We start from the raw sequence: 72,089 nt of genomic DNA, 5'->3' as shown, positions 1-72,089 counted from the left end.
CTTTTTCTCCAATGCCAAAATTTCTACTTGAAAGGTTGTCAGAATTCCTTCATGCTGTTCATCAGAGGACAAAACAAAAACAAAAATCAGCTTAATGTTTATTTTCTGTTTTTGTGAGAAAGATACATTAAATATCAGTATTCTTCAGCAAAGATCTGTAGGAACTAGAACCTAAAAATGGACACAAACACACATACACATACCTCAAACAGGAGGAAGAAGGCAGTCGACCTTCTTGGAGAATATATGATGAGTTCTGTAAGTCCATTCCACAGAAAAAGGCAATTGCCTATATACAAACTTTGAAATATAGAATTTACTGAGTCTCCTTAGCTCATCTGTTGAATGCACTGGACCTTTTTAGATGCTACCAACATCTAAATCTATGCTACCAATACATCAGTTAGGCATTTCCTGGTTTTTCTCTTACTAGGCTCCTCAAAAGACACTGATTGCCATTCCTTCATTTTTTAATCATTTTTCTTCTTTGGGTTCTGTGATATAATAAAAGGTTTTCCTCCTACTTCTTTGACTGTTCCTTCTCAGTCTTTCTAGCTCATTCCTTTCTACCTGATGTAAAAATGCTTTAAGTTTTTCAGCACTTAATATGTTTCAATTTTATTAATATTTTGAAAGAACTAACTTCACCTTTGTTGATTTTCTCAGTCTTTCATCTGATTTCTGTTTCAGTGATCTTGACTTATCAGTATTTTCCTTGTACTTAATTTGAGTTTCATTTTTTTCTTCTTTTTCTACCTTCTGGCTCAGCAGGGAATCTCCTTCTCCCTTTCCCTCTGCCTCTCCTCCCCACTTGTGCTCTCTCTCTCAAATAAATAAATAAAATCTTTTAAGAATAAATAAATAATAAAACCATCCTTTTTTATATAATAAACATTTTTAGATTATTTTTCTCCTGGGGATCCCTGGATGGCTCAGCGGTTTAGTGCCTGCCTTTGGCCCAGGGCACGATCCTGGAGTCCCAGGATCAAGTCCCACATCAGGCTCCCGGCATGGAGCCTGCTTCTCCCTCTGCCTGTGTCTCTGCCTCTCTCTCTATGTCTATGATGAATAAATAAAATCTTAAAAAAAAAAAAGATTATTTTTTTCCTCTAAATAAAATTTTAGCTGCCTCCCCAAATCCTGTTATGCTATTTTCATTTTACTTCAGTTTGAAATATCTTCAAGTTTTCTTTGTAACTTCCTCTTTGACATTTAAGTTATTTAGGAGAATATTTTGGTTTCCAAATGTTTTGTATTTTCTGAAAAATTTGTTCTTATTAATTTTTAATTTAATTCCATTGTGATCAGAGAATATATTCTGTATGATTTAATTTTTTTTAAATTTATTGAAACATCTTTTAATCCCAGAATATGATCCCATATGCATGTGAAAGAATGTGCATTCTGCTATTGTTGGATGGAGCGGTCTATAGATATTCATTAGGTTACATTGGTTGATAGTGTTGGTCATGTCTTCTGTGTCCTTATGGATTTTTTAGGTCTATTTGATGCATCAATGTTTCTGAAAAATACTTGCCTACTTTTCCATCAAGTTCTTTCAAATATTGCTTCACATATTTTGAAACTCTGTTATTTTATATATGTAGGATGTTTATTTCTTCTTAATAAATTGAACTTTTATTATAAAATGCCCTTATTTATCTCAGTTAATGCTCCTTTTCTAAGTTAAATGATGTCAATGCAGCTATCATATAATTAATATACGCATGGCCCATTTTTTTCCCATCTTGTCACTTTTAATTTACCTGTGTCTTTATATTTATATGGAATATCTTATAAACAGCATATATTTGGATCTAACTCTCTCATTCAGGCTAATGATCCCTGCCTTTTAATTCGCTCTTCTCTAAAGCAGAATGAAATGGAACAATATTATTTTAGGCTTCACACATAACATGTAAATGTTATTAATTAATTCAAATTAATGGTAAAATGTTTAGAATCCATGTTTTAATACCTAGAGAAGACACAGAAAATAATACATAGAAGTAGAGCTAGAAAAGATAAAATTGAATATTAAAAATATATCACCTAAGTCTAAAGAAGAAAAGAAAGGAGTAATAAAGCAATAGAAAACAAATAGTAAGACTTAACCACATCAAAAAAATTATATTGAATTTAAAGACTTTTTATTTCCACATATATTAAAAACCCTACAATACATTTTTATTATTTTTGCATTTAGATAGTCAATTATCATTTTAAAGAATTTTAAAATAAGAAATAAAAGAGGCATGTTTAATATTTAATGTGCTACTTCAGTGTTTTCTGGCTTGCCTTATTTTTGAGGAAAAGTGACCCATTAACTTTATGGTAGCTATCCTCTATAAAATATCTTTTTACTCTCACTGCTTTAAGAGTTTTTCTTTATTTTTGGTTTTCAATAATACGGTAATGATGTGCTCAATATGGTTTTCTTGATATTTATCCTGCCTGAGATTTGTTGAGTTATTTAATCTATGTATTATTACTTTTCACCATATTTGAAGAATTTTCAGCTGTTACTTCTTCAAGTAATTTTTTGTTCCATTTTCTCTTTCCTCTCTTTCCAGTATTCCATAGATTGCTTATATTAATCTTGAAGATTTGTTTGCCTATGTTTGCTTTCAAATTTTTTTATTTCAGTTAGATATTTTTATTGATATATATCCTAAAGCTTGGTGATTCTTTCTTCTCCTGTCCAATTCAATGTAAATTCCATCCAATAAAAATGTTGATTTCAGATATGCATTTGCATTTATTTCTTTATGGGAATGTCCATTTCTCTCCTGAATTATCTCATATTTTGACCATTACCCCCCCTTTTTTGCTGTAAATGCTTTAATATTATAATGGTTTTAAGGTCTTTTCTGTCAACTCAGATAACTGGGTCATCTATCGGTAGTCTTCAGTTAAACATGATTGCTTTTGATGATGGGTTACATTTTCTTACTTTTTTCATATATCGTGTAATTTTAAAAACCTAAAACAGTAGAGAATGAAGTATATTTTTTTTCTTTCATTTTGCTTATTTTATTATAGAGATTGTCTTTTTCTGTGTAGCTAGAATCAAGCTTATTTAGAACTGGACTTCAACTCTCAGATTGAGTTCATCTATGATTAACCCAACTTCTAATCTTCTGAAGCAAAATTAACTTTTTAATCTTGTCAATATTTTAGCTGGAATGAAGTTGGGCTTTAGTTTCATATACTTTCAGTTTTTTCTTTGATTCAACTTAAGCAGTGCTCTTGAATTCAAGCCCTAAAAATGTATGGACATCTACATTTTCTCTGTTTTCCATGTCTTCACACTACCAGTTTTTTGGCAAAATTTATAATGCAAAAAAAATTTTCAGACTAAGTAACTTTGTTGTTGTTGTATCTGTGACTCAGCTTCCAGTGTGTTTCCCTGGCCTACTTTTTTGTTTAAGTAGCAGCTAATTTCTCTTCATCTCTGCAAAAATTTTTATCTGTGTCAGGCGGTTCTTCTGTTCACCACACCCAGACCAGAAACCTGCCTCCCTGGTCTTCAGAAGCTAGACCAAAGTGTTCTGCTCACTTGTGAAAATCTCATTTCCTTCTGGAATTCAGTTTATCAGGGCTTTCCATCACTACTGCTCTTTTCTAGCTCATAGAAAAAATATTTTTTATCTCTTTGAGATTCTTGTTACCATGAGGGTAAAAGTCTTTTACATCTTTCTACATTCTAACTGGTAGAAGAACACCAAGGCCATGTATTTTTTCTCTAATTTTTTTCTCTAACCATTAAAGCTTTAATGCCTAATACAGTGATAAAACACATAAAGCTCTCTAAAATTTCTGTAGCACATAAATAAAAATGGAATTAAGGTTACTGAGATATGTGGAGTAAATAAAATATGATATTCACTCTTTATGGGTTAAAATAATACGTGGTAGTCCAGAACTGAAATATTTTTAATGATATTTTAAACAAGAGTGTCTTGTCTTGGGGCAGCGGGGGGGGGGGGGGGGGGGCGGTGCGCTCAGCAGTTTAGCGCCAACTTTGGCCCAGGGCGTGACCCTGGAGTCCCAGGATCGAGATGCGTGTCAGGCTCCCTGCATGGAGCCTGCTTCTCCCTCTGTCTGTGTATCTGCCTCTCTCTCTATCTCGATCTCTCTCTCTCTATCTTTCTATCTATTATCTATCTATCTATCTATAATGAATAAATAAATTAAATCTTAAAAAAAATAGAGTGCCTTGTCTTTGAAAAGTCAGTTAATGCTTAGTGATAACATACATGACCTGATACTATTCCTAGATCAGAATAAGTAGATAGTTGGGGGAATTCTCTCAAGCAACAACCTTGGATACAGATATAAAACTCTAGGTCTTGGGGAAAATGGCAAATGCTTTTGAAATTCAGTAGATTAAGGAGTGAAAATCATCATTAAGAATATATTCCTAATGGAATATTTATCTCCCCAAAGGCTCAAAGCTCTCATTAGTATAATTTTTGCCAACAGAACAAGGCTATAATATCTACAGCTAGACGGGATTCTTTGTTTCTTGTCTTGCTTGAGTCCCAGCTTCTCTATGTTTATCCAATTCTCTTGGAAAACTGAAAAGTTTTAGGATTTGACCTAGAGCTTGAGAAGAGGTCTAGCTTGCAAGTGAAGATCAATTGTCCTCATGATTTGTGGCGAGAAGGTCAGTAAAGTCTGGGAATCAGGCCAAGGCTGGCATCTCACTAGGCACATGGAAAAGGCGTTAACCTACTGGTAGCAATGCTTAGAATTATATTCCTTATTCCAAGACTTCTCAGGTCTCCAAATCTAGAAAGTGCATGTGGATTAAAGTAACAAAGGAAATTCAGTCTTTCCATCACACATTTTGCCATATTATTTTATTAAATTGAAAATAAGTACATTTTTAAATACCTGCTAGCAAGAAAAGGTATAGAACATGGATGCCATCAAACAGTGTTGAAGTGCCCATTTATCTCCCACTTATGAATTGTGCCACATGTTCTGACCCCCAGAAAGCATGCGATGAGTGACTCTGAGCCAGCAAGGCTCTAATAGCCTATATTAGGTCCATTCTCCACTAGTGCCAACGATATTACTCAAATACTAAAATGCTGATATCAATAGCGTTGTGTTGGAGTTGATGTTGTTATGCTGACATTGGCATCATTTTGTTGGCATTAAGCCTGTTGGCCTAGTTCCTCCATACACAGTCATTATAGCATCAAAGAATTTATTCAATGCCTGCTTCATTGTATTTCTCTATCAAATCTGCCCTTCAAGATATGACAATATGTGATAAAAAATAGTGGCAGCCAAAGACCCAAGTAGTGAAATACCCTTTCAATAAATATGTATGTATGTGGAGATAGAAATAGAAATTTATTGCAAAGGGGGTGATTGAACATAAAATTATGAAAGGAATGGGATCAAAGAAAATTTTCTACTTTCCAAAGGACCCAGAAAGTTTTCTCTAAAGTAGGAAGATATCAAAACTCTTAAGCAGGAAAGGACAGTGTTAAATGATGATTCCTAAGAAGCTCAGAAGTTTGACATTTAAAATGTTATATTTGACAAAATGTGTTCAAATAGTACAAAAGGGAGGCTATATGATTTATAGAGAATGGGGAACATTTACTCCATCTGTAAATGATAACCCCAACTGATGAATAGATCCTAAGTATATTTCAGACACATGAGTCCTTACTATTTTATCATGACCTTGTATGATATGATGCTAGTTGACTGATGAGGCTAAATGTAACTTTGGACATAAATGTCGCAATTAGATTGACTTCCATAAAGCAACCTTTGCCCCCCAACTCTTCAACCCTTGATCCACATCATGCCCTCAGCTTTAGGCATGGAGGATAGTCCCCTATAATTCTTAGGTCAACTCTCCCTGACACAAGCCTTGCTCCCCTTGTTTCTTTGACACAAATGCAATTTTCAGTCAAATGCTTTCTCCAAGGCTGTGGTTTAATTTAAAGTACATATAGATCTAACAAAATATGAAGTACTTAGGGATAATTCTTTTAGAATGTGTAAAGGATCTATATGTGGAAAATTCTAATGAGAGAAATCAAAGAAGCTTTTAAAAAATGGAGCTATGTTCCATGTTCATGGATTGGAACACTCAGTATTGTCAAGATGTCATTAATTCCCCTACTGATCTATAGAGTCACTGAAATCTCAATCAAAATTCTGGTAAGTTATTTTGTAGATACTGACAAACTGATTCTAAATTGTATATTTGGAAAGCCAAAAGACCCAGAATAGTCACTATAGTACTAAAGGGGAAGACAAAGTTGTAGGACTAACATTATCCAACTTCCAGATCTACTACAAAGCTACAGTGATTAGGACAGCATGGTGTTGGGAGGGTAGGAGACATAGATCAACAAAAAAGAATAAAAATCCCAGAAACACACCCACACAAATAGAGTCAACCGATTTTTAACAAAGGAGAAAAATCAATTCAATGAAAAAGAATGTATTTTTCAACAAATGACTGAACAATTGAATGTATGAAAAAGAATGAATCTAGACACAGACTTTGCTCTTTTCACAAAAAATTAACTCAAAATGGATCAGAGACCTAAAAGCAAAACACGAAACTACAAAACTTCTAAAAGATACCATAGGACAAAATTTAGGTGATCTCAGGTTTGGTGAAGAACTTTTAAGATACAATATCAGAAGAGCAAACCATGAAAGAAAAAGTTGGACATTATTAGAATTGAAAATTTCTGAATTAAAATTTTCTGTTCAGAAAAAAACACTGTTAAGAGAACCAAAAAACTAACAACAGACTGGGAGAAAATATTAACAAAACACATAGTCAATAGAATACTTGTTTCCAAAATATATAAACAATTCTTAAAACTAAACAATAAGAAAACAACCCAATTTAAAAATGAGTAAAAGATCTGAATTACACAGCTCCAAAGAAGATACATGAATGAAAAATAGGCATATAAAAATGCTCAATATCATATATCATGAGGGAATTTCAAATTGAAACAATGATATACCATTACATATTCATTAAAATGGCCAAAATTAAAAAAACTGACAATACCAAATGTTGACAGGCTGTGGAGTGACAGGAATTTTCATTCATTGTTGATGGAAACAAAAAATACCACAGCCACTTCAGAAGACATTTTGACATTTTCTTAGAAAGCTGAATACAGTCTTACCATACAATTCAGCAATCATGTTCCTAAGTATTTACCCAAATGAATTGAAAATATATGTCTACAGAAAAACCTGCATATGAATGTTTGTAGCAGCTGTATTCATGATTGCCACCAAAATGCCATTCAATAATAAATGGATAAACGAACTGTGGCACATTCATACAATGGAATATTATTCAGTAATAAGAAGAAATGAACCACCAAGCCACAAAAAAAATTATAGAAGAGACTTAAATGCATATTGCTAATTGAAAGAAAAAGCTACATACTGTATGATTCCCATTATATGGCCTTCTGGAAAAGCCAAAACTATAGAGACAGTAACAGTATCAGTATCAGTGTCAGATCAGTATCAAAAGGAGGGAAAATAGGGGAGGAATGAATATGTGGAGTACAGAGGATTTTTAGAGTATGAAACTATTCTGTATGGCACTGTAATGGTAATACATGACACTATGCATTTGTCAAGACCTACAGTATGCTACAGCACAAAAAGTGAACTTTATATAAATTTTTAAAAATCATTTAAGAGGTCAGAGGATCCTAAGAAAGAATAAAGATTGTGACAAGAGAATCTAACTGTATGAAACAAGTTGGAGGACAAAGTGCTGGCTTAACTAACTTTGGAAATGAATGCAATCTGTAAGACTCAAGACAAATGAAACTACACATAAATGTAAACTACTTGATAAAATTGTTTCCCACAGAGGTATGGATTAACAATTCTGACACTGCTACACATAAACACTGGAATTGAACAAATGGATAAAACATGGTGTACTCCAGGTTTTTCACTGTTGGCATGAGAATTTACAGATAAGCAAGGGAGGAGGCTAGAATGATTGGTGTGCTGATGGATTAGAGTTGGAGACACAAAAAAGACTCTTGTTTAACTTAATATTGAGATTGCTGCATATAGAAATATATATATATATATATATATATATATATATATATATATATATATAAAAGCACCCACATATACAAGTTAATATATGCACATGTATTTTTTGCTGTATTTGTTGAGATGACTAAAAAGAAAAACACCCCAGTAGCAATAAGCACACTTGGTCCAGATTTTGATTCCTAATATTATTATTAAAAAAAAAGAATCTGTGCTCCTTGGTCCAATAGCTAATTCTAAGACTGGGACAACACATATACAAGATGAGTCTTGAGTGTCTTGTAGGGCCAGAAAGTAATAATGTGCTAAAAACAAACAAACAAAATTTGATGAGTGTATGTCAAAGAGCCACACATTGGAAGAGCTCCCAATGGCCAATGCTGGAACAATTTAAGCAACAAAATGAATAAAATAGTGTTGTATATAAGATAACTGGGTGACAGGCATTAAGGAGGGCACATGATGAGATGAACACTGTGTGTACTATATGTTGGCAAATTGATTTTAAATAAAATTATAAAAAGTAGTGTTGGATTATAACTCAAAGCATAAAATAAATACCCATGAGTCTACAGCAACATAAATGATTGAATAAATTAGTAAGCGGGGAAGAAGAGACAAATCTTCCCTACAAAAGCATTCCAAATAAATTTATGCAGAGACTATACCCTAAATAGGGGGACCATATTTCCCCACCACTTAAGTATGTGCTGTGCATAATGACTTTCTTCCAAAGAGTAAATTATGGAAAAGGGTGTTTTTAAAAAATAGTAATTTTACAGTGGAAAATAACTGACAAACGCTATTTCAGCCAGATGATCAAAGTCAACATCAATAGTCGTAAAACAATTCACAATAAGTACCCTTAATATTGTCAAAAGTTCAGAAATATCCAAAGTAAAACCAATGAAGTACCAAATTAGTAATTAGTAAAAGTTTATTGTGCACACACCAAAAGAAAGTTTACAAACTGGGAGCACTCAAACCAAAACATGGAATGAGGGTCACCATTATACTGCGATAAAGCACCTTTATATAGTGGGAAGACAGTGACTATTTATTTTTTCACAAGGATTGGTTAATATTCGAGTTTTCTTAAATGATAAGGAATTGGTCAGTAGTTACCTGATATCAACATTGGGAACAATTCAAGTTTTGCTTAGGATTTTCAGAAACATAAGCAAGAAATGACCCAGGTCAAGTTTGTCTTACAAAATAAGATAAATTAAGTTTGACTAAACTAGTTTTGCCTGCTCAGGGAATTCTCAAGGCTGATATCCATTTGTTTCTGATTTTAACAATATGATATGATGAAAATGGCACCCTACCATTGTGGTCTTCCTCTCTAAAACCCATAACTCCAGTCTAATCATAATAGAAGCTATCAGACAAATTCTGATACAGAGGCATCCTACAATATATTCAACCAGTACTCCTCAAAAGTGTCAAGGTTATCAAAAATGAGGACAGTCCAGGAAACTGGACTTCTTAGTCACAGCTAAGAAGAGCCTGAGACGTGATAAGTAAATGAAATGCAATGTGGTATACTGGATAGATCCTGGAACATAAGGGAACATTATGTAAAAAGTAGGGAAATCTGAATAAACTAGTGATATCAATGAATAATAATGTATCAATATTGGTTCATTAGCTATAATAAATGTACCATATGAATATAAGATGCTAATAATAGGAAACTGTTGGGGGACAGGAAGTGTTATAGAACCTCTCTGTTCAATTTTTCTGTAAGTCTAAAAACTATTCTAACGAATAGTGAGGGGAGAGAAGCAGAGGGTGAGGAAGAGGGAGGAGGATAGAATCTCGAGCAGGACTGCACTGAGCATGAAGCCAGGCATGAAGTTCATCTCACGACCCTGAGATCATGACCTGAGCTGAAACCAAGAGTCAAACACTAAACTGACTTAGTCATCCAAGTTCCCCATAAAAAAAAAACAAAAACAAAAACAAAAAAACTTTTAAGACAGTTAAAACAACTAGCAATTAAACTAAAGTATCACCTAAATAGCATCAAAAATATGAAATATGTAGAGATAGTTACAGAAATACTGAAAACTACAAAACATTACTGAGAAAAATTTAAAAAGTCCTAGGGAAATGGAGATATAATCTGTTAATGGATAGAAGTCCAAATATTGTTATCATGTTAATTCTCCTCATATTTATCTAGAGATTCAATAGAATACAAATCAAAATCTCATTTTTTTTAATCTTTTTGTTAGAACTTGACAAGTTAACTCTACTAAATATATGGGAATGCAAAATACTTACAAAAGTTAAAACAATTTTGAGAAAAGAAGAATAGAGAAGAAAAGAAAGAAGAATAAAGTTGGAAGACTGATTTTAAGATACTCTAAAACAACAGCATTGGGATAAGAATAGATTTTTTAAATTAATGAAATGAAATAGGGTGTCCAGAATTGAACCCACACAGGTATATGTTTAGTGGATTTTTTTTTAAATTTTTGTTTATTTATTCATGATAGACAGAGAGAGAGAGGCAGACACACAGGCAGAGGGAGAAGCAGGCTCCATGCACCGGGAGCCCGACGTGGGACTCGATCCCGGGTCTCCAGGACCGCGCCCTGGGCCAAAGGCAGGCGCCAAACCGCTGCGCCACCCAGGGATCCCCTGTTTAGTGGATTTTTAATAAAAATGTCAATGTAGTTAGATCTTTAAAAAAACAAAAACAAACAAAAACCAAAGACACTCCTTTCAATAAATGGTGCTAGGACAACTGGAGAGTCACAAACAAAAAATTATGATCTTTGACTCCCATCTCACACCATACACAAAAGTTGATTCAAAATGAATCATAAACCTAAATTTTAGGTATGAAAATATAAAATTTCTAGAAATTATATTTATGATCTAGGGTTAGATAAAGATTTCTTAAGATATGAAGACTCTATAAGAAAACTTAAATTGGATTTCATCAAAAACAAAGTAATAATAAATAATAATCTATTAAGTGTCTTTCTTTCTAAAAGACACTTAATAGATTGGAGAGCAAGCCATAGACCAGGAAACAATATTAGCAAAGCATGTATTTGATAAAGGATATCTTCTTATTTTCAGAATATGCAATGAACTGTTTAAAAAAAAAAGAACAATATGAACAGCAAGACAAGCAACCTGACTTTTTAAAATAGGAAAATATTTTAATAGACATTCCACCAAGATGACATATAAATTGCAAATAAGTGCCTAAAATATGTTTGACATCATTAGTTATTTGGGAATTTCAGATGCAATGACATCCCATTACACAGCTTCAAGAATGGCTAATATCAAACAGATTGGAAATTCCAAGTGTTGGTGGGGGTGTGGAGAAATGAATTCTTATACACTGCTGATAAGAATATAAAATTGTATGGCCACTTTTAAAACAATTGGGCAATTTTTTATAAAGTTAGACATACACTTACTATATGACCCGGCAATTCTACTCTTTGGCGTTTACACTTTCAAGTGAAATGAAAACATATGCCCACACAAAGACTTGCATATAAATGTCCATAGGAGCTATATTCACAATAGCTTCAAACTGGAAACAGCCTAAATATCCACAGACAGATGAATGAACAAATTATTGTACATATAAAAAATGAATACTAATCAGCAATTATAAAAAATGGACTTATACAATATCTCAAAATCATTGTGCTGAACAAAAAGAATATCAGATGTAAGTATACATAATATAAGGTTCAATCTAATGAGATGCTAGAAAATATAAATCTAATCTGCACTGGCAGCATATGAGTGGGTGCCTGGGGCTAGGTTTGGGGCTAAAAATTGCATGGGATGGGGCACAAGGGAACTTTTCCAGTGATGGAAATATTCTATATAATGCTTGCGAGGGTGGTTATATGGATGAATCATTTGTAAAAACTCATCAAATGTACATTTAAAATGAGTGCATTTTATTGTACATAAACTATACTTTAAAGTTAGTTTTAAAAAAAATATAGAAAGTCCTTTCTATGTGTTCCCTTTGCATTTAAAGTAAAATTGGAGGGATGAAAAAAATAAAGAAAGTCTGAGAGATGTACCGATACTCCCCACCCAACACGCCTCCACAACGAAGCAGGACATTTTTTAAGAATCAGAGAAACTGTGTTTAATTGGTTACATTTGTCCCATATGGCTCACAGGAAAAATTTTCAATTAAAGTGAGAGATTTTGTAAACGTAACTAGGCCCAGGAAAGAGACAAATTCTTATTTAGTAAAATAAGGCCAAGGTTTTTATTTTGGAAGAAATAGCATGTAAACTTCAGTATTCTTGAGACTAAATGATCTTGAGAAGAAAATCAGTTTTTTCTTCAGTAGCAAAAATATGTTTGTTCTTAGACTATTAAACAGCAAAATGAGTGCCAGCCATTGCTAATGGAGAATTGGAACCAGACTTGAGGTATTTAAATCCCTCTGCATCCTCCATTACTGCCAGCTCAGAGCACATGCCTCTTTCCTCCAAAGCCCACTTTGGAGCTTGGGCAGCTGACCACATTTTGATATCCAAATTGAGTCTGGGTGGGCAAAAGGAAGGAGGTGATTGGAGTTGAAATTTTATTTTAGAATGACCCAGATGACATGTCACTAAATCATGTGACCGTACCCAGTAGGAAGGGAGGGAGGGAGGACACTGCAAAATTTTATGGTGAGCAGGGTGTGGATCCAGGGAGGGGTGAAGAGTTGGGGGTGCTAATGAAATAAATTCATTGTAATTAGCTCTCATGGGTGTAGTTATTCATGTCTCTCCCATGTGCAAAATCTGAACAGACCCATTCTAGGACATACAAGGTTTCTTTTCAGGTGTGGCTTTGGGCTCAAACTCCTGACACAAATCATGTCAGGTCCCTGAGCAGAAACTTCTAGTCATTGCCCAATGCATTTAGAATTGTAGACAACACCCTTCACAATCTGGCTGCAACCTCCTTTCCAACATCAATCCGTACATATATTCAGCCTCCTTGCCAGACAGTCAATATCTAGCCTTCCCTTATTACTTACCATCACCTAACTAACACATCATGCTTTTTGTGCAGTCATGCCTCACACTGGCTTGTCCTGCTTCTTTTACTCCCTTAGGCAAACAGCAGTTCATTTCTACTACTATACCGTGAGCTCCATAGGGAGAAAGAATAAAACCGGTTCATATTTGTATCCTTAGTGCCTGAAACTGGGTAAGTACTCAGCAGATGTCTGTTGAATGAACTAAAGGGTTCATTCATATATTTAAAAAAAAAATGGAGGCCTTTGTTTGTAGAAAATTTAACTGAGTCACTTTTCATAGCTTTCCCTCCTTTGATCATCTGGAAGTCTCAAACTGGACATGGAACTCTAACTCTAGATGTTGCTTAGTAAGTGACCAAATTCAATTTATAATTTATGCACCTAGATATAGTCCTTGCTTTTGCTGGAATATCATATCTATACACATGTTGTTTCTGCTAATTGCCTGTTTATCCAAGAGGACTAAGAATCAATTTATTAGAAGCCCCAATCTTTTTGGTTTGTGCTTCAGTGTACAAGTTTGGGAAAAGAAATAGGGGAGGCTTAAAACACAGTTATAACATGACAGAGGAAGAAAGGGAACAAAAGAATGTGTAGGGGATGATTAAGTGCTTCTGAATTTACACAGTGAAATATGGACAGTTTAAATGTCTTTGCTATTTGCTTCTTTTCACACTGTGAGCAGTTTCAAACACCCCATGCTGCTCCAAGATTAATTGAGTTCTGCATGCTTTTGGCTTGCTCCGGGTACCAAGGAGAAAGGATTTCCACAGAACCTCGATTTGCCAAAGCTAAGAGATTATCTCATTAATGTATGATTAATAGCCATTTGTGAAGTGATTAATTAGTCATTTTGACAATAAACAGAGCCCATGTACATGGCTTTGGCCAACTCCAAGTTTCACATGTAGAAGAGAAAGAGAGAATGCCTTGCTTCTCCTTGTTTCCCTCGGCCACCAAGACTGGAAAAATCCAAAGGCCTTTGCATATTCTGGTCTTGTCTAATTTCATCTGGTTTGTCTTTAAGAACAACAGCCCTGAAATGGAAGCTCTCCAGCATGATTGATGGCTTCTCTTTCTATCTGCAAGTTGGAAATACAGAAAAGGACCGTTCCCCCCGCCCCCAACTCCGTAGATCTTACCGCTTATTGGTACAAGAGTTATTTCCACTTTGCAGCAGAATTGATTTGCAACATTGGTGTATGAGTTTGTATATTTTTCTCACTGGCCCGTCACAAAGCATAAGTCAGCAAGTCTTCTGCAGTATGATGGATGATGTAGCCAGGAGCCTCCTAGTAATGTTTCCATTAAAAGGATGAGCATATTGTCTTTAACTTTTTGGGACTGAAATAATCCAAATTCTGTATCTTGACATTTCACAAACTCTCTCACTTAGTTGTGCTCATTTTCCTCACATCCAGTACTACCCATTGGACCTTGGGTAGACTCCTGCATCTCTGATTGCACACTGTATAAAATAATGACATCAGGAAAATGCTAAAGAATCAATAGCAATAGGTCTAAGTTTGCATCCTGCTTCCTTCCAAAGAAAACCACTTAGTTAATTCAAAAGAGGAAAAGAACAAAGAGAGTGCAGAACACCTGTTTACCTAAACTGTTACAAAGAATTGTTCATTTCATGATATACTGAAGCATGTTAAGAACTTAATTAACGAAAACAAAACAGGAACAGAAAAATCAAACCTAAAAATCTTGATTTCCAGGATATTGTTAAAACCACTTGGTAGCATAAAGATGCTCATCTCCTTCTCTCTTTCCTTTCCTCCATATAATTTGGTGTAGGATGTATGCATGTGTGTAGGAGTGGAGATGCACTACCAGAAGGCTTTTTTGGAACAATTTTGAGTAAAACTCAATAAACAAAAAAATGTAAAAGAATAAATAGAAAAAGAAAAAATGTGCCCTCCCAGGAGAGGCATCCCAGTGGTCAAAAAGAAAAACTATTTTTGTATTAGGACAAAATTGGGTCAGAATATTGGTTTCACCAGTTTCTAATTGTACAGCATGAACAGGTAACGATTTCTTAATCCTCAGTTATATTTGTAGACACACTACTAATATCTACCTCACAGGTTGTTATGAATATTATGAGGTTAAGATCAAATGTCTATAAAATGTATAAACAATGCCTGGCACATAACTAATGCTCCCCAAGTAGACATTAGATATAGGGCTCCATGCGTATGTGTGTGGGTGTGTATACACTTTTAGTACCAGTATTTTGCATCATTTAGAGATGCAACATGCCTACATAGCTTCTTGTAAATCATGTGAGTATAGTTTAATGCAAGGGCCCAAGAGCTCTGGGGCATATCAAAGCTCCTGAAAAAAGATCTACAGCCTCTGAACAGCCAAGGTCTAAGCCAACGACAGATGGAGAAAAGTTCTACTGTTCAAAACATCCTATTACATAAATCTAGCTTTAGTTAACACCTTTCTGGAAAATATTTCAGACTGAAAAAGCTATCTTTAAATAACTGACAGATTATTTTTTCCATGTTAACAGTTAACACACGGAACAGCACAGTTTGCATCACCAGTTATTCTAAACAGACATGGCTTTCTTACCATTTCCCAAAACTGTATGACTCAGGTGGGTAAGTGAGCGGCCCTGGCAGTAGAGAGCTCAAAGATTATTGTGAATACCTTCCTTCATCATTCCAAGACATTATTTTCTTTTCACATTTTAACATCTCTGATTGAAATCAGAAATGTCTAATAAGCAATGGTGGGTCTTAGTTTAATTGGCAGCATTTTTTCTAATGGAACATAAAATATTAGTGTGACTTAGAATTGATAGATTCTTAGATTTGATGAAATATATTAAGTGGCTTGTATGAACAAGATCTGATACTACTACACAATTCTCAGGTGTTCCATTAGGTGGCCTGTGGAAGGCAATACCTGAGGGTACCACCACAGGACAACAGAGCTCATATCTGGCCACTGCAAACCACTTGCCATTTTTTAGGCAATATTTTAAAGTGAAAGAGTTGTTAGCAGTTTTGGTGATAGAATATGCTTCAATTTAATAACAATTTCATTGGGAAGGGTGTTAGAGTAGCAACCTTTTCCAACATCTAATACTAATTTCTAAATAAACCCTCAAGGAATATGTATTATAAAGCATATACTATCACGCCATCTTCTGAGATAAGTATGTAAACTTAATAAGAATTAATAGACTAATTGTCATTTGACAACTTCTGTTACCAAATTCACCATAAAACTAGATTATATCTCTCCAAAAAAACTCAATCAATATCATATCCAAGTCATGCTGTTATTTTATGTAACTCCAAGCTGGCAATAAATATCTTTTGGTATTTCTATTTGCCCTAAGTGTTTGAAATTAGGTGAAATATTGCCGGTAAAGCAACTAGTTGACATCTTCCATTTTATACTCAAGATTTCTTAAGCTTTTAATTTGGTCTCCCAGGAATTTTTCTCTAATTTAGAAAATTTCTAGCTTTATTTTTACTTTTTTTTTTTCAAATAATACAAGTGACATAATGACAGGATCACATACCTTATTTACAAATGGATAAGAAAATGTGATTTATCTTTGGCATGAATGTTTCCTGCCTTGTTATAAGGAAAAATTTTATAACAGTAAAGATTTTCTAATAATGAGCCAAGTTACTGAAGGATGTGTTCAATTATCCTTTCTTTCAAACAGAATTTACTTTTTATATCTATTACTTAGGATTTGTCTACCTACAGGTAGAGAGTAAAGCCAAGTTTTAAATCTCTAGCTAAATCATTACTATGTTTTAATTCAATGATAAACATTTACTTACCAAACTTTTTAGTAAGTAGAACTCTCAGAAAATAAAGAATAAAATATGTCTTCCCTGAATATTTGATTTATGCAACATAAATCAAAACTGGTCATATCAAGATTCCAAATTAACAATGTATTTTACTCCTTAAAAATGTTTAGAGATAAGAAATAAAGAGGGATTCTCCTGTTGAGCAAAAAGCAACAATAATACACAATAAGCCAATTCCAGTCTCACATTTAAAAGACTGTCCTTAATAATAATAAAACTGACAGAATGAGTGGAATTAAATTATATTCAATTAATAGCAAGAGATTGCCATTCTGAAACCAAGATCAAATTCAGGAAAATGGGAATTCCAGATTCCTGTGCTATCTGGATAATTATCCACAATAGACTTGAGTTACGTAATTATTCTATGGATCATCCTAATCTTAGTCATCTTCACTTATTCAGGTATTCACTGAGAATATTTAAAATCACTGGAGTGGCATTTCCAATTTTTACTATGCTTTTTCTCATTAGCAGGTGTATTTGTAGGGTGTGGGATGTGTATGTTCAGTTTCATTAGCCATGTGACAATAACCAAACTATCCACCACTCAAAACCCACTGGATTTCCCACCCGTTCAGTCACTGACAAATGATGAATCTAGCTCATTTATGATTTTTTGATATCTGTTTTATCTTAGTACCCTTCTCTTGACTCAATAGCATTCTCTTTTTTTTATTTTGTTTATTTATTCATAATAGACATAGAGAGTGAAAGACAGGCAGAGGGAGAAGCAGGCTCCATGCCGGGAGCCCGAAACGGGACTCACCCCAGGATTCCAGGATCACGCCCCGGTCCAAAGGCAGGCGCCAAACCACCGAGCCACCCAGGGATCCCCTCAATAGCATTCTCGTATGTGCAGTTTTATCCAAATAAGTTTACTCAGTTTAGCGTGCTTAGGTTCATACCCCTCCGTGGAATTACAATGAAATCTAAGGACACTACCCTTTCAGATATGCTTTTAAATTCACACTGACTAAATATCCACACAGTCTCTATGGCTATGTGGCATTTAACATAATGAAATAGGCAGGTGAAATGAGAGGGGTAGGTCTGTGGCACCTGGACAGTGTATGTCCATCTGATTTTTGCCATGTGAGAAAGGTGGCACCACTATAGTCCTTTTGCTTTCAGAGAAGATTAGAATTCAGATCTTTATGTGAAATCTCCAGATTTTCTAATGTTGATAACTAAGTAATTTTTTTAAACATAGGATAGGCTAAATAAACACATTTTAGAACTCAGTGTGACTAGTGAGCCTTTAGGTATGCAATGCCTGAGCAGGGACTCCAGCTTAAAACACCTTATCTCAGCAGCAGGATTGCCACAATCAATCCTAGAAGAGCCATTCTCACCTGCCTTGAGGAAAGAGAGGAACTGACCGTGACTGATTTCAATTCAGTAACTTCCAGGTGATATTGAGGGATTACTCTATTCAGATGGAATCTCTCATTATCTCAAATACACAATCCAATATTTCTGATGTGTTCTGTTCCCACAGCAAGGGTACACATACAATATACATTTATTTAGAACCTATCTTTTCTAGGCTTTGTGCTAGAGCATTGGAAATACAAGGACAATAAACAGCCTTTCCTTCACAGGCAAGCACAGTCTAGTAAAACCAGAGACATATAAAGAATTTATCGTATGATATAAGTGATTTTAAAAGGGGTTTGCTCTTATTTATTATCAGAAAAGTAGATTAATAAGTAATAGGCATGGAGAAGCTACAAAGGTTTAAGAAGTCACAGAGCTTCTCAAGGTCAAAATTCCTGGTGTATTTTTTATCTGTTTTTCAACTAAGTGATGTTTTTATAGATATTATATCAAGGTCCAACAGAAACGTGAAAAAGATTGAGGAAAACTCCATATGGGTATTCATGATAGATTTCACAGAACAAATCCCTGGAAAGATGGACAGCCTGGGTGGCTCAGTGGTTTAAGCGCCTGCCTTCTGCCCAGGGTATGATCCTGGAGTCCCAGGATTGAGTCCTACATCAGGCTCCCTGCATGGAGCCTGTTCCTCCCTCTGCCTGTGTCTCTGCCTCTGTGTGTGTGTGTGTGTCTATCATGAATAAATAAATAAAATCTTTTAAAAAAATCCCTGGAAAGATTTTTTGTAATTCAACACCCCAAAATAAAGAATAATCCAATTTAAAAATGGGCAGAAGTCATGAATAAACGTTTTTCCAAAGACATAGATGGCTACATGAAAAATGCTCAACATCACTTATTATCAGGGAAATACAAATCAAAACTAAAATGAGATATCACCTCACACTTGTTAGAATGGCTAAAATCAACAACACAAGAAACAACAGGTGTTAGCAAGGATGTGGAGAAGGGGGAACCCTCTTACACTGCTGGTGGGAATGCAAATCCGTGCGGTCATTGTGGAAAACAGAACAGAGTTTCCTCAAAAGTTAAAAATAGAACTACCCTACAATCCAGCAATTGCACTATTAGATATTTACAAAGAACACAAAAATACTAATTCAAAGGGATATATGAACCCTGATGAATCATAGTGGCATTGTCTACAACAAATTATGGAAACAGCCCAAATATCTATCGACTGATGAGTGGATAAAGAAAATGTGGAGATTAGATAGATAGATAGATAGATTTCACAGAATATAACTGAGTCATAAAAAATAATGAAATCTTGCCATTTGCAATGATATGGATGGAATCACCAAGCAGAGGAGAGGAAATATGTTACAAACTGCAGAAGGAAAATGTTTAATGGCAAAGAGAAACAGCATAGAGCAAGATAGTGCTTTGGAGAGCAGCAAGGAGTTCTTTATGTGTCTGGAGTGGAGGTGCAGGATTGAAGCTACAGAGATGAGCAGAAAACCTTGAATATTTTCCATGCTGCCCTAAGAAGTTGAGTTTTTCCTCTTCGAAATGGTTAGGAGTAGGATACTGAAATGATGACTTCACGATAAAATAAATATGACTCCATATGTCTCATTTCTTACCAGCAGTTGGCCATTGAGTCTCATCATAGGCTATCCCCCCTTAGGGTGCCCCGTCACTATACATAGCAGTATGTACAAGCAGTTTGGCCCTATATCCTATGAGGTTTCATTTTCGCGAGCCTGCTTTAAAGTTGGTGGAACCCAAATAGTGGCAAATAGTCGCATTTTCAGATTAAACAGAATTAAGGGGAGAAAAAAAAGACAAGTAAAAACAGGTGTATTTGCTGTCAGTAAGAGAAGAAAGGAATAAATTAAGCTAGTCCACATGGAAAGACATTTCAAATGAAACTCAAGAACTGGCCTCATATAGAGACACAAGAAACTGAATTCCTTCACTCTGATTACTTCTGCAATAACTTGCTAGTTTTATTTAGGAATCTCTCTAGCTGGAAATGGAGTCTCTTATATCCGTCAAGTGCTGGCACTATATAAATGAAATAGCATTATAAAACAACAGACAAATATCTGCACCTATGCATATTAATGACGTGCTAACATCTTGCTGCGGTTCAGAATTCATAACAAGCCTTTTCTCTGCCAAGTGCACCGTGGCACAGGATAGGTAACGTTTGTGCGATCACACCTTTAAAACAAATGCAGTCCATTAATCACATATGACCCAGGGTAGCAGGGAAGAGAAATTTTGAAAACATGATTTTTATTTTATTGCTTGCCCCTCCTTGCAAGATTTGGCTCCCTGCCGGCCACTGATGGGGAGCTATTCCATCTGACAAGGGGCCAGAAGCTGATTGTAGGAGGACCTGTGGTGTTTACTCAGTTCCTTTATAAAAAAAAAAAAAAAAAAAAGGGAACACAGTATTATGAAAGTCAACTGAATTCAGACTTTCTTCCAAGCACTTAGCTGCATAGTAATAGAGCCCAAACCCAGACAGTAAGAGGCTGTGTTATAGAGTAAAGGGTAAGTGAGATCATCCTAAGAGCCAAAACCATTCCTGGAGTTCCATTCATACCTGAAAACCTAAGGATTACCCCCTCTCCAGCAGGTCACCTTTTCTGTTGCCTTTCTAAAAGCCTGGGCCTTCATGATTTTTTTTTTTTTTTAACCTCTACACCTAGGAAGTGGTCACTTCAGAAACTCCAAAGCTTTCTGACTCTTGTCTGCAAAACTATACCTGGTTGGTCTAGGCGAGAGTTCACAATAAACCTTATTCTATTAGAGATGGTAACTATAGCCTCAGCAAAAATTTGCTTAAAATTTGTGTTCTAAGGAAGACTTCACAGGTCTAAAAGGAAAAATGCATGATAACTTAAACTTAGTCTTTCTACTGCTTGCTTTAATTTCCATTTTAAGAAATGTAAGTATAGCCTGAAATGTCGTAGCTAACCATTAGCTATATAATATATAATCATATAATGTATATTATACATGATTACGTGATATATTTACATGTAATTATATACTACATAACTCTGTTGGGATACTAGAGTACACGTCTCAGGCACTTATAGCATAAACAGACAAAAAATGGTAAGGATATAAAGATTGGGCAAGATTAACCAACATGAACTAACTGGCATAAGAGTAATACATCCAACAAATAACAATTTACACATCCTTTTCCAAACTTACATAGAATATGGACATGGAGTTCAACCATATGGTTCATCATAAAGCAGATTTCAATACATTTCAAAGATTTTTAAATATTCAAAATATACTCTTAACACAACAAAACCGAGGCAGAAATCATTAACAAAAGAGTAATGTAAGAACCCAAATGTTTGGGAATCAAACATGTACTTATATGTATAAGTAACAGATGGGTCAAATAAGAAATTACAATAGAAATTAGAAAATATTTTTAACTGATAAAAAATATATTAAAACTTGTGGGTATAGCTACAATAGCATATAGAGGACATCTTATACTATAGCCTTATGTATACGTACTAGAGAAGGTGAAACTTAATGATCTAAATATGAGTCTCAAAAAATTAAATGCAGCAAATTACGCATGAAAGAAATGGAAGGAAATAATAAAGATAATAGCAGAAGTTAACTAAAAATGTATTTGCAAATGAGAAAATCAAACAAGCCAAAAATACATAAAAATGTATTTGCAAATGAGAAAATCAACAAGCCAAAAATTAGCCTTTTGAAAAATAAATGTATGAAAGATATATAAAAATTGGTAAACCTTAGGAAGACTGATCAAGAAAAAAGAAGGTAAAAATTATCCATATGATATATGAAGCAAGAGGTATCATTATATACCCCACAGAAAGCAAAGATATTTAAAAGGATATTAAAAATATATGTAGGCCAACATTTAATAATTTCAAAGAAATTGATAAAATCTAGAAAAACACACTTACCAGAGCTGACACAAAAAGAAATACACAATCTAAATACACACACACATACAAACACACAGATGTATATAATTTTAAGCCTTCTTATAAAGAAATCTTCAAGCTAGCAGAGAAGTCATCTTACCATTTAGAAAAGAAATAGCACCAATCTTAACAAACTCTTCCAAAGAATAAAAAAAGAGGAACTACTTTGTAATTCATCTTATGAAGCCATCATCAATCTAATATTAAAAGATATTAAGGATATTTTTAAAATTTTAATTCAAATTCCCGGTAGTTAACATACACTGTAATATTAGTTTTAGGTGTACAGTTTAGTAATTCAGTACTTCCATTCAACACCCAGCACTCATCACAAGTGCATTCCTTAATCCCCATCACCTATTTCATCCATCCTCCCACCCACCTCCCCTCTGATGACCAACTATTCTCTATAGTTAAGAGTCTGTTTTTTGGTTTACTTCTCTCTTCTTTTTCCCTTTGTTCATTTGTTTTGTTTCTTATATTCCACATATGAGTGAAATCATATGGTATTTGTCTTTCTCTGACTTATTTTGCTTAGCAAAATATCCTCTAGTTCCATTCACATAATTGCAGATGGCAAGATTTCATTCATTTTTATGGTTCAGTAATATCCCATTATATATATAATATAATATATAATATAATATATATTATATATAATATGTATAATATTCCATTATATATAATTCCATTATATATTATATATTTATATATTATATAACTCACATCTTCCTTATCCATTCATCAGTCGTTGGACATTTGGGCTGTTTCCATAATTTCACTGTTGTAGTAGATAATGCTGCTATGAACAGCGGGGTACATATACCCCTTTGAATTAGTATTTTTGTATTCTTTGGGCAAATACCTAATATTGCAATTGCTGGATTGTAGGGTAGTTCTATTTTTAACTTTTTGAGGAAACTCCATACTGTTTTCCACAGGGACCGCAGGAATTTGCATTCCCACCAATAGCGTAAGAGGGTTCCCCCTTCTCCACATCCTTGCCAATACCTGTTGTTTCTTGTGTTGTTCATTTTAGTCATTCTGACAAGTGTGAGGTGATATCTCATTTTAGTTTTGATTTGTATTTCCCTGATGATCAGTGATGTTGAGTATCTTTTCATCTGTGTCTTCATGTAGCTATATATATGTCGTTGGAAAAATGTTTATTCATGCCTTCCGCCCATTTTTTAATTGGATTATTTATTTTTGGGGTGTTGAGTTCTATAAGGGTATTATAAGTAAAGTACAAGACAAATCTTTCTCATAATCATAGATCCTGGGCAGCCCGGGTGGCTCAGCGGTTTGAGCGATGCCTTCAGCCCAGGGCCTGATCCTGGAGACCCAGGATCGAGTCCCACATGGGGCTCCCTGCATGGAGCCTGCTTCTCCCTCTGCCTGTGTTTCTGCCTCTCTCTCTCTCTGTGTGTGTCTCATAAGTAAGTAAGTAAATAAATAAATAAATAAATATCTTTAAAAAAACAAAAAAAAAGGGAAAAAATCATAGATCCTAAACAAATATTAATTAGTAATTGATCCAAGTGATTTTGGTGGATATGTTGAGTTTTTTCTAGAAACAAAAAGTTGATTTGTGAAAACCCATCAACATAACTCACCATATGTACAAAATAAAGGAGGAAACTCCTATGATCGTCAATGTTTTTTAAATGTGATGTCATACTTATTTATACTATCATAAGTAATGCCTAGCATCTAGTAAGTACTTGAAATTATTTAGTTTCTTTTCCTGTCTACATGATTGTCTTCCGATGTTACTCACACATCATTAATAGATTAAACTCTACAGGATATCAGCTATCATCATTTCCATTTGTGCCTCGAACTACACATTTTCCCATTGACTGTGAAGTGAATTCTAGAGCTGTTACCCTGTCATCCAAATTGCTTCAAGATATAACTCAACTTCACTTTTCTGCCTCTGTTCTCAAGACTCACCAAATACTTTTCATACTTTGACTTGTGGTTTGTTGAAAAGATCATCAGAACCAATGATGAATTCCCTCTAGAGAATTTGATGGGAACATAATATTTTACATCTTCCATTGTTCCACACATAAATATTCACAAATAAGTTCTCTTGAGGAACTGACTTGTTTTCTCCAAATATGAAATGAGATTTATGTAATTAACAAATTTTCCTTTTCATTTTGGTCACCAGAAATTTGGCAGTCATATTCAAATCTAGTGATTGTAGGCTTTTATGACTTTCCCATCTGCGTCCATTAGGATTTTATGACCTTCCCAATCTGTGTCCATTTCTCTTCTCCTCAATCTCCTTGTGTAGGTACTGAACTCCTATTATAATTTGTATATTTTTATCTCCCATGCATCTGATTATGTTTCCTTTTACAATTATTCTTAACAATATCTCTTCTGTAAATGGTCTATATCCCTAGAATGAAGTGAAGCATGCACAAAAAGACCAACTTCCAGTATGGATAAACATACTTTAAACCTTCAAATCTCTATGCCTTTCTTTTGATTTTTTTTCTTAACCTAAATTATTCCCACCTCACTACCACCACCCCATCACCTAAAATATTTTTCTCTCTGTACTCCAGTGATCAAAATTATGTCTGTCCTTCAGTGATCATCTTGAATGTTGGTTTCCTCATAAAATATTTTCTCACCCCCACTGAGTGAATGCAACTTATATAAAGGTCACCTTCAAGTAAAGAAAACCTGACTCAAGCTGTTGAAGTTCTTACTGTGTGTTCCTCCACGCGTTAGCCTTTTCCCCAGGCTAATGTTAAGATGACTACAGCAGTACCCAGGCATCACACAAGGTCATGGCAACGTGCAAAGAGAAAAGAGGGATCCATTCTCCCTCTTGCTAGAGGGTAAGGAAACGTTTCCCAGAAACCCCCATCCCCCACAGTCATTATTGGCCAGAATAGCTGCATAACCATTCCTGAGCAATGCACAGGAGAGAATAAGCTTCCCATGGTTGGCTTAGACTAGTTTAAATCCTCTGAAGCTAGGCAAGAAGAAAGTTTCCTTGGAGCCCACAGTTGTGTGTAGAACCACGGATACTAAACAAAAAGTCAGAGATCTGTTAGGAAAATAGAGGGGAATGAATACCAGGGAAACCACTGGTAGATTCTATAATTGTGATCTCTCCCTCCCAGAATTCCTGGGGCATTTTGTTTGAACTTTTCAAAACTCACCTTATGTTTTGTATGTTATAGTTATCTGTGTACCTATTTCATTTCTATTTTCTACTAGCATTAAGTTTTTTTAAGGACAGAGACACATCTGAGTGCCCTGCTCAGCAACCTGAAGAGAATTGTCCATATTACGTACTCATTAAGTATATATTCATTTAAATTCTTCAATTTCCTTCTAGACAGCAGGAGCATAAAAACTATGCCTCCGTTGTGTCCATAACAGGTACTTTTGCCGTAGCTTTATGTTTTGATTCAAAGTGCCTGCCTCCTATTAATTATTGTCCATTGGCCAACACTTATAAAGATGTTGCCATAACCTTGGGTGGTATAAATCCTTTGCTTTGATTTTTCAGAGTGAAATGAATCTCTCATTCATCAGCATATCCTCACTCACTGCTTCCTTTTCTGACCCATTTGTAGAATGGCTGGTAGGGGTTGGGTGCAAACTGGGGCTAAAAGACAAAGCTTTTCTCTGTATAAAGATGACTGGCTCACACCTGGAGCAAGCTTGTGGCTCAGGCCTCATTAGCACCATATTCTAATCTTGCAGGGGGCTCCCAATCAGACCTCTAAGAGTAGCAAGAACAGCAGACACTGGTCCAGCAAGGAGGAGCCAGGGAACATCTGGTAGACCATAGGGTGGTTGCAAAATATTCAGTGTTTGAAGAAAGGAATCCCCCCAGCCTTGGCAGGCCCCAGAGATATAGCATTTGAAGAAAGATGTCTCCTTACTCAAAATAGCTCTCTTTCCCCCCCAGTAGCAAAACTTCAAATAATCCCAGTGGTTCTTTTCCTCCCACAGCATGAATAGAATCTGAGTATAAGCAGGCTGTTGTTTCCAGAATCTGGTGAAATATTTTATTTATTTCAATTAGAAATCATCCCAATCAGCTCTTTTGAAAAGGTACACCTTGGAATGCACAAACACCACTCTACTCCCTATCATGGAATAAAAGATACATTGTCATGTGGAAGGGAGGTGAAACAAATAAAAAAATTCCTAGATAAATTCCTGAGAAGCAAAACTGACCAAATTTCCAGTAACTGCTCTGACTAAAAATACTACTGATTCCATGTTTAAGATATTGGAGCATGTCTAAGCATTAATATCTGACCAGTTAGTGGAGGGAGAATAATTATTATGCATTCCCTGAAAGGTTGGAGGACTCAAAAAAAGTAGAAAAATCCTATGGGATGCCTACCCAAAAAAAGATCATTTCTGGGAATGCCAGATTAAGGTCAGAATCACAAAATTTGTTTATGATTTTGGGAGTTTAAATCTATACCACTGCCTTCAGCACTTCTCTGAAGTTGAAGACGTCTGCTTTCTTTGATCCAACACAATATAGGAAGCCAAAGTGACCACATGGGAAGTTGTTGAAGCAGAACTGAGGGCACATAACCAAACCGTTTTCTTATTTTGATTTCTTTGTATTTGTAAGTGTTCTAGTTTCACTGCTGGAAGAGCAAGGTTCACATAAAAGACCTAAAGCAAAAAAAATTTCTAAAAAGAAGTTTGGGAGTAAGGGAGTCCTTATAAGCAACAAATTTTAGTGTTTCTTAAAAAAAAAAATGTTCCCTTTGCTGGATGTGAAACTAGGGAATGTAGGTGGCAGTATTCTAATGATGAATGGATGAATAAGAAAATGAATATAATTTAGACTCTTACTGACGCTATATTAGACAAGTTACTTAGCGTCTCCGAGCCTCAGTTTCCTTGTTCATAGTTTGAGGACCAACACGTCTTTGCAATGTGAGGAGGATCAGGTGTCATAATCCTGATAGAGACTAAACTGAATGCTGGATCTACTGGCTGGAGAACAGAGCTAGCTCTTTTTTTTTTTTTTTTAAGCAAAGCTAGCTCTTGATGAAACAGTGAGTGACAGGCATCCCTGGTTGGCTCAGCAGTCAAGCGCCTGCCTTTCAGCCCAGGGCATGATCCTGAGACCCAGATGGAGTCCCACATGGGGCTCCCTGCATGGAGACTGCTTCTTCCTCTGCCTGTGTCTCTGCCTCTCTCTCTCTCTCTCTTTCTCTCTCTCTCTGTCTCTCATGAATAAATACATAAAATCTTAAAAAAAAAAAAAAAAAAGAGAGAGAAACAGTGAGTGACAGTAGCTTGACCGAAGGGGAAGAATCTTCACAATCAGGCATCAGCCGAATGTCATAGTGCTTGACCTATGGGAGGGAGACACTCAGCTGATGACAAAGCCCCATCTAGAGACCTGAACTGAGGAGGATTTTTTTTAAGATTTTATTTATTTATTCATGAAAGACACAGAGAGAGAGAGAGGCAGAGACATAGGCAGAGGGAGAAGCAGGCTCCATGCAGGGAGCCCGACGTGGGACTTGATCCTGAGACCACAGATCACACACTCCCTGAGCCAGAGGCAGGTGCTCAACTGCTGAGCCACCCAGGCATCCCAACTGAGGAGGATTAAAAGAATATTTGATTTTTAATTTGCCCAAAGCCAACTTTTGGGGGAGAATCCTAAATCTCTCTTTTCTCTCATGCTCCCCTCTCTTCCTAATATCTGTTTTTTTTTTTCACTCCCATACATCATATAGTAGATACACACATACACATTCTAAAATAGCTAACACTTGCACACTGCTTACCATATGTTAGGCACATTCCTAGTGTTTTATGACTATTAATTCATTTCATCATCATACTAACCCTTTGAGATAGGCACCATTTATAGCCCCATTTTTACATAATAAAACTGAGTTACAGAGAGATTAATTAACTTGCCTATGATAACAGAGGAAATAAGGCACAAAGCCACTGTTGGAAGGTAGACAGTCTAGCTCCAGAGTTCTTTTTTTTTTTTTTTTTTGGTTCTCCAGTCTGGATACTATTTATTTATTTATTTATTTATTTATTTATTTATTTATTTATTGTGACAATTAACCAGTTTATTATTTTTTCATATAATAGTTTTTATTTATTTATACCCACATGTTCCTCTGAAAAGGATTTTATTTTTTCATCATGATATGTGTACTCTTTAATCCCTCTCACCTATTTCACTCATTCCCCCACCCACCTCCCCTCTGGTAATCATCAGTTCTTTAAGAGTCTGTTTCTTAGTTTGTCTCTCTTTTTTTCCCCTTTGCTCACTTGTTTTATTTCTTGAATTCCACATATCAGTGCGGTATTTGTCTTTCTCTGACTAACTTATTTTGCTTAGCATTATACTCACATGCTCTATTCATGTTATTGCAAATGGCAAGATTTCATTTTTATGGCTGAATAATATTCCACTCTGTGTGTGTGTGTGTATTCCATAGTTTGGCTATTATAAATAATTATGCAATAAACTTAGGGGTCCATGTATCCGTCTGAATTAGTGCTTTTGTATTTTAAGGGTAAATACCTGGTAGTGTGATTACTGGATCTTAGGGTAGTTCTATTTTTAATTTTGGGAGGAAACTCCATACTATTTTCCCCAGTGGCTCCACCAGTTTGCATTCCCATCAATAGTGAAGAGAATGCCTTTTCATCCACATCCTTGCCAATACTTGTCATTTCTTGTGTTCTTTATTTTGTTTATTATTTTACCATTCTGACATTTAGCCATTTGTATTTCCCTGATGATGAATAATATTGAACATCATTTCATGTTTGATTGTCTTCTTTGGAAAAAATGTCTGTTCATATCTTCTGCCCACTTGTTAATTGGATTATTTGGAGAGGTTTTTTTTTTTTTTTTTTTTTTTTTTGGTGTTAGATTGCAGTAGTTCTTTATGTATTTTGGATACTAATCCTTTATCAGATATGCCATTTATAAATACCTTCTCCCATTCAAGAAGTTGTCTTTTAGTTTTGTTGATTGTTTTCTTCACTATGCAGAAACTTTTTATTTTGACATAGTCCCAATAGTTTATTTTGCTTTTATTTCTTTTGCCTCAGGAAAAATACCCAGAAAAAAAATGTTGCTATGGCCAATGTCAGAAAAATTAACTGCCTGTGCTCTCTTCAATGATTTTTATGGTTTCAGGTCCCACATTTAGCTCTTTAATCCATTTTGAGTTTATTATTGTGTGTGATGTGAGAAAGTGGTACAATTTCATTCTTTTGCATGTAGCTGTCCAGTTTTCCCAACATCATATGTTGAAAAGACTTTTTCCCATTGTATATTTGTTCCTACTTTGTTGAAGATTAATTGACAATATAAGGGTTTATTCTGGGTTTTCTATTCTATTCCATTGATCTATGTGTCTGTTTTTTATGCCAGTCCCATATGGTTTTAATTACTACTGCTTTGTAATATAACTTGAAATCTGGAATTGTAATACCTCCAGTTTTGTTTTTCCAGAGTCTATGTTCTTAATATAGTCACTCTTTTACATAAAATTTGAAGCAAATATTGCAAATATTCACTACTCATTCAACAAATATTTATTAAGACATGCAAATATAAAGTAAAAAAAAAAAAGTCTTTGACCTCAAAGATCTTAAAGTCTAGTAAATATGATAACCACAGACACAAATAACTATAATGCAAAGTAACAAATGCTAAGTAATAGTGATGGGTGTTTCAGGAAAGAAGAAATTCCTCCATCTTGAGTGAAAGAAGTTTTCATGGAAAAGTCAGGATTTAAGTTGAGACCTGAAGAATGCGTAAAATTCAAATACTTAGAGTTGTCATGAAAAGACCTTGTAGGATAGTCATTTTTATTCATAGCGACATTAGAAGCATCTGAAAATGTGTCTTAGAATACTGATGCTTGAATTAATATTGATTAAAATACTGATGACTGAGATCTCACTACATATTCACTTGAGTGGCTGAAGTTAAAAAGTCTAAAATCTCCAAATATTGGTGAGGATGTGAAGCAGCTGGACCTCTCACGCATGCTAGTTAGAATGTAAATGTGCAGCCACTTGGAGAAACAATATGGCAGTATCTACAAAGGTAAACACATACTTATCAGATGACCCAGCAATCTTATTCCTGGAAAAATGAAAATGTATATCCATACAAAGACTTGTATGCAAGTATCCATAGTAAAATTATTCATAATAACCAAATAACTGGAAACAGCTCAACCTCCATCAACTGGTAAAAAGAAAGACAAATTGTGGCTTATCCATACTATGGAGTTCTACTTAGCAATAAAAAGGGACAATATGGTTGAGTCACAAAAAAAAAAAAAAAATATGTGCTAAGCAGAAATAGTCAAACCTAAATGACTATATACTTTATGACTCCATTTATATGAAGTTCTAGAAAAGACAAAACTGGAGTGGCAGAAAGCAAATCAGTGGTTGCCTGGGGTCAGGTGGAGGGGAAGGGGATCAACCACAAATGGACACAGGGAACTTAGGGAGATTTTGATCATGCTGGTAGTGACATGACTATATACAGTTAACACATTTTCAGGCTGTAAATAGATGAATTTTCTTGTACATTAATTATATTTCAGTTAGCTGATACCATAATATAGGCCAATTAAATCAGAACCTCAGAGGTCTGGGCATTGGTATTTTTTAAACCTATCCAAGAGCTTCTCATATGCAGCCAGAGTGAAGAACTGCTGCTCTAGAAAAAAGAAACATCATGCCCAAAATGCATCCATAAAAATAAATAAATATTATCTTATAAATAAAATTTTTAAATCTTTAAAAAGAGTAAAAGTAGGCATCTTCATGGAACAATGTGACTAGAGCAGAGTATACAAATATGAATAGCACAAACTGGTCTAGAAATATAATTTGGGAACGATCATGGAAGGCCATATTTTTTCATAATGAGTGGATGTTTTAGACTATCCATCAGAAAAGCACTTTTTTTCCCAGAAAACCTATAGAGAAAATACTTTCAATCCTTAGAATTAAAAGTATTATTAATATTCATGACTCTGCAAATAATATTATTATTGATATTGATTATAAGTTAGACTATACTGTGTCTATGCTAAGAATTATAATCAAGAAGTGATTGTTATACCACTATGTGATCTTGAAAAAGTTTTATTTTTAACCTCAATAAACTTCTATTTACTAATCTGCAAAATCTGGTGTTAAGCTAATGGATTTCTCAGACTCCATCCTGTCCCACTTCTTCACATGCAAACGAATTAAACTCAGGAGACAACGACATGTTGAAAATAATGGAACAGAGTCTCAAGGGAGCTGGTTGTGGAAATCAGTCAAGACACATGACCAATATTCTTTCCTCCTTTTTTTCAGGGGCCACACGGTGCCTGTCCTTCCATTTATTTGTTTTTCTTCATTCTACAGACTTACTTTTCTGCTAACTTCTCTTGTATGTGCTCCAAAATGGCAGCTGTAGCTCCCAAGGCAACAGGATGTTTCAACTTAGTTTCCTAAAGTGACAGACTTTTACCTGTGCTTCCAAAGTGAAGATGGCCCCTCCTCCTTTGTGTCTGGTGTCAATTCCTGATGAATTCAGCTCTGGTGGGTTTTTTGCTTCTAAGGGTGGGGGTTGGGAGGGGGGCAGAGGGAGTATAATATATAGGCCTGCTCCTTCCTGTGCAAAGCAGATAATGAAACTACCTAGTACACTAGCAATGTAGTTCTTTGTTTTTTTACTTCGCAGTATTAATCATGGCCTCTGTATCCTTGGGTGTTCTTTACTTCTGTCATTTAAATATAACTCCTGGAGCATGCGCGTGCACGTGCTTCATACAATATTCTTCAACTGTTTTTATGTGGTTTCTTCTGAAAACAATTATCAAACTCTTGAAGATTTTAAGAATATTAAAATTGCCCAAATATTAGATTTGTAGTCCCTCAAAATAAGGTATTATTTTTACAGTTGCCAAGAAAGTAAATTTTCTGCACCGGGCTGTCTGGTTGTATCAGCAACTCTTTTTGATTTGTACAACAAAATCCCAAGAAAGCACCAATTACATAATTTAAACATAGCAAATAATGCTACAGGTGACATCTGATAGTTTAATACTTAAAATAGCCATAGTTTGAGAACACTAAGAAATGGAGACAGACTTTTCTAGGAACAATATGCCACAATGGAGATTTATTTTTAACCAAAAACCAAGACATCATTGCTAGAATAAACAACAAACCAACAAAGAAAACTTTTTTGTTCCCCGACAGAGATGTTTAACAACACCTCACCCAGTAGGATTTTTTGCAAGTCATGCATTGGATTAGAATTTCAACTCATGAAGGTCTTGTAAATACATAAATTGATACAGCAGCAAATGGGAATGAAAAAGTCTAGCACTATGAAAATACAGTTATCTAAGACTATAAACTTTAATTTGACCAGAGATTGAGAGAGATTAAGATTAAGAGAGATTAAGCATTTTCCAAAATTACTTATGACTCATGGATGTGAACATAGAACCAAAACTAAGAAAGAAAAGGATACAGATAAGACAAAGAAAAGACACAGATCTCTCATGAGTTTTACTCTACAGTGAATAAAAACTTATATGTTAAAAAATCAGAGCCACATCTTAGTTCTACTACTCTGTGTGTAACAGGTATGGTAATTGTGTGTGCATAAAAGCATATACAGATAGGTACATGTGTGCAGTTAAGGTAACCATGTAGATCATTCCAGAGTATATACTGGTCTTTTAGCTAACACTTTTTATTGTCTTTATACAGTTAGACAACTCTTTCTAGCACCAAGAAGAGAATTGAGCACACTACCTATTGTGAACAACTGTTGGTCTGTGTCTGCTGTTTCCTTCTCTTTCTCTTTGTTTCGGGAGTAACACAAAAATGTTCCCTGGCATTTCTATGCTAAAGACCTTTTCCATGGCAATATTTAAGATTTCCCTGAGGGTAAATTATGCTCCTATATGAAAACTCTTATCAAATCTTTTGAGCCATTAACCCTTCTTCAGGCTCTGATGTAGAACTGCTAATATGAAATATAAAATAAAACTGCTCATTAGAAGCCAGCTCAAATATTCTGCACTAGTCTATTTGAACTGACAAGAATAATTATGTGTTACTTTATTTTTATTTTTATTTTTATTTTTTTTTGTTACTTTATTTTTAGTTGATGATAATGAGATAAAAAAAAAAGGTAGTAGTCATTCTTTAACCTTGATAAGAACCAGAAGGAAGCTACTGGGTCAGTTAAAGACTGATGAATTAGAACTGGAAATCTGTGGCCCATTTAGTATTTCTCTTCTGAAAAACACCATTTAATCATATTCATTGATGAACATTTGGATAATTAAAAGAGAAAAAAGCTAATAATTCCAGTAAACAGAAAAAAGCATTATTAACATGTTAAGATATCTGTGTGTGTGTACATGTGTGTGTGTGTATTATTGGTTTTTGGTAGCTGGTTTGAGAATATTAATATATAGACACCGAGTACATGCAGGTGAATGAGGAACTCAGCACCTTTGCCCTCTTTGCTGGTAACATCATTTCAGGCCAGAGCAAAACATGGATATGAGTCACCTTGTCCAACACAGCTTTCTCTGCTTCAAAAGTATGAACTCTATCTTGCAATCTTGGAAACTCAAACCTTTTCTTGTAAAACAAAACAAAACAAAACAAAACAAAAAACAAAAAGACCACATCACTATGAAAGAGTAAAAATAAAGAACAAAACAAAACAAAACAAAACAAAAAACAAAAAAACCACATCACTATGAAAGAGTAAAAATAAAGAACAAAACAAAACAAAAAAGGTGGGCATAGGCTAAGGGGATACTTTTCTTCACCTAAAACTATCAATCAAGATGTTAAGTACTCACATCACATATCTATCAAACTCCTGTGAAACTTGGCACTTCTGAGCCCTGCTCTTCTCACAATCATATGCTCCTGCTCCCCAGCAGTCTTCAGCTTCATGGGAGTGACATCTGTACCTCCAGATGTTGATGTTTTGTCAGACCCTTCTCAGCCATTTTGATCAGGGTATATGTACACAAATTATATCATAAATCTTCTCACACTTCATATACTATATCAAATAAAAAAAAAACCACCAAATTTATACTGAGCCTAGGAAATGTAACTTGAGATTTAACACACTATTCATAAGGATGTGCTATTATTCTTAATCCCTCAATTAACATGAGCTAGCACTACTGTACAGATTTATTATGGACCATATGCTCTTTAATTATCATTGCCTCCCAAAGTTACCACTTTGCACATCTGCAGCCAGTGTTGGCTGCTGTTTCTCTGTCCTTGCCTCAGCAGGATCCAATAACCATTTTTCAGCAGGACACCTTGACGAAGAGTCAACCCCAACAATGTCCCAGAAGAGTAATTAATATAAAATAAAAGGAAGGGGAAACAAACAGTATTTTGGGGAGAGTATTGAGGATGGGGAAATACACTGTCAATGACATAACTCATATGTTTGAGTTCATTATTAGCTGAAATGCTTTTTAATTGTAGATATTGTAGATAGACTCCAATATCTGGATGTTGCACATGGACTGAAGCCGGAATCTTCCTTTCCTGAAGCAAATGAGAATGCAGAGTGCGCAAACACTAACATCGTTCTCAGATCAAGATGTGCCTTGCTGATTTAAAATCTTTTGGACTGCACAATCAGAGGAAACATAATTCATGGGGACTTGGGTTAATTTTTTAAAGATTTATGCTATAATTTTCAATGAAGTTCTAGTTAATTAAACATTTCTCTACGTCACAACAGAACAGTTCTTATAAACTGTTTTCCCCTTTATTGAAAGTTAACTTTCTTAAGGTCACACATCTCTTTCCTCCAGTAGATGCAAGAGATATTTGTATGGAGACAAGTGCTTCCTGAAATACAGTAAGCTTGATTAAAAGATGGCAAACTTTAGCAGAAAGAAATTGGCTTATGAATTGAAAGGCAGATGTTGGGAAAATCATCTAACCTTTTTCATTTGTTATGAAAGGCTTGAGCTAAATAATCCTCAAAATTCCTTCCAACCTTAAATTAATGACCCTATTCATTAGTATTGAATTCGATTTACAGACTTACGGTCATTTGTGTTTTAGCCATACAGCAATCCAAGGAGCTTGGTGAGTAGTTTTCAGTCCTGTTCTGACGGAAATTGACATCTCAAGAATCCATTCACTCAACAAATATCTTACAATCATAATCAGTTTGAGAGTAAGTTTCTTGCCTTGGAAAGCTTAATTCTCCAAAATCTCTTTAAAAATCTTTCAAGGGCAGCCTGAGTGGCTCAGCAGTTTAGCGCCACTTTCAGCCCAGGTCATGATCCTGGAGACCCAGGATTGAGTCCCACGTCGGGCTCCCCACAGGGAGTCTGCTTCTCCCTCTGCCTGTGTCTCTGCCTCTCTCTCATGAATAAATAAATAAAATCTTTTTTAAAAATTAATTAATTAATAATAATAATAGCAATAATATATTGAGTTTCCTCCATGGACGGACATATTCTTCCTTGGACAGATTTCTGCCTTCCTATATGTTCATCTGTTTTTCCTTCTTAAATTCCACATATGAGTGAGATCATATGGTATTTGTCTTTTTCTGACTGACTTATTTCGCTTAGCATAATGTCATCTAGCTCTAACCATGTTGTTGCAAATGGCAAGATTTCATTCTTTTCTATGGTTGGGTAACATCCCATTGTATATTTATACCACCTCTTCTTTACTCATTCATCATTTAGGCTCTCTGCATAATTTGGCTATTATTGACAATACTGTTATAAACATCGTGGTGCATGTACTCCTCCAAATCTGTATTTTTGTATCTTTTGGGTAAATAAATACTTGGTAGTACAATTGTTGGATCATAGGATAGTTCTATTTTTAACTTTTTGAGGAACCTTCCTACTGTTCTCCAGAATGGCTGCACTAGTTTACATTCCCATCAACAGAGCAAGAGGGTTCCCCTTCCTCCACATCATTATCAACACTTATTGTTTCTTGTGTTGTTAATTTTAGCCATTCTGACAGGTGGTATCTCATTGTGATTTTGATCCTGAAAACTAGAGGCATCACAATTCTGATTTCAAGCTCTATTACAAAGTTGTAGTCATCAAGACAGTATGGTCCTAGCACAAAAACAAAATGAAACAGGATAGAGAATCCAGAAATGGTCCCTCAACTCCATAGTCAACTAATCTTTGGCAAAGCAGGAAAGAATATCCAGTAGAAAAGATAATCTTTTCAACAATTGGTGTTGGGAAAATTGGACAGCAATGCAGAAGAATGAAATTGGACCATTTTCTTACACCATACACAAAAATTCAAAACTGATGAAAGACCTAAAAGTGAAACAGGGGATCCCTGGGTGGCGCAGCGGTTTGGCGCCTGCCTTTGGCCCAGGGCGCGATCCTGGAGACCCGGGATCGAATCCCACATCGGGCTCCCGGTGCAAGGAGCCTGCTTCTTCCTCTGCCTGTGTCTCTCTCTCTCTCTGTGTGTGACTATCATAAATAAATAAAAATTTAAAAAAATTTAAAAGTGAAACAGTAAACCATCAATATCCTAGAGGAGAACACAGACAGAAATCTCTTTGACCTTGATCTGTAGCGATTTCTTACCAGATACATTGCCGAAGGCAATGGGACTTGGGACTTCATCAAGATAAAACACTTCTGCCGCAGCAAAGGAAACAGTCAACAAAACTAAAAGACAGCCTACCAAATGGGAGAAGGTATCTGCAAATTACTTATTTGATAACGAGTTTGTATCCAAAATCTATAAAAAACTTATCAAACCCAAGACCCAAAAACAAATAATCCAGTGAAGAAATGGACAGAAGACACGAATAGACATTTTTCCAAAGAAGACATCTAGATGGCTAACAGACACATGAAAAGATGCTCAACATCACTCATCATCAGGGAACTACAAATTAAAACAACGAGATGCTACAATTTCCATTTTAAAGTTGAAAAAAAAAATGGCAGTTGAGAAGTTAATGATTTTCCCTAGGTCATAAAGCTAGAAAGAAGTAACGTTTTTTTCATGAACTGTCTTTTCATGATACAAGTGCCACAGGAGTGCTAGCTTATCTATGACACACATCAAACAGAGAATCATCAAGTTATCAAGGCCCCCAAGGTGTTATTTTCAAAGAGTAGGTAAAAATTCATCCCGGTGCTACCATGTTCAATCAGCCATTTTTTCACTTGGAGCTTGCAATTATATCTTAAAATGTCGTGGTCACCCACCTTACACAGTACAAATTATCTGGCATTGGAAATTACCTGACAGGACTTCTGGCTCAGAAAAGTGATATTGGGGCAGCCCAGGTGGCTCAGCGGATTAGCGCCTCCTTCGGCGCAGGGCATGGCATGATCCTGAAGTCCCAGAATCGAGTTCCACGTCGGGCTCCTTGCAGGGATCCTGCTTCTCCCTCTGCGTGTGTCTCTGCCTCGCTCTCTCTCTCTCTCTGAATATCTTGTGAATAAATAAATAAATCTTAAAAAAAAAAGAAAGAAAAGAAAAGTGATACTGAAGATCCCTAGAAGCAAAATATCTACAAGTCTGTGCTTTGTAAGAAAATTATACTTTTTACAATGTCCTACAAGAGGCAGTGAAAATGAACATGCAATTGATCTGATATTGCCTATGCCACTTTTTAGTGTTCTCTATGTTTAGTGTTTTCTTTTTGGAACTTAGACATTTCTTCGTAAGAAACTTACTTTGTGCCAGAGCTAGCAAATGTGAAACCATCAACAAGTGTTTAAATATGAACTATTAACTTCTTGAATAAACAAAATAACGCCTATGTCTATATAGAAACAACTGTAAGAAATACCATGTAATATATTTATTTATTCAATGTAAGCTAGTTGACTTAACCAGATATGTGTTATTGGAATAAGGTAACTTCTTATCTAAAGCTGCTTTCTATCTATCTGAATTTTGCCAATTTCCCTCACCGAAATCTTATTTTCTTAAAAATCTATCTATCTATCTATCTATCTATCTATCTATCTATCTATGAGAGAGAGCTGGGGAGAGGGAGAGGGGGAGAATCTCAAGCAGATTCCCTGCTGACTAGGGAGCCAGACCTGAGGCTGGATCTTACTACCCATGAGATTATGACCTGAGCTGAAATCAAGAGTCAGATGCTTAACTTATGGAGCCACCCAAGGGCCCCACTGAAGTCTTTTTTTTTTTTTAATTAAATCCAGACTGTCATGAGCTTAATTGGCCCAGAGAGAAATAAACTCTCAGAGCATAAGATTCAAAATAGACCCAGGAGATGACCTGATCCAAGTCCCTTATTTTGTTCAGGGAAAACATGAGGTCCAGAAAAGTGATATGACCAGGCTATCAGAACCCACGTCCAAAGTCTTCTATTGTGGATGTAATTGAACCAAATCCAGAAACCACCCATTTGATTCGTAGCTCTCTAGACTGACCCTGATAAATATTAGTTTTAGAAAATAACAACTCTTTGTAAAGGTCAATGTTCAGATGTAAACAAAAGAAGTTCCGTCATACTCATATTGTTTCCTTCTTATACCAAGATCTGAGCTCTTTAACTTGCTGCTGACTATATGGATATTACTACTGACAACTTTGAAGAAACAAAACACCAAATTTAAAACATCCTCACAATTCTAACCTCCAATAGATGCTGTCAGGCATTCATGCCAACTTGATTCCAACTGATAGCAATGCCTGCATTTATGTCATTTCTAATAGCAAAAAGCTTGGGTTCTGGAGGTAAGTCTGACTATCTTTGTACAGGTGTGACCCTAGGCAAATTATATAACTGTTCTGTTTCTTCATCTGTTAAATGGATACAATAATAGCACTTGCTCCATAGGTTGTTATGTACGTGTAAATACCGGTAAAACACATAGAACAGTGCCTAGGGGCACACATGTTGGCTATTATCATTATCATTATGTTCATAACAAGATGATGATGATGACGATAATGCATTATTGCACATGTAAAAAAGAAGCAATGAGTAATATTTATTTATTCATCCTCGGTCATCAATAAATAAATTTCATTTCATTATTTTTTAAATTATTTTTAAAATTAATCTTTTCTTTAGTTCACCTAGGTATGTCAGCTCTACTTATAAATCCTAAATTTCATGCCTTAGATATCTTTGTATATATATTATAGTGCCTGGCAGCTTGCCTTATACATATCAGCTGCTCAATAGGCATTTGTTGAATTAATGAATGAAGGTTTAAATAAACCAAGCTCAAAGGAAAAAGAGATTGCTGCCCACCCCATTCCCCCAGCTCACATCAACCCTCACCCAATTTATTGGAAGGCGCCCAAATCACTGATGAAACATTTGGCTCAAGTCTTCAAAATAGTACACAAATAGATAAATGGTCTTTTTTTTTTTCTTATAGCTTTTAATATCCTGTTCTTTATAAATGACTTTCAGACTCATTTTATATTACGGTTATCTTTTGAAAATGTATTATATCCTAATAGCCAGGCTTCTTTCCCTACCTCCAACCCTAGCTTTTTGGTTTGGTGCTGATTTTTTTACTTTGAGACATTAATTTAAGTATTCTGCTTGTCAGTGGATGAGTGAATGAATTATTCATTTTATTATGAAACATAAATTTTAAAGAACAGCATTATAACTACTTTTTATATGCCAAAAATAATAGATCACTCCAGAAGCCATTATGGCACCCTTTATCTAACAGAGGGTACACTTTTGGAAGCTGTGCCAAACTATTATGTTTTAGTATAACTACAACTATGCAACCTTAAAAGAAGCCAGTTTAACTTAGTATCTAAATAAAAATATTAGCTATGGCTAAAATAATAAATTAGTCAATATTGGAATTTCCTAATCACTATTAACATTAACCAAAACAAGTGACTAAGGCAAACCCAGTAATGGCAATCACAGCTTCCTATCTATACTGATAGTTCTCACTTCCCATATCAAAATGTTATCCTCATGTATATGTGATAGATACAAACTAACAAACAGGGTTGACCTAAGGAAAATTTAAACATTAGTTGCAATATATTTCAAACTAAACACCCTACCATATTCTGGACATATGCATAACTATGCATAACTAAACTGAATTGTGCTGAGTATCTATTATAGAAAGCATTCCTTCCAAAATTTCTGATTTTTAGGATCACTGTTAGGCATTGATATTTCAAAGATGTATCTGCACAGCCAAGCATTTATGACACCTTATAGTAATTATTGTTTATTCCAATATGCTATAGCCTCTGCTCAACATAATGACAAAAATGAATTTTTAGATCTTCTAAATTCCTGTCTACATCTTACCTTTCCCAAGCTCGTCTCGTTGGTTGTAAAAACTCATTGGCACCCTGTTAGACTTAACAGATAATACACATATTACTTTCTGGCCCATCTTTTCTTTTAAATATTAATAAAAAGGAACATGAAAGATAATCATTACAGACTAAGAAACAGTTATTACAATGGAGGAGATAGATTTACTCAATGACAGAGAAGTGAACGAAACGGGCAGTTAAGACTACTCAGGAGCATGAAAAGCCATACTGATTATTTTAATTTCCTAAACTCTTTAGTGTTCTGAAAGGCTCTTTAAAACTTCATATTCTTTCACATTTGTCTGTCGCTATTATCTTGTCCAAAGCTCTCACTCACCTTCACGCAACCCAGAAAGACCGCTAGCATCAAACTGGTAAGATTTAATCAGAGTTTATTGCTTCAGATAAAAACACTGCCACATTTTTTATCTTTTTATTAAATTTACAAACTTGGGCACCCACATTAAGGATCAAAAGGTGATTGCCTGTTTCCTCCACTGGAATGCAATGTTATTCTTCTCATACAATAAAAAGCCCTTTCCTTGGATTTGGTAAAGAGAAACCAGACTTTCTCCTGTTGAAGCAGGGCCCAAGAACTTTCTTGAGATTCTATTTAGGGATGATTATCTCTTTAACACCATCAACAAAAAAAGGTGAATTTAAACATTTGGCTTTCGCACATCGATATATTACACAAGCAAAGTGATCACACTATGTTCCTGGAGCACAACAATAACGCTGCTGATTCAGAAGTCAAACATTAGGAAAATCTCAGAGTGCCCACATTTACACAAACACATAACAAAAATTAGAACTTTCCTTATCAAGCTTTAATTTTACCCCATTTTAGATCTTAAAAAGTGCTAGATGTACCTTCTCTAAGAAAACTAATTTTTTCCTTTATACTGACTAGCAACTGCCACTTGGGAGATCAGACAGTCTTGTATGTTAAGCAGACTTCAGGCCTGTGGAGGCCAAGAAAAATTAAGGCCATTCCACCTCAAGTTTAGCATTATTAGCACAAGTACAGCCATCTTAGGCCCCTATGAATAAGAGCTGAACTTTATAGGAAAAACTGCAGAATGTCTTCATTGTCCTCGCATGGAATCCCATATCAGAAAGACAACAGAGCATACACCCATGGTAGAAAGTCCCATATTAGAATGAGAACAGAGCTCAATGCTTTCAAGCCCCACATCAGAATGTAAACAGAACTTGGAGAAATTCTTCCACCCCTTCTGAAAATCCCCTAGACCAGCCTATAAAAAACCCAGCTGTAACCCACTTCAGGGTCCAAGTCCCTGCTCCGCTGTGTCGGGTATACTTTGGACCCAAGCTCGAGCTTGCTAATAAACCCTCATGTGCTTGCATTGGTGTCGGCTCCTCGGTGGTTTCTCTGATTCACAGTCTTGGGGACAACAAGGCCCAGTTTACGTTTCTACCTTATGTTTCTCTAGCTCCAAGGCCAATGTCTTTTTGTTTTATCATTTGCTTCTAACGAATGAAATATTAATTCAGCCTGACATAGCTATGTAAGGTTAGTCGAATGCTCATTATGTATAATTCACCAGTGCCCTGTCTTACTTACAAAATGTTATATATAACTCTGGTATGTTTTATAATAATAAGGTATTTTATATATAAAATTTCAAAACTGTTAGCTTGTAAGGGCCTTAAGAAAATGTTACATATTTTAGAGTTGAATCATAGCATATTCTCAAGCTGAAAGCAACCTTTATAGATAAGTTATTTTCACAATGGAAATACAAAAAATCTAAAAGATATACAGTTTGTTTATTTTATAAGCTGCTATATTAGGCATTGTGCTACCAAATAAGCTATCAGACATTGCATATTTTTTGAAACTGTATTTTTGTTGCCTTCTTATAATTCCCTATTGTAAGGTAGATTTTTAGTAAACATATAAAAACTTATATTCAAGTGATTGCTGTTCTTCAAAAATCTTAGAGCACTATTCATGAATCTTGCATGCCAAATGATTTCTGGAGCTACTCTTTAAAAATTATCTCCCAGAGCAGTTAACCACAGACCCACCCTCCTGACTATAATTATACCTGCTTTGGAATAGCAACAAATGCATGCCCCCAAATAGTAGTACCCTGTCTTATTAAATAGATCCAGGTTTTATATACTTTTGGCTGATATCAAGAAGTAAATCTTTCCTGCACAAGTAAAAATGTTCTACCACTCATAATATTCAAAAGAATGTGTGATGTATTTGGAAAGGAAATCCAAGGCTATATTCATTGGAAAGAGCAAGAAAAAAAATCTGGAAGCCATTTACCAATTAGACATGAAATGAATTATCATTAATTTCTAGATAGTCTGCTTTCATACCTGCAGCTTAATAAACAAAAATCAAATGTGTATAGACTTTGTGAACCCTGGAGCTGGTAGGAGGAGTGACCTAAGAGATAACGAGTCTGGGAAACACCAGCCTCTGATTAGAAATTGTGGGTAATCAAGAGTTACCTGAGGTTGAGAACACAACCTTGACCTCTAGCTTGTCCTACTCTAATGAATTTCATTGACCCTCAGCATACAGCTTTGATAAATCTAAATGCCAAGGAAGTCTAAAGCCCCAAGCTAATTCATGATTTCTCGTGCTTTGAACCCTAACGATGACAATAATCCTCTGTACATTTCCCAATTTTACACTTAGATACTATTTTCTAGGGCAGTATTAGTAAGATCCATGTACTATGCTTGCATAGTGCACTATAATCATAGGACCTCACACAATTTGGGTAATTACTTATTTAACATCCCCAACTTCCATGAGTGCAAAAACCAGGTCTGTCTGGCTTTGCATTACATTCCCAATGCTTAGCAAGTTTTCTGGCAAACAGCAGATGACTATCAGAAGGAACAAAGGAATGAAGGAAAATGCAGTTTGTGATTTTGTTTCTTTGTAGAGTAGACCCTGATATGTAATGCAAGTGAATGTCTTTAAACAGTACAATTTCCTTATCAATGAGTGTATTAATTAAGTTTTAAATATTTTGCTGATAATTTATTAAATATATATCTCACTACTTTCTTTCCTCTTACTTTTATTCCATCTCCTACAAATAATGAAAATAAAGTCTCAATCACAGTCCGTTTATTGATAAGAAACTCACACACTTATATACACACATTTAAATAACAGCCTTTTAAAAAAAAATCTGTCAGAAAATCTCATATGCTCTGGGGAAATAACACATTTCAACAAATCTTTTCACTCAATGAAGGATAATTACTTTAAAAGGGACAGTCTGCCTCCATAAATAAATCTTAATATTAATGAACCCACAAGAAAGAATGGGGAAGGTATTGTACTTGAAAACAATCAAGAGAAATATTGTCACATTGAGAAACCACACTAAGAGTTTGTTAAATGGCCTGACTTAAAATACTACATGAACCTAATCAAAAGAGCATTTCTAGTACTGTATATATTTCTACTTCTTGACTTGCCTCAGTGTCAGGTAATACAATGAAGTATCCTCCTATAAAGAAATAGATAAATGCCATATCTCCTTCCTATAATGGAGCAGGTATTAACTCATCTCCAGCTATGACTGCTAGAAAATGTAGGCGTCCTCTTGCTTGCTAGAACTTCTCTTATCAAGAGAAACCAGAAATAAGATTGTTATGGAAATCTCTTAACATATTAGTGTTGGTAAGTAACTAAACTCAATTTTTTGAACCCTGGAAAAGATTTCTGCTTCTGGTTAGGATATTAGAAATTCACAAGACACCCTTGTCCCTACCCTAGTAACTAGAACAAGATGACTAAGCTACAAAATCATAGTTTGTTGTTGTTGTTTTAACCCCTTGCAGAGTTGAGAGCACTAAGAAACCTAAATAAGGTGATGTGCTCTTCCTAGGATAAAGGAGATGCACAGCTATTTTAATCCCTGATAAAGTATCAGGGAAAAGAACCATCTGCTATAGACAGCAGTAAAGGAAAAACAAGTCAAACTTTTCTCAAACTCTTAGTAGTTCTATGCAGGTTAAGATTATGCATTAGATTTCCAAGGAGCTCCAGCCACAGAACAAATCTGCACCCACCCCACAAGCTGTGTCTTCAGCAAGGGCATGCAAGTAGTACAGTGAAGCTAGGATAGAATACAAAGAGTAAGAGAGGTTGCTAGAGACATTCAGGCCTTTCCCAAGGGCAAAGAGGCAAGCCACTGAGACTGGAGACAAGAGAGGAATGCCAAGAAAAGTCCTTTTAAGGCCTTCATCCTTCACTGGTGCTTGGAAACAGATCTCCAAAGATGAGATCAGATCAGCAATATGTTGAGAGACTTCTCAAAGATGCAAAAGCTGTGCACAGGACCAGTGAAAAAGGCATGTGGCTGAGTACACATATGTATGGGTTGGGGTCACAAAAGAAGGGAGTGAGAAAAAAATGTCCTCGGACTTCCTAAATTTGATGAAAAAGGTGGAGGCAAATCAAGATATTTTTAGAAAAGCAAATAGACAAAACAAAACACCCACTGTGGATACCAAATAAAATACCTATAGGCCAATAATGACTACCAGTTTAAAGAGCTTTTCTCAACCAAATATGGTCTATAATTCTCAAAATAGCTTAATACCAATCCTATCACTAATCAGCAAGCAGCCAATAAACTATTTAGCTCAAATTTACTAGTCTCATCTTCAAATAAGATTATCTGGAGACAAGATAGCCTTAGTGTCTGGAGATGAGAAGCAGTCACAGAGCATGATTAGACGGAGAATTCTTTGATGGGAAGGTCCCTGTTTCTTTGATCTTTAAAGCCCCAGTCCCTGGTGCATGAAGTTTCAAACAAATATTTACCAATAAGAAGAAAGTAACATATTTTTATGAGCATTGTGGGGGTCAATAAATTAACAAAATGCTGTTTTTATTAACCATCTCAGTTACTCTTGCATCATTCATATTTTAAATGTTTTTATAACTTCTGTCATACATAGAAAAAACCATATACCAAGACACAATTACATTGGTTACAATGTCAATGGGACATAATGTCATTTCTTAATGATTTAACATCATCGCGTAGACGTAAGGTAGGCACACGCTGTTGATGCTTCATTGCTTTAGGGAGTTTAGGCAAAAATTTCTTAGTCTCTAAACAAATTTACAAGAATGGTGTCTATTTGTAAAATCGGAGACAGAAAAATTGAAAGTGAGTAGAAAACATTACCCATTTTTGGCTGAAAAGGATTCAGAGTATCCAACAACCAGAAAACCAAACTCCTAAGGACAGGACACTGAAAGGAGAGCATACTTCTCTCCTGAAGTAAACTGAAGGCCTCTTTAAAGTAGCTGCCACTCTATCATATATTTCGGCCAGGTATAGAGGACAGTCCAGATGCACTGTGGATTGGTAAAAAGCATAATGGTTAACTGGCAGCACAAATGAAGCTGTAAATGCATAAATAATGTGAAGATCTCAGTATTTCCTATTAGAACCCACATATCAGAGTGAGTTTTAACTAATAAAATGCTATTAAGATTTCTCAGAAATAACTATGAAATATAAATAAATTATAGTTTGTGTAAAATTTGGTGAAGATAAATTTTTGCTAATGCTATTGAAAATCGAGCTTAATATTTATAGTATTGATGGCAACTATATCTACTCTATTTGATTTAACAAGAAATAGAATAAAAACCCTAGGAACACTGTTGCAAAGATGTTGTTATAAATAAGTCAAGCCTTAAACATTTTTACGCCAACTTAAAAAAAAAAAAAAACAGGGAACGAGATGAGGCAAAGAAAAATCAACTTACGATATCATTGTGAATGCAGTGTTTGTTAATCCTTCTATAAAATGAATCTTTCATAATCCTCAGGGAATATACTATGATAAAAATCAATACCAAAGCTTGTCATACAGAATTTCTAAGATTCTGGAAGTTCTTCTAAGAGAAAAAAAATAGGCATACATCTTTACTACACAGAGTGTTTACTAGAAAACATCAAAATAAATAAAGCTAAGCACTGTTGACAAGGATGGAGGAAGAAGAGAGCATCACTGTAAAGTAAAAGTCGGAATTACAGAAAAGATCACAGAGTTATACGTCTTGGAATTACCATAATCCCTAAAATGTGAGCTTTACTGATTGCGTGAATAAGGCTGCAGAAGGAAAATTATGTCTGGCACATAGGTGGCATTGGAAAAGTATAAATTAGCATATTTCTATCAGAAGCCCACAGAACTGGCTTTCTTGAGAACGTGTACTCTGAGCACAGTCATTCTTGGGGGATTGCTCCAGACCCTATTCTAGGTTTGGAAGTTTTGTGCTTCCATTTGGAGGGTAGTTACAGGCAGCATTCAGGTCAGCTGCTCTGTGTCCTATTCTGCTCTAGAGAGGAGTCTTTTTGGAGAATAAACTGAAGCCCCATTCAGCCCCAAAACAGCTGGCTCAGTGGTTGGGCTAGGATTTCCTTCAAATGTGATCCTAAAGTTATTTTAAAATACAACAATCCCAGGATTTTTACAAGGATTTTTTGCTTCCATTTAGTTCTAATCTTCTAATTTATGTTTGATTTTAATTGGAAATAGGGCCAAATGCCAGTTCTGGCATTTACTTCCTGTGATTTTAGACAAGAATCTTAACTTCTATGTGCCTCAATTTCTCCAACTATAAGGTGATAATAATAGTACTCATAGGTTTCTTGTGAGAATTAACAGCATCTGGTACATAATACTCATCATACAAGCATTTGCTATGTTATTGGAAATTTCCAAATAAGTCTTCTTATCATTTTAATCAATTCTGAGTCAGATGGCAGAAAAAGAAGCAGATATTAGAGGTTTTTATCTATTGAGGGATGTAAGAACTTTATGTAAGGAAATTGTTTAGAAGCCAAGCGATAATTAACGAGTGAATCCACTTAAGCAAAACTATCTTTAAAGTTCAATAGGTATAAATGAACACCTAGTGTGATTACTAAAGACATCAAGAAGTTTTCTCCTCTCTATATCTTCTCCCCTCCAACTTCAAAACATACCTCTTTTCCAAGTTCATTTATACTTTAAATACCAATAGTTAGTGAATTAATATTTTTATTCAAAAATGCAACTATTTCTGAGAATGTTGGAGGGTAGAATAGAGATGGTCACAGATCAAGCATTATTAGTATTTTATTCCTGAGACTAAATGAGTGTCAGTATTTCCTGAGAACCAATGTTGATAAAGCACACAGAGAGTACTTCTGAGAAAGATAAAGAATGGAAGGAGTAGATTAAGACCTCCAAAGACAAACTTCATCTCCTTCACACTGTTGCCCTAGGATAGCTAAGCCATCTTATAAATTCTAATGAATTAGAGAACAACATTCTGTAAAAGACTTCTTACTGGAGCTCCAGATAGCAGCAGCATCAGATTGACCAATACCTACCCCTACCCATTGTAAAGCAGATTTCCCATTTCCCACCAGAGGTAGGCTCCTATCTACTACCTCAGCTCCCAATCATTGCGGTGGATATTTTCCAAGGGCAGTTGGGTTTGTTCCCAAATCTGTTTATGCCAGTTGCCCTTGTTATTAATACATAATAAAAATTAAATATTTGGGAAAATAATATGTTTTAAAAACAGAGGTGTTGCTTCCATGTTTCTTAGTTTGACTCGTGTCTTGGTAAGGCAAATCTCAGATAAGGATTTGCGCGCAGGCAGTTAATGTGATCCCAAGAATAAAGAACCAGAAAAAGCAGAAAATGCAATATAGGGTGTGTTATTGAGCAGGTTATTGGTTATTTGCACTGGGGCTGAATTTGCCTGGAACCCTCTGAGAAGCCATGCAAAATGTATCTACAAGGTCCACTGATCACAGGTCTGCCATGGGACATACATAATTCCTTGCACACACGTGAGGTTTCTACACCCATGTGTTTAGAGAGTTTCCCTAAAGCATACCAAAAGCATCTCAAACTTATGGTGTCAGAAAGCCCTAGAAAACAGTGCAGCTGAGACCAAATACTGGCAGTTAGCATCTGCAAACCAAACCTAGAACAAAAAGTGTACCAATATGATGTAAGGTTTCTATACACCATTAAAATAATAATAATATGATCGTTTTAGAAAACCATAAAGGCTGATAGTTAATAAAATATTGCTATCAAATTTAATGTGAGCAAAACAAAATTTTCAAATTGTTGTAGAAGGGTTTGTAATTTCTCACTGTACCCGAACAAAAATTAATTTGGATGTCATAAAAATGCATTATGTTTGTCATGTATGCAGAAGAAGACTACAGATAACTCCAATGAAAAGATCTATGCTCTATATTGAAAGATTGGTAAGTGAATGAGTACTTAGGGTTTTAAGTTAGGTAAAACATTTAAGACATTCATTTTCACATCTTAATCATGCCCCACTGTATCCAACCTTCCATAATAGTTCCAAGTACCTCGGATACATCAAATTAGCTCTTACTGTATTTTTCTGAAAATTCTAATGTCACAATACTGCCAGCTAGCATGGTAAAAGCACTCCTGACATTATCTGATATATGTAGCACAAATTATTATCACAGAGTTACATGAGCTATTTTAATTAATATAAATATAATATAAATATAATAATATAAAATGCTAAAAAAAAAAAACCCACAAATTCCAGGGTGTCTGGGTGGCTCAGTGGTTAAGCATCTGCCTTTGGCTCAGGTCCTGGGATCAAGCCCCACATCCGGCTCCCTGCCACAGGGAATGTTTCTCCCTCTGTCCCTCCCACCACTTGTTCTCTCTCTCTCTCTCTCTCTCTCTCTCTTCTGCTCACTTGCTCTCTCAAACAAATAAATAACATCTTAAAAAAAAAAGTCCAATTATTAATTGAGTAGCCACCAGCAAAAGTCTCCTAAGTAGCCTCCCAATCTCCAACTTAAATCCATTTACCACAGTGCAAATCTTTTTGAAGTGCAGATTTGATCTTGTCGTCATTTCCTGGATATCCATTGGCCTGGGATAACATTCAAACTCCTTAATTCTGGCTCATAAGGCCATTCATTCATTCATTGTTATTTGAGCATCTTTTATATACCAGATCTTGTATAATTCTCAGTCCTAATCACTTGCCACTACTTCTTCACAGTCCAAACTCCAGCCATGTAGACATTTATCTTTTCCCCAGAGGTTGGCTAGATGACAGGATAGTCCTCCAACTCTGTTAAGGCTCTGCTGAACTTGGTACCCCTTTGAAGTGGCCAGGCATTCCTCCTGAGTAATGCCAATCAAATGGCCATTCCCTGCCCACTGGTTCTGACTCCAGCTTGTAGAAGAGATCCCTTCCAACCTTCCAGAAGGCTGTATGCTACATTTAAACTATCCTGTCTTTGGTCCATTTTCCTTTCCACTCCAGAAAAATATTGCTTTGAAACCCCTCTCCAGTGCCAGTAGAAAGAAAGCGTTCAGCAGCCCCATTTGTAGTGTTTCTCTGGTTCACATAGTTCTTTTAGTTTAGACAGGAGCATCACTTGTTACTCTTACTGATTGTTGGCAAGGATTGCTCTGTCTCTAAGTCTTCCAGCCCCACCTCTTCTTACAACACCTCAGTTTCACTGTCTTGTTACATCCATTATTGAACAATAATTAAAATAGGTCTCTACTACATTAAAATGTATCGTAAAAATGAAAGCATAGTAATAGGAGAATAAATTACTAGTCATTGAAGACAAGTGGATAGAATTGTTAATATTAATTCTTTTTTAATTTTTTAAGCAACTTATTTTAAGCCAAATTGAGGAAGTTTTTTTTTTAATCACAGAAACTGAGTTACTTCTAAATTAGTAGAGTTGATTCTAAATCAAAAGAATCTGAAAAGCTTCATTTTTGCTATCTATCACAAGAATATACTCACCTCTGTCCTTAGGACTGGCTCAATCACCAGAGGTAGTCAAGTGTAGGAATGTTTTATCTGCACATCACCTATAGTTAATACAAAGTGGACTCTCAATAAATATTTGAGAGAATAATTGTCCATAATTCGATTTTAAATTCTAAAACTACTGATAAAATTTAAATAGACCCTGAGTCCTGAGCACTGTAGAAATGAAGATAGTATTGAGAAAAACAGTAGAACAAGACTTGGCTATATGATCTTGAGTGAGTCATTTATCTGTCTTGGGTCAGAATTTCCTCATCTGTAAAATGAAAGGGTCACACTGGATTGTCTCAAAAATTGTTTTTCATTTTTATTTTATTTATTTATTTGAGAGAGAGAGAGAGAACATTTGTGTGAGCAGGGTGAGGGGCAGATGGAGAGACACAGGCAGAGAATCTCAAGTAGACTCCACGCTCAGTGTGGAAACCTGTCACGGGGCTTGATCCCAAGACCCTGAGATCATGACCTGAGCCAAAACCAAGAGTCAGATGCTTAACCAATTGAGCCACCCAGGTACCTGTCAAAGATTGTTTTTAAGTCTGATTCTCCTTCAACACTAATTTGGATTCTTGTTTTCAGTCCTCTTCTTCATGCTTGTTGACAAATGACATTAAGATTTTTCTTTTCTTTTTTTTTTTTTTTTACATAGAGCTGAGCTGTCCAATTACTTATTTTCCACATTGGGATTTGTCTTCTGCCACAGTCTTCTTTTTATGCGTTCCAAAACGTTTCTCCTATTCTCTAAGGTGGGTGTTGACAAGTAATGATGCAGATGCCCAACATGTCAGACCTCACTTGTCAAGGCCACACACTACCACTGCTAGGAACTGGTTGCCTCTTTGGAAAGCTACAGAATCTCTTTTCAAAAGTCAAGAAAGACCCAGCACTATCCCCTATGTCCAAGGCACCAAGGAAAAGGTGATGGAAGCTCTGCATACTGCTGGTAATATCTCCCAGATCTGCTCTGGCATTCTGACTCCTGGACATGTAGTAGACTTGCATGGAGCATAGACTGCTTTGAGCGGTGACCGCAGGGAACAGGTTCTGGTGTCCCTCAATGTGGTGAGCAGTGTCCATTTCATCAGTACATGCTGTTTTCTCCCTTTGAATAAATACTGGCATGGCTTTCAAAATGTTTCAAACTACTGCCCTTCTTTTTCAATGGAAGAGGATTTTGAAAATTTCTGACATTATAGCCACCAAGACACTTATTGCAGTAGGCTTTAGAAACAACATCAATGACCACCTCAATAGTTTTGCTATATTCTCCATTTGTTTATCCACTCTATGAGTACTTTTTTGAATATCTATCAGGTGCCCTGTACTGGGCACTGGAGATACAAAGATACAAGATAATCTCAGCCGTTGGGGGTTTGCCCTCCAGTGGGAAGCCAAGCAGGTAAAGAGAGGATGCTGAGAGATACTCAAATAAATCTTGTCTATTAACTTGAAACTTGTCACCAGTTTTATGGGCTTACTAGTAAAAGGCCTCTGAACTGGAATGAACCAAGCAACAGTAAAAGATCGTTACTGAATACACTGCTGTGCTATTGATTTGCTCCGATTTGTCATACACATTAATGATGAAAAGCAACATGTAAGTGCTAAGTATGAGTATTTTCACCATCCAGTTAATAACTTAATTGTGACATTTGGGTTATATGTCAAGCTTCAAGCAACATTCAAACTATCACTAAAATGCAACAGCATGGTGTCATCAAATATAGTGATCCAAAGATGATAAAATTTTATGTATGTTTTTATGCATTGCCTATGTACAAGTCAGCAAATCTATAACAGTAATTTGTAACAGACATAAATTGATATTAATATAATAGCTGTATGTGTAAGGTAACTGTCCATTTTGTCTCAGTCCACAAAATGTGCAATAATCCTGAGATGCATACAGTATCTCTATGGGAGCCAGGAACCTGAGTCAAAGAGGCACCCAACCAATGGGAATTCAGCAGGGAAGGAGCTAGAACAAAAAATACCCATGATTTCACTCTTCTTCCTCTATCTTACCTTCAGTCAGCACCTCATAGGCTGAACCAAAGTAGGAGCCAGTACGCTTGATAGTCACAGAGGTGGTCCATATAGGCCAGCCTCTCAGGATACAAAGTAGGATGGAGAAGGATATAGTATAGAGAGACAATTGGAAGATATGCAGCACAGTCGTAGCAGAGAGAAATGTGGGATGGATACTAGCACAAGTTAAGTGTTTATTCAACTCTGTGATCAAGGGAGTGAATTTCGTGATTGGAATAAGAATGAGTATCATGCTACTGTGTACCATGATCTATTAGTGACTGAAGAACTCTAAGCTAGGAAGATAATTAATTATGTCCATAATACAATACATATCCAAAAAGATGTTAATTTATGATTAATTATATATATGACATATATCCAAAAAGATGTTAATAAATTGGGATAATAGGGTACGACCAACAAAACAACATCTATTTGGGAAAAATGTTACATTGCACATGTTACAAAATAATCACACACACACACAAAAAAAAAAAGAATAAAAGCAGATGTGATAAAAGTTTGAGAATTTTAATTGACCAGAAACACTATGGGATATTGACTTCAATCTATGAATAGAAATACAGAATCAAAACCATTGAGGGGTTGAGGCCTATTGTCAGAATAAAGTCAGAAGATAAGGACTAGTGATGTTCAGAAATACCCAAAAACAATCTTGCTGAGCCATAGCCTGTTAGCCCTGCTGCAGGCATTTGTCTCTACCAGAGAGGCTGAGTTGGCTTCGTGTTAATAATCAATTAGAGTTTTTGGTCTAATTTAGATACAGTTTGAATCATTTCTTTATGTAACTTCAACTTTTCCCAGGTGAGAAATTTGAGATATTTCAGAGGACTGGCAATATCCCAGTAACTTTCCATTTAAATCATATGCATAAAAAATATCTGACACAACTCATTTATCCTGAAACTCTTTTTTCTTTTCAATTTAAGATTTTAAAATGGAACATTTGAAAGTAGAGATTGACATGAAAAATGTTCCCACTGATTCTTTAAACTCATGGGAGAAAAGAAGAGAAAGCTAACAAGCTTTGAGCATTTATTATGCACTTTACATATATTACTGTATTGAATCCACAAAACTATCCTATAATGTTTATAGAACTTATTTCCATTTTATAGATGTAAAAATCCTTGGCTTAAGGAGGCAAATAAATTAACCTATCTGTAAACGGCAGGATTTAAACCCAAGGTGAATAATTTTTTTTTTGTTTTGATCCATGCTGTTTCAAATTTTATTTCTTCGTAAATCCTCATTATGATTTTGCTCTAATTAGCTTTCATGAACCATAACTAGGAGACAAAACACAAAAGATACTCAGAAATGTTCGGTTGAGTAATAATCAATAGTGGAGAATAGCAATGAAGTTCATAAGACCTTAAGCTGACCAAACCTCTCATCAAGCAAACATTTGTCAATGTCAAGTTGCTCCACTCATACATTTCTATTTCCAATCCAGGTGTTTACATAACTGGCTGGCAGATCTTATTATATCATCTCTAGTCAAATGTCCTCACCCATCCATACAGAATATTCTAAGTTGCTAGGTAATTCCTAAGGGGAAAATGGGATGATAGTCAGCATAAGCCTTACTAGTGAGTTATTATTTCCAATCATATGTAAGCTATGCTGAGTCTTTTCCGATCACCAGTGGAAAGCTATTGTGCTACATAGCTCAGATCTATTTTAAAAATACACCACTTTTATATTTTAAAGCGTTTGGGTAACATTAAAGCAATTGATAAACCCATTACAAATCACACACTTAAAGAAATAATAAGATGATGCTTATTCATCCACCAGATGATGCTTGGCCAACCAAGTTCAGACATCTGAGGAAGTAATACAACTGCGTGGTAAAGGATGTGGTGCCATTGCTTTAACTATTTCAGATCCTGTGTTTTCTAACCAGTTTGGACTTTGAGCCTCTTGGAGATGCACGCCGACTTGGGAGGCCCATTCAGATTTCTCCGAAGCCCTCGGCCAGGACGTGAAGACAGTCCTCCTGCACAGGCAAGGCGGGTTTTCAGTCACCGAGGTGCAACATTTAGTCACTCTATTGTCGCGAGCCTCTTGTGCCTTTGGGAGAGAATTACAGTCTGCCCTCCAGCCTCATGACCTCGAACCTCAGTCACAAAGCTGCTGGTGTGGATCAGCAGACCCCCTGGTCAAATGCCTTGCAGGAGCCCCATCAGCAAGTAGAGCCCCCAAGAAGGGAGAAGACAGTGAGGCCCCGCCTGCTCCGCCCCAGCCCTTCCCGCGGGCTTGACGGGGAGACACTGGCCGTGTTTGACTTTATTACAGACGAGCCAAAGCAAATGCACAGGCACTGCTTCCTTACATGTCTATATTTCACTTAAACCGGGATAAAGCAAAGAAACTGGAATATTGTCTCATCATGCATTCTAAATCAGCCAGGGTAGAAAATAATGGGGAGTTAATCAGATCACTGAAACTCTAATTCACTTGGTATCGATTGGGCAGATTCCTAATGGGACGGCAGACCAATTTCAAATTACAGTAAGCTGACTTGTCCTGGAATACCAATGACCGGGCTGCAGGACGAGCCCGCTCTCCTGATGCTACCGCCTGCCTGGCAGGCCCGAGTGCATAATCCGGTGCGGCATTTAGCTAATTAATAGCGGATTGATGAAAGGGTTCGTTCTGAAAGCAGCCATCCCACTTGGATCAACGTGGGACCGGAGCCCCACAGGCATGGGTAGTCAGGTCCTTGGAAGGTAGGTATACAATGAAAGCTAATGGAAAGTAATGCAATTAACTCAGGCTTTTAATTATATTAATCAGTGACTTCATAGGAGCCCACTGCATACAGAATGCACTCCTTAACTCACCGCTAGCACTTCGTGATTCATGTCTGTACCGAACTTAAACAGCAATTTGGAGAAAAAGATGCAGGCATATTTTATATCAGTTCATTTTCCCCATGGCCAGAAGTTATTCTGGAATGGAAGAAAGAAAAGGAGGAAAGGGTGAGGAAGAAAGAAGAGGGAGGAAAAAAGCCAGTGGGTGATAATGAGCATTTTCAAAAGGAGAAATGAGCTGGAAACTGGTTTTATTAAGATTGGTTGTTCCTTCATAAATTCTTCCACTTTTAGACCATTCGGCAGGGGACTGTGAATAAATGACCACCTTATTTACATGTAGTGAGAGCAGCCTAAAGACCTAATTGATTCATTTTCGCAGTTCAGAAACAACCTGCTGTACTATTAGGTAAAATGCTCAAACTGATGAATTTGTTCTCACTAGCAAAACTTCTTGGCTCAGTTCCCTCCTTTAATCACCTTTCCCTCTCTCCTACATGCATCTGTGTGTAGTGAGTAGTGAGTAGTGTGTGTGTGTGTGTGTGTGTGTGTGTACGTGAATGCAGGTACCCATCTGTGAGGCAGGAACCACAGAAGTCACAGCTCCAGGCGACATCCGATAGAGGGAACCCATGGCGAATACCTTCCATCCGGTGAGCCATAGACTCTAAGCTTGATGCAAACAGATGAACCCCAGACTCCAACAGAGTAAAAAATATACATCCCCATTGATTAAAACTCTGAAAGACTTTTCTGGACAGAATGAAAAAGTAGATGGAATAGAAATTAGCAAAGCCTGTGTCTCTCATGAATAAATAAATAAAATCTAAAAAAAAATTAGCAAAGCATAGGTGTTTCAAAGTAAACTTTTAATAAAATATAATAAAAATTTAGTGTGATTATTATCTTTGGCTCTACATTTTAAGTGTACAATTTCTTAAAATTACAAATGCACAGATCTTATAATACAACAATGTCACATCTAGGTGCTATAATCGAAAGCAACGCTAACATACTTATGTGATTCAACAACATATTAGCTAAAAAAAAAGTTAGTACCTAACGATCATCAATAAGAGAATGATAAGTCATGATCTGTAAAAGAGAATACTACATAGAAGTTGAAATAATTAGGTTCACACAGCACAATGAATATCAAAACCAATGTTGATTTTTAAAAATCCACAAAGGTATACATACAGTATATATCATTTATGTAAAATTTAAAAGTGTTGAAAGCAAGTTATTTGTTATTTAAAGTCAAGACATATGTGGTAAATGTTTTAAAAGATGGACATTGGGACTTCTGGGTGGCTCAGTGGTTGAGCATCTGCCTTGGGCTTAGGGCATTTTTAAATGTGATCAAATATTAATACAGAGGTGTTGATTCAAATGTGTTTTATATAATTCTTTGTACTTTCTCGTGTTTCTGAATTACATAATGTATGTGGCTAAACCATCTGAATGAGTTTACATTCTATATTTTAAAATACATAAAATAAATATTTGCTGACGTGAATAGTACCTTTCAAATTTTTTAAAAAATTTATTTCATTTCTAGATACTTAGCTCTTTGAGTATGCATTAGAAAATATCTGTGAGAAGGAGGAGGGAGAGTCTTCTCTTCTTTGGCAGAAATTATGCCTAGAGTAGTTTGTACATGTCTGCGCTGGCCTGTATAAATGTACTATCTAACTGAACTGAATGGGTACACCAGAAGCAGTGATCATTAAGGAACCCAAGGTGGTCGACAGAAGTAGACACCAGAACCAAGAAAGTCAAATCAGTTTCCCAAGAATGTAGTCCCATATCACCTACAGCAAACTCACGGGGGGGTAGGAGTTAAAAACAAATTCCTAGGCCTAACTCTGGATATATTTAATTATAAAATTAACCCAGAGTGGAGCCCAAGGATATTCATTTTTAACAAAAACCCTCCCAATGATTCCCATGCACAGTGAAGTTTGAGAACCAGTGAGCTAAATCACTCAATGGGTTCAGGACATTTCTCTGAGGACCCTATGAACTGGTGGTTTCCCTTGAATTAGAAACCAAAACTCACTGAAAAGTCTAAGAAACTGTGTGAGCTCTTTGAACAAGGAAAGGGACAAGTCTGCTAGCATTATGAAAATTAGAAAATATGAGGCAAACACAGAGCTATAAAACTGACTTTAGGATCACACAGCCAATCCAAAGATGACACTCAAATGTTTGCTTGGAATAATAGATGGGAAAAGTTTGCTTATACTAAGGGCACCATCAGCCTTCTCAACAAGCTGCAGAATATACAGCAAGCAAAATCAAAAGGACATTTTAACTCATGTAAAGCACCTAGCCCAATGCTTGGTCTACACTACCTGGTCAATGCATTATGCTGTGGTGATGGCCAGTCAGAGTGAGGCAAAAGAAAAGGATCCTATGGAAACTTAGCAAAAAAGATTTCTGAACAAGCACTGGATGGCCTGAAACATAGGAGAATTTCTAAAGGTAGAAGAGACATGCAAAATAACAAGGAGGCATTGACAAGGGCTGCAAGAATGGCTGAGGTCGTTAGAAGCCAATCTCACAAGGGCCTTTGTCAGAGCAGAGGAACCGAGTGGATAGGAAAAGTGGTATGCAGATTCTGGAAAGAACCAAAATGGCTCTGGAATGGTACAAGCCCACACCTTGCTAGGGCTACCACAGACATCCCACCTAGATAGGCAGATTTTGAAGAACATCAAGAGGCTTCCCACACCAGATGCTTCTGCAATTGCAACAAAGAAATCAAGGGTAGGACCAGAGGCCAGGAACAAGCATTACAAAGACTTGGTAAGATTTAATAATGCTATGTTTTGTCCAAGTTTGTACATCTATTTCTTCTTCATGATTAAAAGTAAAACTCTAAAATGAAGAAGTCCATACTTACTGTGGAGTATGACAAGGAGAGAGAAAAGAATTCTCCCATTTTGTGGTCAACCTGAAATATGGGTGGGAGCAGCTTATAATGGGGAGAGACTGTGTATTAAAAATCTGTGGCCAGGGGGGAAAAAAAGCACCAAGTGTTAGATAAGAAGCTGCCTAAGAAGTAGTTGTGACCAAAAGAGGTTTAAGGGGGCACCACATGGTTTCCTGAACCTGAACAATAGTCTTCATCCCTTTCATTTTTAGACTAAGAACAAGTTGCCATTTTCCAGGCTGATTAAAATCCCAGGCTAATTAAAAATTAAAGCACAATAGGTCAAAGGCACATCTAAAACTCTGCAAGTGAGACTTCCCAAAATATCCTGAAACTCAAGATAGATGCTTCCCTCTATGGATTTAGGGAAAATGAGTGTCTCTCCCCCAACACAAGGTTAGGAGAAGCTCTTGTTGGAAGAATTCAGTTGATTAAACTAAGACCTTCTTAGAAAAATCAGACCGAGGAATTGAGGCTCTAAGTTGTTAAAAAATAAACCAAGGCATATTGAATAATTGAAGAGTTTATCTGAGCAAAAATCAATTTGAATCAGGCAGCACCAAATGGGAACTGGTTTGAAGTGTTCCACCAACAGGTGTTGGGAGCAAGACTTTCATAGAGATGAGGTAGAAGGAAAGCAAGGATATTATTTGATTTAAGTGGTTGCATTATTTGGGAAAACTTAATTGGCTATTTGTGATTGGTTATACTTAGGTTTCAATTTCTTAACTTTGAAGCATTTAGAGGCGTTGGTTTTGGCTTGGTGATGTAGGCTGCTAAAGGCATTAAAGCGACCTCAGTCTAATGCCCTCATTGTTTAATTAATTTAACAAGGTAAAGCTAGAAAACCCTTTATAACTTTTGCTTAGGGTACCTAACTAAAATGGTAAAGGCAGTGTACTTTAAAACACATTGATTGCTTTTTTTTTTAACTTAGATGATTAATTATTTATATTTATCCCAAATCCATTTTCTCTTACCTTGAACCTTCCAGGATCTCACTCCCAAATTACAATAAAATACTGAAAATTAGCTTTCGGTTTTGTTTGTCGGCTACAGTCTGTATTCTTAAACAGTTGAAAGGAGGCCTTCTTGCACTCTCTCTTGCCACCTCCACATTCCTCCCACTCCCACCCCTACTTGTATGTAGATCTTTACCTACTTTTCACAACACAGGCCCTAATGATTTTCTCATTTTTTTCTTTGTTGTACCAATTGTAAATTTATTAACAAAAGACAAACTCTTGCAGCACCTGGGTGGCTCAGTTGGTTAAATGTCTGCCTTCAGCTCAGGTCATGATTCCAGGGCCCTGGGATCAAGTCCCACATGGGGCTCCCTGCTCAGTGGGGAGGCTGCTTGTCCCTCTCCCAGGAACCCCTTAGCGCCCCCCCCCCCCGCCACCACCAACAACACCACCACTTTCTCTCTCTCTCTCTCTGTCTCTCAAATAAATTTTTTTTAAATCTTAAAAAAAAAAACCAAACTCCTGGCTCAACTTTGAGGAAGAACCTAAAATGACCACCCTCCTTATTCTCCCAATCAAAGTATAACTTATTCTCACCCTTGAGTATACTGTACTTCAGATCCACATAACTTTAGCCTAATTTACAAGTACTTATGATTTGTCTTTAGGGGGTAGTATGTAATATTAGTAATATGATGTTCAAGCAAGAGTGAAACTCTAACTCAGTGATTGCTGTAAATGTGTTTCACATTATGCTAAGCATAATGTGACCACTTAAATAGGGAGTGACACCAGAAGAACAAGTTAAAGCAAGAGTCCCAGAGGTCTATGAACTCTAATGCATCCCAATTCCTTATTTCAAGATCTTGCATGAGCAGAAGGAATATAGAAATAAACGTAGATATACTGCAGTGTCCTGGGTCCCTGTTACAGGGAGGCAGTAGAAGGGAAGATTACTGCAACCTGCTCTCAGGTTTCTTTCTCCTGTTCCAGATAATGGCTTCAACTTTTTGGCAAGATGAAATCTTAATTGCCATGGGCTCTCTTAGTCATGTGGTATTCACTATCTCACCCATAATAAAAGGGATTCTACAAAAAAAAGAACAATCTCTCCTCCATCTCCTTTCCTGCTTCTCTTTGTGAGACAAAAGCAGAATGATTACCACCACATAGTGTATTTCTTTATGAATAGCATGAAACTATAAAACTGTCCTCTCACTCATTAGAAAAGTATTTTTCTCCACTTGATTGCCTCTGACCCTATCCTTTTCCACTCTTGTATTGGAAGGAAACCCAATACAGACTCGTCCATGTCCCTCTGGTAAATACACTCTTATTGGCCATACTGTGAGTTACAACGATGAGTGATTTGTTGAACTGGCTCTTTAGTTATATTCCCATATGGCTAGTGCCTCTTCCAAAATAAATTATTTTAAAACATCTGAATATTTGCAGATAGTCATGTAGATTTTAATAGGACAAAAGAGATTTCACTAGCTGACATAGAAATTCTGGAGTAAACAATCAGGCACTGATATCAACAGGGCCAAGAATTCATTTTTTTAGTAAGAAACTAGACCCTCTTTGTTAAAGATATAATGTAAAACAGTAAAAGGCAACAAAGTAGTAGTAAAGGTACGATTCATAGAACACACAGGTGGCAAGAAAGGGACAAACAGGCAGGCTTCTACTTGAATCCTTGGCCAATCAATAAACTCTCTGCTCTGTCTTATATATTCTGTGTTATTATGGGAGCACCCATAGTTTTATAATCTAGAATTCCAGGATCTTCAAGTGAATTCTGTCTCTGATGAGGCTATCAGTAGGTAATCTCACAATATCCCAGAGCACCCAGATAGTAAGAACATAACAGGAATTCATTCATAAAATTCAGGTTACTATTGCCCAGTCTCTCTCTTCTCAAGTGTGAATTTCCAAGTAGAAAGCCATCACCTGAATTCCTCTTTTATCAACCATGCCTACAACAATAGTGTGTTTATCAAAATCCATGCTCTCCAGTGAGGCAGACTTTAAGTGGATCCATGGCCATTAAACTCTGAGGATTTTGAAATCATGGCAATATATTGTATTTGTCAGCACAAACTATGTTACACTGTAGTAACAAATAAACCCTCCAATCTCAGTAGATTAACACACAAAAAGTTCAATTTTGTTTGTGTACATGTCTAAAGCAGTTTGGAAAAGGGGTCCCATCCTAAGTTGTCACAGAGTGTTCCTGGCTGAGAGTGGTCTATCTTCTTGTGACACTTCCATCTCAACATGTGGCTTCCTGTACTGCTGAGAGGGAAAGCAAGAGAACTGGAGGGTCATGTGGGGCTTTTTCCTGTGCGGATGTCAATTATACTACTAGTTCCCTGGTAGTGAACCAGTTATAAGGCCCCAGCTAACTGCAAAGGACCGGAGAAGGATAGACTTCTGAATGCTCAGAAAGACTAATAATTCTACCATCCATGTATGGTATTGGATTCACCTAAACAATATTTCATAAGGAAAACTCTCACCTACTTATAGATTTTTTAAATGTACCCTGTGGTAATCAGTTTTCCAGGCTTCATTGTTTAACTCATTCTAGATATTGCAATTAAAATTTTTGCATTTTTATATTAATTTTTAAATTAAGACATTAACATGTAATAAAATCATTCATATTAAGTGTACCGTTTGATGGCTTTTGGTACTTACATATATTCACGCAAGCCACCACCATAATTAAGGCACAGAAGAGTTCCTTTACCCTTCATGCTGCCCCTTTGCAGTCAATCCCAATCATCACCTCTCACACCAGGTAACCATTAATCTCCTTTTAGTCAATGTATTTGGGAATGTTTTTTTTAATATAAATTTATTTTTTATTGGTGTTCAATTTGCCAACATATAGAATAACACCCCATGCTCATCCCATCAAGTGCCCCCCTCAGTGCCTGTCACCCAGTCACCCCCACCCCCCACCCACCTCCCCTTCCACCCCCCCCCCCAGTTTGTTTCCCAGAGTTAGGAGTCTATCATGTTCTGTCTCCCTTTCTGATATTTATTTGGGAATGTTTTGAATTTAATTCATAGAATTTGTTTTACTACCCAAAAGTGAAAATTAGAAGTCTTTTGTTACCTTTTGGAATTTGGATAGGTTATTCAATAAATATGCAAGGCTACTCATTATTCATAGTGTTTCCACCATACCATTCTTTGCAGGCAAATAATTAAAAATGTACAGCCCAACACACTTTCAGAAGGCAACATCCTGGGGATTGATTTATTTAGAATATGCCCATTGGCTTCTCCTCTCACATGCTTCTGTCACAATGTTGAATAGAAGAGCTCCTTCCTCTTTGTATCTAAAACAAAATAAAAATTGAGCTAAAAGAAATAAATAGGGGAACTCAGGGGGAGATCTTCCAAATCTGCTGTGGGATATATAGAAAGACTATTATCTACACTGATGACAATAGTTAGGAATGGATCAACACTGTGTGTGTGTGTGTGTGTGTGTGTGTGTGTGTGTGTGTGTTGGAGGGTCACTACAGGAAGCTACAACAAGGACTCATTGCACTGATAAAAATTCCCTCTCCTCCTCCCTCATCACAGAGCTGTGACAAGGGATCACAGTAAATCTAGGCTTGGGAAATGAGCTGTGTCAGCCCTCCAGTTGGTGGGTACGGCAACAGGAGGCTGTCAAAGCCCCTGAGACCAGGTAAGTTACCCATCCCTTTCAAACCCAATTGCAATTTGTTCTTCCCATCTTGTAGGGAGAGGAAAAGTTGTCAGGAAGGGATTTGCCACAGGGCTTTGGACATGCACAGTAGTGGCTGGTGGCTTTGTATTAGTGCACCATAATGGCAGTTGACAGGGAAATTGCTGAACCAGTACAAATACAAAGGGCACAAGAAATATAATGCCACCGTATGCTTCCTTGAAAGAGAGAGAAGGCAGCTTTGTATATTCCTGGGGAACCCAATAACTTGGGGCAGAATGCAGATGGTGCTGGTAAAGGAGTAAGGCATGAGAAGCAAATGTCTTCTGGCTTTAAGTGAAGGTCAGTGTGTAGAGATTTGCTAATACTCAAAGCACTATTTCCCAGAAGCCTTCATGGAAATCCTACCTTTCTGTCAGCAGCTTTACCAGTCTGAACAACATTCTATATTGACTGAAGTAGTCACCTTTTTCTTCAATGGTTCAACAAATATTGGGTACCTGTTCTCTGCAAGGCAAAATATAGAGGTCAAGAGATGAGAGCCACATCCAGTAGTTGGGTTGTGCCAGGAAGCACTATAATAATATTATAATAATATAAAATAATAATATATAATAATATTATTTGCATTCACCTCCCCTTTCCCTTTCCCTCCCCTCACCTGCTGCAACTTACTGCACATTACTCCACTTATTTTCTCCTTCTTTAACTTTCCTGAGAACCTCCACTGTAGCTCCTACTCATTATGTGCTCAAGACCAGCACCGTCCAAAAGAACTTTGTGCAAAGTTGGAAATGGTCTATTTCTGCGCTAATAGAATTGTCATTAACCACATGTGACTCTCAAGTGATCCTGAAACACTGAATTTTAAATTTTATTTCATTTCAATTTATTCAAATTTAAATAGCCATAGGGGGCTAGTGGCTACTGCACTGAACATCACTGCTCTGGTTATTTTCTTTTTCCCCCATCTTTGCCCCTTCATTACTTGCTTTGTCTTTTCTTTTAAGTAGCAACAAGTTATTACATTAACTTGTTAGATGGCATCCTCCAGCAAATTCCTGCCTTTTCTGGAACCTCAGATGGTGATTTTATTTAGAAATAAGTTTCTTGAATATATAATTAATTAAGATGAGTTTATACTGGAGTGGAGAGTGCCCTCAATCCAATATAAATGGTGTCTTTAAAAGAAGCAAAGAAAACATAAAAAGACAAAGAGCAAACACCATGTGATGACTGAGGCTGGGATTGGAGAGATGTGTCTACATGCCAAGGATTACTAAGGACTGTGGGCAACACCAGAAGCTGAGAGGAAGGCATGGAGCATATTCTCCCCTAGAGTCTTCAGAAAGGGCATGGCCCTGTTGACACATGGAGTTCATTCTTCTATCCTCCAGAGACAATGAATTTTTATTGTCTTAAGCCACCTAAATTGTGGCAATCTGTGATGGCAGCCCCAGGAAACTAATTAGGTTCTTAGGCTGTTTCACCTATCTTCACCCTTATGTCATTTAATAAGGATTTTACGGTCTTAAATTTGACACCAAAATTACTAATGGTGAAAGTAGAAGACCGACCCATGGTAGAGTGACCATGGGTTACTCAGGATACCTAAGAATAGTAAAGGCCAGACGGTACATTGATAAAATGAAAGTATCCCATTTCTTTCCCTCTAGGTTTTCTTTGTAAGCAGGCTTTACCTCAGAAGTCTGCTTTGCATAGGACTTCTTTTTGTATCAAACATGTGACTTAAGTTATAGAAGGAAGCCTGGCTTCTGTCTGCAGCCCATTACTGAGCTAAGGCTGTGATGATCACATTAAGAAAATAAAACATTATTCCTCCAGAGAAAAAGCATGACAAGTAATGATGAATTATTCCTAAAATGTAACATTCCTAAAACACCTTTCCTAAAATTCATGGAAATACATGCACACATTTGTATGTGGATGTTATGTGCAAGCACAAATGTATATATAGATGTGGATATGTTTGAGTTTATGTGTGCATCATAGAAGTAAAATCTATTTTCCCTTAATGACTGAGTGTTCTTTTAAGGAAACTAGAATCCCATAATGACTCCCTAAGAGTGAGCCACAGACCTACTACCTCTCAAAGAGACAGCCTTTCATAAGTTAAGTACTATTGAAGTCAACTTTGAGAACATCACCAAGATGAACTAGAATTGATCTAAAGGAGAGGCAAAGGTCCAAAGACCCACAGTTCTGCACCCCACCCTCACCCCTATTGAGGTGGCGAAAAATATAGAGCAAACCCATATCCAGCATACAATCTACTCCTCTCCTATAGAGCCTTGGATTGTTTCCCTAAACATATTTTGCTGCCATAATATTTAGTCATGTATGTCCATTTTATAGATTTTCAACATGCAAGAAATAGAGAGTATTTTGGAGACAAGTTTTGTTGTTGTTGCTTGTTTTTACCTCAGAGAGATCTCAGGAGTTAGTCATGGGCCATTTAGATTCACTTGAGCAAACAGAACCAGTGAGGGAAACCAGAGGTTTACCAGAACCCAGATAAGTATGTTGAGGAAGCCATTAGATTAGAGATGTATCTCAGGAGGCCATGCTTAGGATAAAGAAACAGCTGTTTTTATTTATACAAGTATACCTGAGAGAGGCAGGGAAGGAATGAAAACCTTTTTGTATGGCTGGAAAGACCTTATTAGACCATAATTAATGGGATCCAAGAAAGGTTGCGGAGAATGCCATTGCATCTCAGAGAGTTTCATGCCGTTCCCATAAATTTCACTGATGACATTGATCCCAGTCCTGAATCAAACCTTTGTGGGAGCTGCATTGTAAGGCTTCAGTGGATTCCTACTCTTTTCCAGAAAGCTATATATCAGCTATAAAGTGTTATTGATAAATGTTGGAGCTCAATTCTAGTGCTTTCAGAGTTTGTACAGCCTGAAAACAGGCCACATTGTGCCAAAGACTAAAAAAGAACAGACAACCTGACCCGTTTGTCCACATGTATTGGGAGTTTGACAAGTGGCAGGGTATTCAGAATACCAGAATAAAAGATCATCTACCCACACAGCTCATACACTTTGGCCCCATGCAGTGCTTTTATTTCATCCCCCCCCCCCCCATAACCATCAGCATGCTCTACAAGAAAACTTGGGCTTTGTTATTTGTCCCTTTTTGGTGAGTTTCAGAGCTTTGGGGGGTTCAATGCTCAGTCGTTCTGCTCTTATCAGAGTCCTATTGCTGATCTGCCACTGACATGAAAAGATTTTTTAAGAGAGTATACGTACTATAGACTGAGAAATAGCTATAATTTTAGTTGGAGGTGCAGGGATTAGATGAAGAACGATATGAAGAAAGTGAATGCAGGGTAGGAAATCTTATTTCCTGGAAGGCCCTGATTTTTATTCAGAAGACAATTTCTATTGATTCTGTATAAAGGCAGGGCAACTTTTCTTTTATTGTGTGTGACTAAGATATATAAGGCTCTTTTAATGTGTGTTTCAACACTATGATTACATGGTTTAAAGGAGAAGCAAAGCACTCCTAATAGATGGATCTCGATACCATGCAGAGGATGGTAGAAGATCTGCATGTGTATGTGTGTTTATTTAGCAGGACCCTAGTCAACATTCTGCCTTAACAGCCTTTCTTTAACTACTGAGGCTTTGGCTATGACTTAGGCTTTTGGCCTATGAAGTCCTATTTTCCAACAAATACACCCTTATCTTTCAATTCCACATGAGGGGCATTTTTAAGTCAATTTTTTTAATTTATTGATTTTTAATTTTAATTAAAAATTAATTAAAATTAAAAATTAATTATTTTTTAAATTTTACTTTATCTTTAAATTTTTAAAATTCCCCATTTTCATTACTTGGATGTATTTAACATATCACTCTTCCCTAAAACCTTTTAACTTCTCTCATTGAAAATCTAAATCACAGATTTGAAAATGATGGGATCTTATTATATAGACAACTGAGCTACTTCAGTATTAAAAATGGGGTAAGGTGCACAACCAATATATTCCAATGCATATTAAAGTGTATTTGGTTTTTTTAAAGCTTCTTATTGGAGAGAATCATATACATTGTAATATAAGTAACAACAGAAGGAATTTAGAGTTTCCTATTTGCTGAGGAAAATACTAGTAATTGTTATTTTGTTCCTTAAAATATGTGAATGTTTTGAATTTAGAATTTGACTTCCAGAATGTCTTCATATATCATATAATGTCCTACTACTCTTAGCTTGACATTTCAAAAAATAATAGAGTATCTAAGATTGCTTAATAAGCATATCAATTATTTATTAAGATTAATGAAGGGCAGCCCGGGTGGCTCAGTGGTTTAGTGCCTGCCTTCAGCCCCAGGCCTGATCCTGGAGACCCGGGATCGAGTCCCACGTCGGGCTCCCTGCATGCAGCCTGCTTCTCCCTCTGCGTCTCTCTGTGTGTCTCTCCTGAATAAATAAGTAAATAATCTTAAAAAAAACAAAAGATCAACGGAGACACTTGCACAGTTTAAGAACAAATTGCAATTACATTTTATACCCAAATTTATGTTTGCACCAGATTTGAAGGCAGAATAATCACAAGTCAAGCACCACAACTTGCAACTGTAGGGAATAATGTATTAACAGCTGATCATACAAATAACCAAGGAGTAGTACAAACAGTAGTTAAGAGCAAAAATCGTGACACCAGAGATAGCCAGATTTGAGCCCTTGTCCTGCCACCTAGTGGCTACGTGAGCTAGAGTCTCAGTTTTCTGATGGATAAAATGGGGATAACACTTTCCATAGGGTATTGCTTTTGTGTGTGTGTCAAATATAATAAGCTACATAATGTACTTATCATGACATATGACACTTAGCACATATTTAGTATTTTGTATCTAGCATTTTTAAATAATATTCGTGACAAAAATATAACATATAAAGAGTATCTATAAGTATACAAATAAAACTTTAGGGACTGATGGATAATGAAACAGACAGCTTAGCCAGAAACACTGGAAGTTCCAGAAGTGAGGAAGACCAACTACAGAGGAGTGCAGGCCAACTGGAGCAGTGGGAGGGTCAAGGCTAAACTGAAAAATTGGCCATGGAATGCTACATTCATATTCCAAACTTTTGCTCCTCAAGCCACTTCGATTTTAGTGGGCAAAGTTTTCAAAATTCAGTGAAGGTTTTTGTTACAATTGCCAACATAAAGCATATCAATCATTCTTACCCAATTATTTCCTTCACTTTTAATAAAGGGAACATGATTTTACCACTTCTCAAAAAGTGCACTAACTTTGGAGGAATGTTGGAAAAGTTGGATAAGGAATATCTTGGCTGAAAATGTTGAGTTTCAAAGGAGTCACTTTGATCAAGAGAGTTACAAGTGCAAGTAGCTGCCATGTTTTAAGAATACACAGACAAACTTACAATGACCTAGCCTTGGAAACTGTTTCATACAAGGATTACCAAATCGTTGTATGAGGATTTGGCCAACCCAGTAAATATTTTCAATCCTAACCCTGCCTAACTCAATGTGGCATTTAGTGCATGTTATTTCTATAATATTGCTACTTGTTCCAATGCACTTTTCGGTCTTCTTCTTTAAATCCCCTTATCCTTACTGTGACTGTTATTTCTCAAGATTTTGTCCTCTGCCTCAATTTTATTACTAATACTCTCCAAGGGAAATCTTAACCATGTCAATCACTTTGACTTATATCTATATGTTGACAGGTCCCAAATATGTAATTCCTCTCCTGAATTCTAAATATATGTTCCTAATTTTCTTTGGACCTCTATATTTAGCACACTGGCACAGTGTAGGAAAAAATATATTCTCCTATTATTCTTTATGTTAACTTTATTGTCTAGTGTATTGTTATGGAATTATCAGTAACTATAGTCCTAGCAGGCATCCATGGGTGAGGTAAGTCTTCAGACAAAAAACAAAACTTCAGGGGGAAGAGTCAATTTGAATTTTTTTATGGCTTTGGACCAGAAACAAAAAGGGGGGTACCAAGAACCAGTTCTTGGGTGGTAGAAATTACAATAGGGCCTGCCAAGTGAAAATAAGTTAGCAGCTGGAAAAACAAGATGTCAGGAAAATTTTAAGTAAAGATGCACTTACCCTCTATGACTAGAGGTAGTTGTCTTAAAAGGCAAAGTAGATATTGAAGCAAAATCTACAACTTGGGAACAGGTTAGAGATGATCAGATAAAAATCCCTTCTTTTTAGAATCTTCTTTCTTTTTTTAAAAAAAAGATTTATTTATTTATTCATGAGAGACACAGAAGGAGAGAGAGGCAGAGACACAGGCAGAGGGAGAAGCAGGCTCCATGCAGGGAACCTGACGTGGGACTCGATCCTGAGTTTCCAGGATCACGCCAGGGCTGAAGGCAGGTGCTAAACCGCTGAGCCACCAGGGCTACCCCTTTTTTAAATCATCTTTCTAAATTCTTTTTATTTTCCTTTTGTCTTTAATATTTAGTTACCCTGATTTTTAAAACCAAGGCTTTCTCCTCTTGGTTAGAGGTAACCAAGAATAAGAGTTTGTTTATGCTTGGGTAGCAGATTTTACAGGGGCTCTTGGCCCAGAGGTGGCAGAGAGGTTCAACATGAGAAAGCTCCATAATAAGGTGAAATCAACTCTGTAGGTCAGGTCAACTCCATGAGAAGTAAACTTCAAAGTTAAGTCAAAACCATTTGATAAGCACCCACAGTTCTCATACCTGTTATGACATGGGAGGTTCTGGGTTTGAGTTATAGTAAAGAACTTGTTCTTTTATATCTAACATTTTAAAAAAATCCAAAAAGAGAACATACTTGCTGCTACTGGTTACCAATTCCCCAAATCTGTATTTCATGTCTCTATTAATACTATTATGTAGCTTCTCTGAATTTGATTTCTCATTTGTAAAATTTCAGTGTCAACACTTGACCTCACTACTTCTCAGAAATTACTGTATGCAGGTTGGGCCTTAATCTGTGCTCTTTCAACCATGTCATTCTAGTATTTTTAAAAGAAACAATCCAGTTCAAATATATTTTTTCATTGGATTTTTCAAGGGCCTCTAAAAGTATTCCAGCTCCACCTGTCTACTCTCTTTTACCATTATATAACATTGAATGGTCTTATTATTTTTATTCCTTTTATATGTATTCTGTCCTTCTAGATTTCTCTTCAACTGTCATAAATTCACAGAGATGAAAACAGAGAGTCAGTCAACTCAATTTATCAAGACCATGAAACTGTATATCAAGGAAGGGATATTTTTTCATCTCTATGAATGAATCTGCCTTTTTCAAATCAAATGCTTAACTTTAAAGTATCTAAAGACAGAGCCCATATTACCTTATATGCATTACCAGCCAATCTTTTACCCAAAGTAAACTTAAAATTTCATAACATTTCTGTATTTGTGCCTTCTTAGACCTAAGATATATCATAATTCTCTAATAAATTGCTGAAAGAGAGTTAGCTAGGATTAGTGAGTCTCTTCATGAGCTCTAGAGGAGGAGATAGTCTATAAATGTAAATATTACAAAGTATTTTCTTGTTGTGATCATGACTAAATTAGCCTTTGTATCTGTGCTCATAATGTCACTTAAAACATAAAGAAAGAAAAGTAACCCTCTTACATGAGTGCATAATATAATTTGCTTATTAAAAGAGAACTCAGCAAGTAGAGAAAGTTTTCTTATCCCTCCAGAACCTTTTAACCTACACTGTGCCAAGAATACTCAGACACACACACACACACACACACACACAGTATTGATTTCCAGAATTTCTCCATGGAATGCCAAAAATAATAAACAAAAAATAAATCAAAAGCAACAGCCTCCTTCCATTATGTATTAAATATCTTCCCTGTGAAGTTAGGACAAATAGAGATGTATATAGAGAGCAATGGAAACATAAATCTAGTGTGGTAGTAATCGATTTCTGCCTTGTTCCTTTATTTCTAGTAAATAATGATCTTCAGATCTTTCATGGTGGCACTATAGTAAAAGTCAGCCCCAAGATCCCTGGAAGTGTTTCATCTTTGATGGAGCCTATGATGCTGCTTCCTCTCCAAAATCATTACACTCACTCATTTTTGTTGTGGAGTAGAAATAATATTTAGTAGAACCAGAAGAAATTGACAAACAATATTCACTTTAAGAGCTTTCTGTCTAGTCATGTATATGATTAATAAAACACTTTACATTGTCCTATGTCAAACCAAAAAGATTTCTCTAGAAAATGTGGTCCCTGCATATTACCATTAAATTACTAAAAATGAAAATAAAACATTGCAATTACTAGAAAAAATGAGAAGTCTTAAATATTAAGTAGACTTGACTAGACCTGAGACTCAGTGCAAGCTGAAAGTCTCATCTAATGAGATAAAAAGGGAAATAATTTAATCAGCTTAGATATGTGAATTCACTAAGTGAAGACCACTACTGCAATTTTAAATAGACCTCCATGTTTCCTCCTATTGCTCATTTCTCAGCAAAACTCATAGGATGATGCATGATCAAGTCAGATCATTAGATTTTAGAGCATGGAGGAAGATGTCGATTTATTTATAAGATAAACAAGTGAGGTTGAATTCTGAATCTGGCACTTAATTATCTATATGCTTTGAAAAAAAATCATGTGACCTATCTATATAATTAAGTAGCACAAAGATAGTAGATGGAAAGTAATAGATAACTGTCAAGCACCTATTCAAAGCATGCAATTTGTGTATCTTAGTTTGAAACCAAGATGTTTTCTGGGACCTAGGAGAAGGAATTCCCAGAGGAGAGCAAGAAAGTAACATGGGGCAAAGGTTAAGAGTTGATCCAGAGTAAAGTTTGATAATGCAAAATAAGTCCTGTAACTTGAGCCTTTTCTCTTTATTATTATTATTATTATTATTATTATTATTATTTGCTGCTATGCTCCTGTTGCTGTTATTTTCAAAAGCAAGACTCATGAGGTTGGCACTATGTCTTCAACAGCCTAGTCTCCAAAGCTCATATG

Source organism: Canis aureus, chromosome 33 (assembly GCF_053574225.1).
Source record: "Canis aureus isolate CA01 chromosome 33, VMU_Caureus_v.1.0, whole genome shotgun sequence".
NCBI lineage: Eukaryota > Metazoa > Chordata > Mammalia > Carnivora > Canidae > Canis > Canis aureus.
This window is presented reverse-complemented; position numbering follows the sequence as displayed.